Source organism: Poecilia mexicana, unplaced genomic scaffold, assembly GCF_051168715.1.
Source record: "Poecilia mexicana isolate PSO_F unplaced genomic scaffold, ASM5116871v1 scaffold_17, whole genome shotgun sequence".
In the NCBI taxonomy this organism is placed as follows: Eukaryota; Metazoa; Chordata; class Actinopteri; order Cyprinodontiformes; family Poeciliidae; genus Poecilia; species Poecilia mexicana.
In genome coordinates, this window is record NW_028263386.1 from 9,298,255 (window position 1) to 9,352,177 (window position 53,923).

Here is a 53,923-nt window from a genome sequence, read left to right on the forward strand (position 1 = left end):
AGTGTATGCTAATTTAAGAACCTAATATGTAATTTCTGAAATAATAAAAAAATAACAATAGTTCAGATTTGAAACATACATATTTATTCAACAGCCAAAATAACTTAGAAAATGAAAAGGACAAATAGCACAAAATTACCTTTGAGTCTGTTTAGGGTTAAACTCTGAGCCATTTCATTTATAAGATCAATGTTTGTTGTGCTCATTCTCTAAATGTGCTAGCTTAACTTTCCACATCGCCTCAAATATATGCACTATACGTACAGTTTTAGTCAGGATCTTAAATGAGTTAGAGAAAAGCAAAGAGCCGAGATTTGTGAAAGGTTTAAGAGTGTCTGACCATTTGGTGTCATGTTGAATAAACACAAAGGTGCTGGAGTTTTCAGAAGGTGGGGATCACGCTCCCCCTGCTGCTCCTGTTTATGTGTTTAGACCTGGTTTTGTTTTAAGTCAGAGGTGCTAAACACCTTCCCCCTGAGATAAAAGATGATTGATGCCTTTGAGGGAGACTCTTTGAATGGCTCAGGGCCTTTTTAAGCCCTGTCATTAGTAGGAGCTCAGGTCTAGTCAACATATTTGGGTCTCTCTGCAGCAACAAAAACAACAAACCAAAAAAAAAACAAAAAAAAAACAGAGACGCTGAGATCCCCCTGTGAAGTGACTCCTGCATTGTAAGGCATTTATCATGGAAATTTGATTTGTTCTGCTTTCTTTGGCCTCTGAAGACTCACTTTTGAGTATAAATATCTGAGGCAGAAGTGAGCAGCACTAAGGAGCACATTCAGATGAGTGATGGATGTTCTCCAACTTTTCCTTCTGTTCCTGTTTGTGCTTCACATGACATGTAAGTACTGGTGGCCAGTCCTTTCTTCTAGAGCAGCTGTCTGATTTATCTCACAGGAAAGTGCATGCTAACCTATGAAAACGGTAAATAATCGTAAAATAATATAATCTTACTGGAAAGGGGAATTGCAGTTTTTGTGCTAACTACATTTTCTTTCAAAATACAAAGAATGACTGCTTGCAGATAAGTACAATCTTTATTTTCCTGCTGCTTTAGATTAGTGTCTCATGTTGCAACACTTCAATCAATGCTATTCATCAGCAAATGGCAGGACAGATGCATCCCTGTCTTGTGTTTTTGTAGTGAGTAAACACATCGTTCACAGAAATCTGTTTACACAACGAGTGTGCTGCAAGAGGCAGAGTCACTTTGTATACATTGGGCAAGGTAAGGAGGCAAACATGCAATAAGTAGATTATTTGTATTTATTTATTGAAATTAGCTGTCTAGTTTGATTGCGTCTCTCTCTGGGTTGTTAGATATTTCAGGGAGTCCTGTCAGCGTAGACGTGGGAATGTGCAGGTCACGTTGTGGGACGGCCATAAGATCATCGCATGAAGCAAGACAGCAGGAATACTCAAAATATTCCTCCATGCTGGAGTTTCTAAGGAGCAAGAAGGTTTGTTGCAGTTCCACCTCCTGCCACATGACGGCAGTGTGAATTTGTTATAATTTCTTTATGTCAAAATACGACGGTGTTAGGGCCACGAGAATAAGAATAAAGTCGTAACAATCCAATTTTATTATGATAATATTACGAATTTATTCTCAGATTATTTTTGATTTTATCCTCGCAATGTCATGACTTTATTCTGGTAATATTATGGCTTTATTTTCGTAATATTTTGACTTTGTTTTTGTAATATTATGACTTTATTCTTGTAATAATTATTCTGATAAGACTTTATTCTCGTGTTGTTTTTATTAGTATGGCCCTAATATATAAAAACATTGTGACGAAAAACTTAAAATACATTTTTGTAGACAAAATCTGATAATTACACTGCATGTCACCGATCTTTTTTTTTTTCCTCGTTTGCATAACGTTTGCTATAAATCGCCTAAAATCAGTTTACACCTTGACGCTGACAAGGACAGTTTTGACATGTTCACCCCAATGATCTCTTTAAAGACGCGGACGCACGGCCCGGCTGCCCCGGAGATCTCAGAGCCGCTGACCCGGCTGCCCTCCTGCGGGGCGAACCAGATGTGCGAACCGACGGGGATGCGAGTAGAGCGGCTGCTGCTGTTCGAGGGGCCCCGGGAAGTGGAGGTCATCGAGGAGTGCCACTGTGAGGTCGAGCTGACCCAGTGCATCCGAGTCCCAGCTCTGAGGACTTACTACTTCGAAACACCGTACACGACGGTAATAGACGTGGGAGGATGTTCCCGCTCTAAAGGAACCCCAGGTATTCACAGCCATTGGGTCTTTTCACGATTTTGTTTCGTTAAAACAACAAAATTCAGTGTGTTTTTTTGTTTTTTGTTTTATGCGGCAAATCAAAACTACAGATATTGTGTAATTAGCCTAGCCATTCCGTTCGATTCTCATCTCTCTTCAGTTCTCCCTCTGGGCTTTCTCCCATTGAAGTGGATTTTTTTTTTTGTAAAATTCCAACCCAGCAAACAGAAGGAGACATTGTGAAAGGAGCTTGATTCTTTGGGCGGTTTTAAAATTATTCTGTGCTTGTAGTTTTAGCAATGACCGTGGATGAAGTGAAGAAGCTATTCAGTCCGTGTTGGCCACACTTCCAAATATCAAATTAATATTAACAACCGTCTTGTTCAGCTCAATTCTTCTCAATTCAATTCAGTTTCTGTTTCATAGCCTAGCACCAGCGGATTACATTTGTCATGGCCAACTGTGTAAAGTTTAAAACTTCAACAGGCTTCATGCTGCCAGCTAGAAACCAAGGTGTAGAACAAGAGGTTGGTTTTTATCAGGGTAGGGCTTAATAATCAAATGGAATAATAATAATAATAATAATAATAATAATAATAATAATAATAATAATAATAATAATTATTATTATTATTATTATTATTATTATTATTATACATATTTTTTCAATTAAATGTACTTTTGAACTTTTTCTACGTCTTTTGTGTCTACCCACAAAGTTCACTCTTCTGTAAAGGTCATAGTTACAAAATGCACCACTAAAGACAAGAGATCTTCGGTGTCCCTTGGTCTGTTTGGTGATTATTCACTAATATTCTCTAACAAACCTTGAATTCTTCACACAGGAGTTGGATTTATACTGGGAATAAATTACAAACAGCCCATTACAAATTTGGATAGTTGTAATTATTAGACCGAAGTATTCAGATTTTTATTTCTAAAAAAATCGTGTTAAGTTGTGTCGATCTACGACATTAAGCCTTATAAAAACCACTAAAGTTTGTGGTTGAAAAGCGACAAAATTTGAGATTAAAGGGGATAAATACCATTTATAAGGCACAGGAACTGTCTACAACTACAGCGATAAACATAAAATAACTACTTTTCATTTGTAAACTAAATTATGTTGTACAACTCGTTAACAAAGCTGCCGTGTTGTCCTCATTTTTTATATAAATATGTTACTATTTAATAAAAAAATATAGCCAGTCAGTTGTTGGGCCCCCACACCAGCAGAGGGCCCTAAAGAGCTCTAGAATAACTTAAATCAGGCATTATGATAACTTGTTCCTCTGCTTTGCCAATATTTTCTTTGGAGATTTATAAACTTTCTTGGGAAAAATTTAACATTTTTAAACATAAAAAATCCTCTCAACAGTGAACCAGCACAGATTTGGCTGCTTGAATTTTAATAATATTTAGTAGAGATGCAGAGATGTAGAGATTGATCACTATATCATTACTATGACAAATTCTGTTTTCCGATTTGGACTGATTACAATTTTTTTCCACACTCCAAAGAGGAAAACTTGTGCATGTTTTTACAAAGAGGTAGTAGCTTTGAATCCAGCAGAATTACAAGATATGCATCAAATAACATGTTCTTATTCTTTATCTGACATTTTAACGAACAAAAAAAGTGTCGATCCATTTATTATGTGGGTAGTTATCAGTTTTGATGTATTTAATATTAACAATAAGAAAATGATCAGATTTTTGAGTATTTAAACTGATTTCTTCCGATTAATTAGTAGTTAGTGAATCTTGATTTAATGCTTCTGTAATGTAATATCTACTATGTTAAATAGATTACACACAAATGTTTTAACATCGATAAAATGTTGATATAAAAACCAGTTGATATGAAATCTCAGATTCTGTTTAGTGGCTAAGCTAATCTAGGTTGGTGACATTCAATAACTAACTCACTCTTTGGTTACCTAGCAGCTCACTCACTCTTTGGTTACCTAGCAACAACCTGCTGAGTAACTCTCTGTAGCAGTTTGTGGTTTAGCAATCGTGCCTCATAACTGCTTAGAAACAAAAAACAACAGTCTGGCGTCAAAGGAGAAAATGAATTCAACAACTCGATCAGAAACTGTGGATAAAAGAGGAAAGGTCACACCACAGGTTTGGCAGTATTTCAGATATCTAAAACAAAAAACTAACCAATGATTTATACCGCCCAGCCCTTCTAGTTAGTATTATTCACATCAGCTTAGTTTTTTTTTTTATTGCGTTTCCATGTGGAAATCCAGACTTGTTTTAGTTTTACTGCTTTTCTTTCCTGTTAAGATTTTCCTTCATGGTTTGTTTCCAGAGGGTTTTTCCTGCGTCCCCGCAAAGTTTGACTCAGCGCTGCTGGAAACTCCAAACAGAGTGGATGTGATCCAGACCGTGTCGGCCTGCGAGCTGAAGGAAAGCTGCTACAGGGTCCCCCATGTGGAGTACTACTATGAAACAGTCCAGTATGCAGAAGGACTCAAAGAAGAGAGGCTCAAAGTAAGTGAAACGAGGAAAGAATAAACTTCCTTCACGCCATTAATTTCTCGGAATAGCATGGTGTATTCAGCTGATTCCTTTAAGATGCCTGCTTCACATCCGCTGTGACTGAGAGCAGAGGAAACGGGGCCATAGCTGGGTGCCAGACAATAATGAAGTGTCTTTATGCATCAGACTCAAAAGTGTAAGTTGGTGTTTAGTCAGGCCAATTCGGAGACTGGCACTGCACATCCGGGTGTGAAAAACAACACAGCATGTTGCTCTCTGCAGACCCAAAAAACAAAGAATTTAAGTACAAATAACATTTAGTAGCACTTTGGATGTGGAAAAGAGACATTATTCAGAACAGAGACACTTTACAAAAAACAAAATACATACCTTCCAACTGATCCTGGTTATCAAACAATGTAGTAATCTAAATTAATTATTCAATGTGGTTCAAAATGTTTCTATCTAGCATTAATCTTAACAAACACTGATCTGCTCTCCTTTCTGGAAAAACAGAGTTGAAAATAAAAGTTTTACATTCAAATCTAAATCAAAGAAACAATTATTTTATTAAGTAAGCCACAAAAACAACTACATTTAGCTAAAAGAGAAAGCAGTAATTTATTAAGTTTTCTGTTTTCTTCAGTTTTGGTTTTCTGGTGATTCTCTACACCAAATGTAAGATTGGAGCTAGCAAACACAAATGGCGGCTGCAGGTGTCGAATGAAAACACCTTTAGCTCTCCAAGCAGCAGCTGCTCCTCGGCTCAAAGTGGGTCAATATTTGCAGCCAGCAGCGTGCTGACTTCCCCTCTCTCTCTCTCTTGTCTCTCTGTGTTGCTAATTTTCTGCAGGAAGTAGATGTGGGCAGATGTTCGGGAGGTTGCACAACAGGAAACCAATGCCTTCTCAGGTCAGTATGAACACACACACACCTCCTCTGCCACCCCCAGTTGTAACAACAGCCTGTAAGTTTTGACACCTTCTGTAGGTGGGATGCAGTTTGATTCTAACACCAAATGCTCCTTTTAGCTCTTCAGTCTTGTTATAAGTTTACAGACATTATATATTTCGCTGATGGTTGAATCTTATTTAGTGTCTGCAGAAGAGAAAATGCTGTTTAATTGCAAAACGTGCTTAATTTCGCAAATATATGACGTAGTTTAAACAGTGATTGTGATTTTTTTTTTGAATTAAAAAGATACTCTGCACCTACATAAAGGAAAACATTAATAAAACAAAAACATTTTTTGACATTGATCTTACAAAGTAATTGCACTGCAAAAACACAAAATCTTGCTAAGTGTTCTTTATCTTTAGACAAATAAAATATTAGTATACTAGAAATAAGACAAAAACTAACTCACAAGTTACTTTCCAGCAAAATAGGGGAACTTGTTTTTAGTAAATAATTCCTTAATATTGATGAAAAAGTACTAGTTGCACAGGCAGATTATTCCACTGCAAATGAACAAGCACTTTTTCATCAATATTAAGGAATTGTTTTCTAAAAACAAGCTCCTATCTCTTGCTGGAAAGTTACTCGTATTTCAAACAGACTGTTATTTTTGCACTAGAAACCAGATTTTAAAAATACTTGGTACAATTTTGTGTTTTTGCAGTGAGGTTTTATTTCCACTTTACATTATCTCTTTGATCTTTTAATTAATGTTTTCCTTTTTCTGCAGGAGTCCATCTGATCTGGGAAACTGCCTGCTGTGGTCAGACAGAGAGTCCAGTTCCTGCGTTCCTCAGGGATATGAGAGCCACAGCTTCATCAACCAGCATGAGAAGCTTGGTACCATCCTCTCCATCACCTCCTGCCGCTGCCAAAACTGAGCACAGCGCCCTCTGCTGGAAAGCAGCTTCCACAATAACTTCTGGAGATTGACCAAACTCTTGTCAAAACTTTAAGGTTTTCTTGTTTTATATGTAACATATGTAAATGTGATAGTTTTGTACATAAAACTAATAACACAAAATGATAACTTGTTTGTTATTATTTGAATCTGGAATGTAAAATGTAAGTTTGCATTTGTGGTTTTCCTTTTTATTTTATTTTTTTCATGTAAATAATTCAAAGTAAATAAATGAAAATAATTCTGATTTAGAGATGCAGCAACCAGGCTTTTTCTGGCTGAAAAATCAACTTCTGGTTTTGTTTGAGCTCTGACTTGCCTGGTCATGTTTTAGCTAATTAGGATTTTTTTTCTTTATTCTGGCACAAAAGAGAAATATGTGGGAGTAGTTTTAACTAAAAAAAATGAAAGAATTACAGGATTAAGACCTTTTACTCATATTTCTTTCTACAATAAAGACAATAAGAACATTCATGTGGTTGATGTGTTTGTAGGCTGAAGATGTAGGAGTTGTTAATATCTATGCATTTAATTAAAAGGAAAAACTCCGATATTTTAGTATCTATTATGCAACTGACTATATTTAAGGATTTTTTTATTGTGGCCATCAGGTTTGATCAAAAAAACAACAATTAATTCATTTTCACTAAACTAAATCTTTAATATATGGTTTCTACGAAATGTTTACTGTGTTACTGAGGAAAAACAAAGACTAAACTGTAAGTGTTTCTCTGGAAAAACACATGCAAACCATTACTTCCTCCTCATTTTGATACAAACTTGTGAAACAACACCTCTGTCACAGTTTTCTGCCTCTACCACAGTAAAAGGTTTTATGACTTGTCTGCAAGGTGTCATGCAGTGAACAAAACCTTTGATCTCTTAAATGTTACCAACCTTGGTGTATCTTTGATGGATTAAAATCTTAAGAGTCAAGTTTAATCTAAACATGTTAAGAGCCAATCTCATTTTGTAGGTTATATAGTCCTGTTCAGTAAATTAGAATATTACTGAAAAGTTAAATTCAGTTCCTCAGTTCACTAAGTGTAATTTCCTGCTTACAGCTAAAAAAAAAAAAAGAATAGAGTACTACAGTATTAAATACAGAAATGTAGGCTTAATTAAAAATGCATGTTTATTACCTGCTTAAAGGTTTTTATTTTTGAAAAGGTACTTTTAATGTGGCAAACGGAGTTCACTGTAACGCACTGTTAGAAAGTCTACATACTGCTAGCGAGCTAGCTAACAAACCTGTCTACCCAGCTAGCTAGCTAGCTAGCTGGATAGATAGATATCAAAGTTAAAATGTGATTTTAAAAATTAGTGGGACATCTGACAATGAAAAGAAATTATGAGGATTTAGCAAACATAGAATAACCAAAAGCAGTATAAAAGTTCTGAACACTTAGGAAAATGTTGCACAGTCTCTCCAAATTTGAAGACTTCAAATAAGTCAATGCACGTATTTCAGCTTTATTATGGTTTTATAAAGAATTACCGTGTACCGAAAAAAAGTTGAAGCCTGTGATCTGTAGCTTGTGCTTCTAGATTTGTGCCATCTTTATTTTTATGTGTTTGGAGCACACTGACAAAGTCAATGTACTCCACAGGAGTAAATGTTTGCATTTTAAAGATCGATATTAGCTTCATAAGAACAAAACAAATAGACAAACAGCGATAAGATGTGGACATTCTCTGAAAGCACAAATAAATCTGGTTTCTGTCCCTGGCCGGCTCTCTTGCTTGTGCTCTTTTATTTTGTACAAAAGCTGCAACATTCCAGGCCTATAAGACTTTGCAAATTCAACTCTTGAGTTCTTGTAAAGTATAAAATATTCCAGTCAGAAAAAATGTTTTTCTTGTTCTTGTTCTTTTTCAGAATGAATCTGCTTTTACGGTTACACAAGTCTCAGTTTTTAAGAATCTAATGAGTTTGTAGAATATAAATATTTATATATTTAGTTTGTCTAATTTAATCTGACTCTACACTAAAATGCTCCCATTTTGTATTTCAACTAATAGAAAAAAGGTTTAATTGAACCTCCAAGTGAAATATCTGTTTTATCCTGTTCAGGTTTGATCAATCTAAATATATTAAATTTTAAGATGAACATCTGCAGTCCAGACTAAAACTTGAAAGAATGTTGCATCTTAATGGTTAACAAGGTGTTTCATTGTTGTATGCTAGCCTACTGTCCCACATTTCAAAATAAGAGTCTCAAACATACAGTTTGCCAAGCTTGCAGCCCCTACCTTTGTATTTGGGACCCATAATGACAGCTTGGACTAAAACCAAATTGTTTTTATGGCTCTTTGATATCATGAAATGCTGTGCTTTGCAATCTTACACCAATAATGTGTAAAAATGAAATTTTAGTCTATTTTGGTTTGGAAAATGGGCCAAGTATGGAATTTTTTTACGAGGTACATGATGGTACTTTGTTAAATGTATGTAGGTTTGGTGCAGGAGAGCTAAAAAGGTAAAAAGTGGGAACCATAGGCACCCTAGATGCGTTAAACCATTCAGGACCATGAATGGATCTACACAGGGTGCCCAACCAGTTTTAAGATATGGGCTGTCCTCAGTCAATTTAAATTGACACCTTCTGAGTCCAACTGCAATTTTGCTGCATTTGATTACATCTAAGATTGCTAGAAAGGTCCAAATTGAATTGGATTATTTCATAATAATGAAAAAAAAAACATGTAACATACACTTTAATTAGTAAAATCCTTATTATATATATCACAAGTCAGTTTTCTTTTTGTTTCAGTATTTTCCATTTCTCACTGAACCCAATCTGAAGCAGAATACATTTTAAAACTTTTTCGCAGTATTTCAGTAATGTAGGATAATTTTGCCCATCTGACCATTTCAAGTATTTACTAGTTGTGAAAAGCAGCGGAATATCCCTTTAATTTTGTCTTGAAAGGAATCAGATGCCAACTTCAGGCTGGTGATTGTCCAGCTGTGGCTCAGTGGGCAGTCATGTAAATCTTTCCAAGTGTCACCAGTGACACCAGTAGCAATACAGGTAATTGGTTTCCACCTAAAACAATGCGACTTTTATTCTAACTTAATGGATTCACTTAGGCGCAATTGGCCACCCACAGATTTCACGCCCGCACCAATGGCTCATATTATGCCTAAACTTTGATTAGTTTGTACTTTCCTGAGGTCAAAAAACATATTTTTTATTAACGACTGCAAGAACAAGTCCCCCGTTTTGCAAAAGCAGACTATAGTTTATTCGAAGACAATGGGCTTGAATAAAATCTCCAATCGGGGTTCGCACCTTGTTAGTACCGCCATTAGTCTCCCTTCACATTCGCTGATTGGTTATTTACATTTACGGCCAAATAACATCTTTACTGCTGTTTGCCGAGGCTGCAGAGGGGAACTGGGTCGTTTGATATAAAAGCCTCGGAGTTTTCAGACTCACTCCAGCTCCAAGTTGCGAAATCTACTCAGGTTCCTAGGATGTTCGTCTTTGCGCTCAGTTTTGCCGCTCTGCTGTGCGTCACCGCAGCTTGGCCTGCGCTCAGCGGCCGGGGGAGTCATTTCCCCTCAGAGGGCGAGTCAGAGGAGGTCCGCTCTGCCGCCATCAAGAGGCTTCTGGAGGTTTTTGGGATGGAGGACCCTCCTGCTGTCCACGGACACAAACAGCCTCCGCAGTACATGCTCGATCTGTACAACACGGTGGCTGACGTGGACGGCGTGACCAAGGATCCCTACCTGCTGGAGGGGAACACTGTGCGCAGCTTCTTTGACAAATGTAAGATGTTTTTAAATTATATGCGCAGACCAGAGGAGATTGAATAGAAGGTGTTGTCTCTAATAGCGATTTATTTTTGACCGGCAGTGCGCAGTGAACAGGTGGAGTTCAAGTTCAATTTGTCAACAGTAGCAAGGAGTGAGAAGGTCCTCACTGCAGAGCTGCATCTCTTCAAGCTGCGTCCTCAGGGAACCATCACATTCAGCAGACATCACTTCTGCCAGGTATGCTCAGCCTTTTAAATAATAACTGCATGCAGAGTTGACCCAAGGCTGAATGATGCCGTCTAGACAAAAATATGTCATTTTTAAAACTAAAATCTAAAAAATGTTGTGATATTTTTAACCTAAAACTAAACATGAACTATCTTAATTAAACTAGTTTAATTAAAATAGAAGTCATAGTAAGCAACAAGTCTGCTTTTTATTTAGAAGTGTGCCACATAACTATTAGTTGATAAATGCTAAATTTACAGTAAACAAGATAACAAGTTTGATATCTTATATTTCCGTAAAAGTGACAGCATCAACAGGAAGAGTTTGTTTTGTAGCATCTCTGTAAATAATATAGAAATATCATTTATTATTATTATTATTATTATTATTATTATTATTATTATTTCATTTTATATATATATATATATATATATATATATATATATATATATATATATATATATATATATATATATATATATATATATATATATATATATTTTATTTATATAAATTTATTTTTATCATACTAGCTTGGTGCTCTTGGTTGCCCCTAGTGGTGTGGCAGTCCTAAGTACATCTCTCTCCTCAGTTGATTTCTAACGGTGGCTACTTTAATTCTGTATTACTCAGGTCAGTGTTTATCAGCTGTTGGATATCGGTAAAACTAACAGCACACAGACGAAGAAGTTGCTCTCTTCTCGACTCATCCCGGTCCATTCAGCTGGTTGGGAAGTGTTCACGGTCACACAAGCTGTAAGTATCTCCCAATGCCTAAATAATCCAAGTTCCTGCAAAAGCTGGACGGTGTATAAAACCGTGTTGTCACCTATGTCCTGAAGATTCGCTCCTGGGTGGCAGATGAAGGGAGCAACCTGGGGCTCCATGTGGTGGTTAGGACGCTGGAAGGAAGCCAGACGGACCTGAAACTGATCCACTTTGCTTCAGGACGCCACCACCACCAGAGCAAACAGCCCATGCTCGTGCTTTTCACGGACGACGGCCGCCGCTCTGCGGCACTCGAGAGCACAAGTGAGATTTGCCTCAGTTTTAATGTCATTTATTAAATCAGAATACACACAGTGACGGTAAAATATAATCCTGGATGTTTAGTGGGGGCCTAAACTGATAAAACAAACTTATATTTTTGTTGAGAAAACTGAAGTAGCAATTTTATTTGGTGGGGTTTTAATAAAAATCTGTGAAAATAATTTGCCTGTTAGTCAGGTAAGACATTTAAATTAGTTAGTTTGAATATAAAACAACAATAACAATACTCGTACTATGAAAAATTATCTGTTTATACTCAAAATAATTGTTTTACTTACTCAATAAAAGGAGCTAGATTCTAACTATTCTGTTGACTATAGAATAGTTTATTTTTCCTGCTGAAAAATAAACAGCAGGAAACGACACAAGGTTCCTAGCAAGTTTGAGATTAGCATCAGCTGTCTTGCTAAGGTAGCTAAAGGTTAAACTTTTTAAATCTATTCTAAGACACTGACTTATGAACTGTTTGCCTGAAAACCACAGTTTACAAACTCTTCATTAGTATCGGCTGCCTTGGAATTAGCTAGCTTGTAGGTTTAACTTCATTAACCTAATTCATACAACCTGAGAATATTAGCTACCAATTGACTGACTTACATATTCAATTAAATTCTTGCGTTTCAGTATGATTTATTACCAAAAAATATAGTAAATATTAGAATTTAACCACCATTGAACATTAAATATAAGTAGCTACCATCAAACTTGACTTAGACTTATTTTTATTGTCATTGCACAAAGAAACATAAATAAATTGGCAATGAAATGTCCTCTCTTGGCCACCGGAGCACACACAAAAACACAAGTGTGCCCATAATTAAATAATATACAAATAATAATTATTATTTTCAGACAGTCTTCATGATGGGATTGTTGAGCAATTTGATGTCCAGTGAGAGACAACTATTTCTGAGTCTGGCTGTTCTGCAGCGGATGCTATGGACTCTCCTCCCAGATGGCAAGCGGATGAATAGACCATGGAGAGGATGGGTGGAATCAGAGAGGATCTGGTTTTCTCTGGCTAAGCAGCGTCTGTGTGTAATGCTTTGGATGGGGGGAGCGAATCTCTTCTCATTCGTCTCAGAAAGTGCAGGCGCTGCTGTGCCTTTTTCACCAGTGAAGTGATGTGAGTTGTCCAGCTGAGGTTGTCTGTAAAGTGAACCCCCAGAAACTTAGTGCTGCTGACAATCTCCACTGCTTTGTCGTTGATGAGGAGTGGTGTGTGGTTGGGCCGAGACCTCCTGAAGTCGATAATGATCTCCTTTGTCTTGTTGACGTTCAGGAGCAGGTTGTTTATTCTGCACCAGTCCACAAGATGTTGTACCTCTTTTCTGTAGTTCACTTCATCGTCATCCTGATTGAGTCCCATAATTGTTGTGTCATCTGCATATTTCATGAAGTGGTTGGTGCTAAACCTGGGACGACAGTCGTGGGTCATCAGGGTAAACAGCAGGGGGCTCAGAACACAGCCCTGGGGGGAACCATTGTTTAAAGAAATGATATTGGAGGTGTTATTACCCACACGGACAGACTGAGTTCTGTCAGTGAGGAAGTCCAGCAGCCAGTTGCACAGTGGAGTACTGAAGCCCAGGGGGACCAGTTTGCATACCAGATCGTGAGGGATGATCGTTTTGAATGCTGACCTGAAGTCCAACAACAGCATCCGTACGTGGGTGTTTCTTTTCTCCAGGTGTACCAGGCTCAGATGAAGAGCAGTGGAGATGGCATCCTCAGTTGAGCTCTTAGATTTGTATGCAACCTGGAAAGGGTCAAATGATGGAGGCAGTATAGAGATTATATGACCCTTAACCACTCTCTCGAAGCACTTCATGATGATAGATGTTAATGCAACGGGTCGAAAGTCTTTAAGACATGTGATGGTTGGTTTCTTGGGCACTGGAATAGCTAGCATACTTTCCGAAATTCCTTTTTAAATTATATTTGGTTCTCGGAAAGGTTTACTGTCACTGTTTTACAAATATCTGATCCTCTTAACTAATCTAAGCAACCATTTATTTCTCTTCCAGATCCCCATGAGGCCATCTCCACCTCCTTCCTCCCCCAAACTCCAGTGTTGGTCAAATCCTCCCGCACTGCTCGCTCCCCACACTACAGCGAGGAGGAAGGCCGGTCCAAGCCCTGCCAGCGTCTGCCTCTGTATGTAGACTTCGAGGAGATCGGCTGGTCGGGCTGGATCGTGTCTCCCCGCGGCTACAACGCTTATCACTGCAAAGGGTCCTGCTCCTTCCCCCTGGGTCAGAACATGAGGCCGACCAACCACGCTACCGTCCAGTCCATCATCAACGCCCTGAAGCTGATCCGAGGCATCGAGACGCCGTGCTGCGTGCCCGACAAGCTGTTTTCCATCAACCTGCTGTACTTTGATGATGATGAGAATGTTGTGTTGAAGCAGTACAGCGACATGGTGGCTGGAAGCTGCGGCTGTCACTGACGTCGTCAAGTCTCTGTTGTTGGACTGGGCAGATTTAATTTTCACTTTCACTAATCTTTTGCCCTTTCAGTGTTCACTCGAGAGTTAATGTTCTGAGATCTACAAATAACACTGTAATATATGTAAATAGACATAAATTATAATATATGACTCTGTTGGAAGAGATAACCACAAAATGTGTAAATATGATTATGTTATGTTTTTCTGTTTCTTATTTTTTTTTTAAATTGTATCACTTTAAGCTTTTATACTTTAGGATGAAGATGATTTCAGAACATTAAGATTTCAAATGTTCCTTCAGCATTTCTATATTAAAAAATGAAAAATTTCCTCTGTAATTGAGTTTTCCATTAGCAGCGATGTTTTTCATCAATTTAACAACAATGTATTCAAAGAAATAAGAACTTGCTGCTGAAATCATTCAGTGAACCATCTCTCAGAATAGTAAATTATTATAGTAAGAGACTTAACCCTGTAAGTCTTACATTTTTAAAATTATTTTGTATTATTTACTCCACTTTTTGTCTAATTATTCTGCAGAGGTGATAAATTATTTTCTATTAACTTAAGTTTTTTACAATCAGTAATAAAAACTTAATCCCGTTAATTTGAAGGTGTTAATACATAGAAATTACCTTTCTTTATTTATTTAATATCTGTTAACATTTTCCCAAATATAAATGTTAAAGTAATTCCTGTGTTAAACAGGACAAAATATTGAAATTCACGGAAGCTGAGTGACGGCATCATCAAGAGCGGCCTGTTCCAATTGGCGAATAGCGTACTGCGTCCTTGTGAACTCGGTAAGAACAAACTTTCAGTTGTTCTTGCGGGTTTGTACTTGCCAAGAACACAAGTGTTTATCTTGTCAGGACCTACAAAAAAGTCTCTTGGGGCCATGGTCCAAATCCAACAGGAAGTCGGCTATTTTGAATCAAGGCGCCATATTGTCTTGGCAGTTGCCACCCCAAACGAGAGCCTTGCCACCCCTGTTTGCCACCCCAGCTAGCGACAATTAATTCAATAAATAGCTATGGCAAATCGGACATTAAGCGCATGAAATTCTTTTTTCCGACGACAACTGAAACTGGACTAAGAGAAGCACTACTTCAACAGCTCCGCTACCTTGCTGAAGTAGAGCTTTCCTCCGACAAGCAAACTGTCGTCATAGCAGACGTTGGAGACCTTAATGCGTTACCAGAGACATTTTTTTGAGTCATTATAAACCACACTAAGGCAAAGACGGTGGGCAAGAAAATTCTCTAACTAGTTCTACATCAGGTCTGTAAGGTTAGTAGCGGGGAAATAATGGAGAAATCAACAATAAAGCCCAAGAGGAAAAGTGAAGAGGGAAACAAAGTCTGGTTGGATGTGAGTGTGAACGCTGTGGGACACATTTTGCACCTACAAAATGGGAGAGTAATGATCTGCCTTCGGGAAAATGCATAGAAATAAACAGTAGCATAAAGTGGTGTTTAAATGTCAGTACAGCAGTTACTGCAGTAATGCTGCCATAGAGCTACCATTAGAATCTACACGCATAAGATCCAGCATAACTGCCTTCACGTATTGATCTGGAAATAATTAGATGTTTAGCGTTGCTATTTTAATTTAACTGAGTTGTGTTTATTTGGTGCTTAGCCGTCAGCCGTGAGCTGCAGAGATGCAGGCGGGAGAAGAAAGCCATTACAAGAATGGGAAAAATGTTTTTCAGATGGGCAAAGCTTGTGGAGACATACAACAAATTACACCCAAAAGTTGATTTGAAAATATATGGAAATATATGTGTGTGTGTGTGTGTGTGTGTGTGTGTGTGTGTGTGTGTGTGTGTGTGTGTGTGTGTGTGTGTGTGTGTGTGTGTATATATATATATATATATATATATATATATATATATATATATATATATATACACACACATACAGCATTGGAATAAATTAAAAAACCACTTAAAATGATCAGTTTCTCTGATTTTACTTTTTAAAGTATGTGTTTGAGTAAAATGAACATTGTTCTTTTATTAACTACTGACAACATGTCTCCAAAATTCCAAGCAAAAATCTAGTATTTATTTGCAGAAAATGAGAAATGGTCAAAATAACGAAAAGGATGCAAAGAAAACAAGTTCATATTCATTTAGAAACAACAATATTAATGTTTTAACTCAGGAAGAGTTCAGAAATCAATATTTGGTGTAATAACTATAAGGTTTTCAATGGGTTTCAGTGCAGTGGGCTCTTCATTTTCTCCAGAGCTGTATATTTAATCTGTCCGACTTTGCATGATCTAAAATCGCAGTAAAATACATAAAACTTTGAGGCTGCAATGTGATGAAATGTGAAAAAGTTGAAGGTGAGTTTGCAGCTCAAACAAAACATCAACCATGTTGTCGTCAGCCATCAAAGTTTCTTTCAGTGCGTTACAAAACCTTGTCTGTAAAGAACGTAACCTGATCAGCGAGCGAGGCGTTGGCCATAGAGTGGCACTAAAGGGGGTTGAAACCGCTTGGCATGATGCTGGACGACAGCCCTCATTCATTATCAGAGGGGCTGCTATTCACAATGGAGCAAACGATGAAATGCTCCCATTATGGTGGCAAGCAAAGGGCCCGGCTGCGGCCCGACACCCGATCTCCTCTTTGGCTCTGGCCTCCTTTTGTCCCGGTATTTCATATCTGACTGGGCCTCTCTAATAAAAACCATTCGCTCGGTGCTGGAGCCGCGATGGATCTGTGCTTTTGGAGCTTGAAAGCTCAGACATGGGGAATAAACAAACCATCTTCACAGCGCAGCAACTCGACGCATATCAGGTCGGTATCAATCCCGTTCTCTGTACAAACTGGAGCATCAACTCGATGTTTGCAACTTTAGTGGTAAAACAGATTAAATTTGTTCTTAATTTATTCTTCATTGGGAAAATAAGTACTAGCCACGGCCACAGAATGCAGTGCAAAATGTACCCTGATGGTGTTTGTTGATTTGATTTACTCTAATACACTGAAACCAATAAAAGAACAAACAAAACAAAACAATAGCATCAAGGTACATGGATGTAGTTACATTTTAAAAATAGTTTTAAATTCGGTCAACTTAAAAAAAATGTTGACAATAAAAAATATATATTTTATTTATTATTAATATCTATTACTATTAATAATAATAATATAATTGCTGTTATTATTATACGTTTTTCCAGATTTCTTGTATTGTTTCTCACTTAAATGTTTTAGATTATCAAACTGATTTTAATATAACAATAACTGGCATGCTGATGTTTTATTCTTCTTTAAATAATCTTTCTAAATCAGCCGCATTGGAGAGTTTTTGAGCACAAACTGTGTCATGCATGACAGAGCAGACCAACTATTTTGGTTTTGTTTTATCCTAAAATGATAGTTGAACATTTTCCTTATAAGAATTTATTGTGTGAGAACAAAATTCATTGATCCTGAAACAGGAAAGCATCCCCAGACTGTCACCCCTTCTTAAATGCTGTGTTAGTTTTATAATGTTCCTCTGTTTTGTCATCAATCCACAAATTTTGGGGATTTTTCCAAATCTCTTGGCAATCATCAAGATGTTTGTGTTTTGTTTTTTTTTTTTTTAGAAAATGTGATTTTTATGGTCAGCAGTCTCTCTAGATGCCTATTTTTCACCCAATTCGCTTTCTTACTCTTAAATCATGACCTCTGACCTTAACTGAAACAAATGACTGATTAGTAATTTTGATTTGGTGGTCACATTTGGAAAGGTTCATTACTGTTCTCCTCTTTAGTGAATAATGTCTGAAAAGACCAGAAATGGCTTTGTAACTCTTTCCACAACTTTTTGGTTCTTCTCTTTTCTTGCATTTATTCAGATAAAGGTTTATCGTTTTGCACCATTTTAATCAGCTTCCTGCTGCCGGACAGGTTCAGTTCAGGTGATTTTGTGATTTTCCAGGCCATGCAATATTGAGGTCTGATGCGATTCATGAAACTGACTCAGAAACGTAGTTTTATCTCAATTTATTCACAATTTAAGAACATAAAGTTGGATAGCCTTTCCCTCCTAATAAATAAAATCACAATTTGAAATCTGCTGTATGCATTTACTAAGGTTCTGTTTTTTGATATTAAAATTGTTAAGAGGATCTAAAACGTTTAATTAATGTTTATATTAATAAAACACAGTTGCATTGTGTGAAAACAGTGATCAGTGATTTACTTTCTGCAAGTTCAATGTTATTTCTTGTATTTGCAGGACTGTACATATTTCACTAGAAAAGAAATTCTCAGGTGAGCATAAAATATATACAACACCTTTGTCTTTTATTTTTTTTCTATTTATTCATTGTTTTCATTAACTTTGGTAAAAGTTAATAATTTTCCAAAGTAATCCAATATTACACTAAATACTAGTTTGAGAACAGCTCTTGAATGGGACGGGAAAAAAAACCCAGATTAAGAAATATTTTGGAGCAAATGAAACAATTTCTCTAAAATTAATGAAGATTTTTCCTCTTGCATAATTCATCATGTATTTATTACGCTGATCAGAAAGTTGGCAAACCTCAATTAAAAATCTGTGACATCCTGGCTATGAATACAATGACATGAGAACATTTGCCATTCATGAAAGTAATACTTACTGCAAAATAACTATTTGCCTAAATTTTAACAAAGCTGCAGTCAGGAATAGTTGAAACATTTAAAACAAACGTGATTGTGACGACGAATAAGACCGGAAGAGTTGAACTGCATAAAATGTTTCATTGAGATTTTATACAACTGCATGCAAATGCATTTAACATGAAGGTTTTCTGCCAAAATCCCTTGTTTTCTACCTATTCCTTTACAGTAAATCTAAACTCTCATCGATCTGACCCGTCATGCTGTGGGTCGGACTTCCTCTCAAATCAGATTCAGTTTAAGTTTGACTTTCTGATTTTCAAATGCTTATACTTGAATGTTCTTGATGCTTTATGCTTGTTAAGAAGCCTTTTCTATTATTAGCAACCACTGTTTAACAATGCATGCCATCTAATTTAAAAGATGATTTGTAATCCAACACTGAAAGTGAATGTTTTGGACCATCCTAGACTGTTCTACCGCTATCGGGATTTGGCACCGCAGCTCGTTCCTCTTGACTACACCAACCACCCAGATGTGAAGTTACCATACGAGCTGATTGGCAGCATGCCGGAGCTGAAGGTAGACCCACTGGTCCGCAAAAAACCCCGCAGACCCGCTCTCCCCCTCTGTTCCCCATCCATAATTAATGACCAACTAATCGACAGAATTCATTGAAAGGTTATATGTTACCCGACTCCTTCAAACTTGAAGAATGCTGCTGGGTCCCTGAGGGCTCCTTTGTTAGAAATAGGTCAATTATATGCTCCTTTACGCAGAGGCAAGCAATGTAAACATATATTTACTGCTAACTGGCAGACGCTGGGAAAAGGAGGGACCTGGAACATATTGAGGTCAAACTTTGGTCCAAATAAGGACCATTCCAACGTTTTAAAAAATTTAAGTCGATCAATATCTCTGAGAAACTTGTTTGGAGTCCAGTCGATCTAATATTTGTTCTCAATTTTGAGTGACAATTGGGTCCCTCGGGTTATGCCGCCCTGCGCAGACAGCCATTTTCTCCATAGAAAAATTTAGAAATAAGTTTGTGTTAAAGTTTTGGCATTTTCCAGTTCATCACTCAAGCAGTTTTGGTGGTCTTTGTGCTCAGGACAACCCATTTCGTCAAAGGATCGCTGAGGTTTTCTCTGAGGATGGAGAGGGAAACATGACGCTGGACGACTTCTTGGACATGTTCTCGGTGCTCAGTGAGATGGCGCCTCGTGACCTCAAGGCCTACTATGCCTTCAAAATATACGGTAAACCTTCACAGGGCGAATTTTATGTTCAAATATGTGGCGTGTTTTCTCCTTTAACCTGTGGTAATTTACATAAGTATAGTAGCATTGATATCAATGCATGACTAAATTACTGTTGATTTTATTTATCCATTATAGTACTAAAAAGCAGTAGATTAATCACAAGGGTTGATTGATCACATTATTCAAAAAAGTCTCATTATGTGGGAGGGGTGAGACAATAAAATACGGTTTTTGACAAGGCCAGACAAGCAACCAACAAGAAAGCAGCAGGTGGTTTCTGAATCGTAAGTCAAAAACAAAACACTTGGATGGCACATACAGCAGTGAAACCAATTGACCTAAAATGTCGGAGCTCAGCTTGGGTTGCTAGGTGACGTGCTGGGTGTGGCTGGAGTTGCTAGGTAACGCCGAAGTGCCTGTGGAATTTTTCAAATGGCTCACTTTCCAGAACCCAAATAGGAAACTTGAGCGCAAAAGACATAGTAGTGATCACATTTAACACACAGGACTAAAAATTAGATAAGATCTTTTATGTATTTTTGTTTTTCCAACAGACTTCAACGACGATGACTTCATCTGCAAGTCGGACCTGGAGAAGACGCTGAACAAGCTGACCCGTAACGAGCTAACGGAGGACGAGGTGAAGATGGTGTGCGAGAAAGTGATCGATGAGGCAGATCTGGACAATGACGGACGTCTGTCGCTTGAGGATTTCCAGCACATGATTAACAGAGCTCCAGATTTCCTCAGGTAAGTAAAGCCTGGTGGCCCGCCAGGCTTATAATACACTGAAGATATTTGCATTAGAAACTAGACTAGAATTACTAGCTAAGATTTGTGTTGGTTTTTTTTGCACACGCAAAGTTGTGTTGGTCAAATACAATCCCAGTAAAATGAACTTTCTGATTGTTGCATGACAAAAAATGAATAGTACATCTAAAAATCCGCTTTTATTTTACTTCACAGCACCTTTCACATACGGATCTGAGGAAACCGGTGGCTACTTTCTCACTTGTAAAAGCTCAAATGGATGGACTGAAAATACTACAGAGCTTCACAAATCAATCTTCAGAAAACCACTCCTACTTTTTGTTTTCATTTTACCTTAGATATTTTTACCTGAAGTAAAACTGAACCCACACCGTGGAAGCCCAGTTAACCCATCTGGACAGGCATCATTAATTATGACCATCAACTGTAGATCTGTTTTGTATCTAACGGGGTTTTGGTTACACTGGGTATAAAAGAGCAGAATATTCCAGTGGCTCCCAGTGGGCCAGTAGAGACGGAGGGAGCCATTTGTCCTGAAAGCAACTCCAGCGCGGGGTCAAGTCCTGGTCGCCTCAGCCAATGAAAACACTGGAAGGAGTCAAACCATTTTTAGATCCTTTTTTATTAAATCAAAAGTACACATATCTACAGTTGGTAGATACATTTCATATGGGTTTAGAAAGTACAGTACAGTTTATATAGATTTATTTTTCAATGTTCAATGATATTTATATAATTTCCCCCCCACCCCTCTAAACTTCTTCCTGTGAATTTCCCAACAGACAGAATGAAAACATGGCTGCTAAAAACTTGTTTGCTTTATTTTAACATGTGATGGGATTTTAAGAAAAAGTAAAAAAAAAAAAAAAAAATCAATCAGTCAAAAATAATTGCTGCTGAAGTTTAGGTTAACATGCAGTTTTCAAACAAGCCTGACCTATTTCTGGCTCAGTGAGTGACAAAAACACATTAAATGTAACAAAGCAAATAAATTCATCTGTAAGGGTTTATGATATACAAAGGTCCAAGATTCACAATGCATAGCTCAGCTATAAGATCTGACGTTTAAGACAAATGGTCCTAGTAATCATGAGGTCCCAAATCTTTCTTTGATACTTAAAAAAAAAGAAGCTACAACCAAACCATAAAAATGCCTTTCTGAACACTGTGGAGTTTCCAGAAAAACAACTAACATAAGAATCCCAACATGAGGTAAGCAGGAGAAAAGCATTTCAATTAACTTTGGCCTCCTTTTTTTCTGAATTTATGTAAATACTGACTCAAATTTGTATTTAGGTGGTTTTGCTAAAAGAAGCAAACTGTTTCTACAGCGCCACCTAGCTATTAAACATCAAAACTAAACAATGTGGAAAACACCTGAAATGAGCTTAATTCAAGCCTGTTTTGACTTGAGCAGAGCACAGACTTTTTAAGAACAAAGTGGCAGGCTTTAGCTTAAAACTCCTCTATTCTATGCCTACATACTGGATTTACATCAGTTTACAGAAATTACAAGGAAGTAAATGCATCAAGGTGACAGATTACAGTAGGAGGATGCTGGATCACTTGGTGCTGTTAAGATTTTGGTATCACAGACGCAACAGATCGACACCGAGTTGTTATAAAGCGAAGCCATCACTTAGCACGGACAAACACACAACGTACTGGTAAAGTGCTGGGGGAGCTCAAAGGGAACCTGCAGTTCATGACCAGAGGCGTCATTTGAGCTTGAATGTTATCTAGAAACAATTTTCCTGGTGAGAGGATTGGCGTATTTTGTTCACCGTCTCCATGGTAACCATTAAAAACCAAGCCGCCGAATAAGCATCACAGGTCCCTCCATCTCAATCGGGAAGATATGAAGTTTGTCGAGTTTGTTTTTTCATGCCAGATCCAATTTTATAATTACATTTTCTTCCTTTCTTTTCTAAAAAAAAAAAAAAAAAAGAAATTACAAATATTTTTAAAACGTGGATTTTATTTCAGTTATCTCTTCTGTGAGTTATTCAACATAGTATTATGGGCAGGCTAGGAATTTTTTTTTGCTTAATTACAAAAATATAGTCATAATATTAGCAGAATAAGACTCTATCAAGATTTGACGTGATCAGCTCAGTTTGTGTGACTTTCCACTCATTTTTCATGCCAAATATCCCAAACTTTCCCAGACTTATTTGTCTAGTTTAGCCCTCCATTTTTGTTCACCATGAATTAGCAGCAGCCATTGCTACTGCAGTCATGTTTAAAATATGGAAGAAGTGATTGCATGGGTAACCAGCTGAATAGATAGCAGTTTTAGACCATGTGGTAGGGATTAAAGCTTCCCTTATTATCCACATCTGGAAAATACTAAAATATAATACAACACTTTTTCCTGTGTGAAACAGGAATAGATTGAAAAGCACCTGATGCTCACTGTTAAGCAAGGTGGAGGATGTGTGATGCTCTACGTCCGTTTCAAAAACTTTGGGAAAATTGCTGAAAAACTAGTGCAAATGTTCAACACAGCTCCATATTTTTCTGTAGAATACAATGAGAGTTTTGACATCTGAGGACAAATGAAGCACAAACGTCTGATTCCAAACAGGAAGTAAATAAAGCGGCATCATCTATCCGACTCCTAGAAAACCTAATGAATAAATACTCTATTTCTGTTATTTGTTTTTTAAAAAACTAGGGGTATTTCTACAAATTTAAATACTTAATTTTTCCATTTATGTTCACAGCAATCCATCCTTCAACCAGTTACGCCCAAACCACTATGAAGAAACATTTTAATATAGGTAGATTTAACCTGTGGTGGTAAAATTTTTTATCTGGTTTCTATATTTTGGGCCTCAGAATCAGTCTGTTCTGACTGATAACATTTTAGGGCTTAATCTTAAAGAGTTTCTGAAAATACTTGGTTTTGGGTAAACACCAGGCCCACATGCCTGTGTGGCTGTCAAACACAGATGATAACGCAACCCAATCTGACAAACCGAATATTTATTTATCATATAACAGTTTATTACTATTGGCCTCTTCGGTTATTTCCAAAGATTTAACGATATATAAATGCAACAACCAATCTGACAAGACCTGGAATAAGCCAATTTTTCTTTCATTAGAATATCAAATAATTTTTTTATTGACTAAATGCGTTATAAAATGTGAAATCTCACTGTCTTCAGTGTATAAATGCATCAACCAATAGCATATGCTTCAAAACAATTCATTTTCAGTTCAACAATAATCAACAGAGGGCTTGTTTCTTATGCTTTGATGGGAATAATCTCGTAAGTCCTTCATTTTCTGTTAGAATTAAAACTGCAACATCTATCATGGAACCTATGGAACCATTTCACCTTTTTATGCCTTCATAGCAAGAAATTAGCATAAAGAAAAGGTTCTTTCAACCAGGAAAAGTCTCATAGTCCATCTCTACCACTAATACAAGTTGCCACTTTAAAGACCCTTTTACAAAAATATGCCACCTCTTCTTTTTATCTAAATTTGGAAAGCAGGACTGAGAAAACACAGGATGATATTTTACCTACACTTGAATGCTACTGCAAAAATAGCTTGGAGGCAGTGATCAGGACATTTTCAGTCTCATCGGATGATTGTCAAGAACAACAAACAAGAACAAACAAGAACAAACAAAAACAAAACTTTCTGAATAATTTTGAATGGACTTTATACGCCTTGATATGACTTCAGCTGCTGATATGAAAAAAGTGCAACTCTGTTTCACTGAAGTTCAGAACCATCAGTCTCTGCTCAGCAACGTGTAACACAAACACCTAAAGAGTGCTATTAAAAGTAGACCAAAATACCACATTTGATTTCCAATTCAAAAACATTATAATGAGGCAAGTATCTTCTGCTGCTGGCTGTGCTACCGACTGAGAGAAATACAAGAAGCCCCCGATTTTGTAACAGAAAACACATCAGTGATGAGTCCTTTGTCAGTTAAAAACTCTTGAAAAGTAAAGACAAGTTTTCCTCTAATAATGGAAGCGACGCACCTCTGGAAGCCTTCAGAAAAGGAAGAGTGGAGGGGAAGTCCTCCGCTTACTGACAATAGTGGTTTTTGCAGACCGGGAGAGGCCATGGTTGGGTAGAATAAGCAAAATAAAAAAATAAAAAAAGAAGAAGAAAAAAAGAGAGGAGGAAGTGCTGAGAGCAAGCACAGTCAAGTTGTGTCCGGCCGGCCTGAGGCCAGCATGGAAGGCTTCTGTTCTCAGAGCAAGCTGCAGCGGAAGAAACTGGTCTTTTTCTGTGGCTCGGAGATCTTGACTCCATGACTGCTGCCCTGAGGGGCGTTGCCTTCCTGCAGCAAAAATCACAAAAAAACATCAATTAAAAAAACAAAAAACTAGCTGAACAAGTAGTTCTGTCACAATAACAAATTTTGTTGGACGATCAATTGCAACAGAATTTATTGCAGTAAACGATGAAAATGGTCTCACAACAACAATATTGACCAATAATGGTAATGGCACAGTAACTCAAGAACACATTCTCAAAGATTGATAAACTTTAAATTCTATTGAATATTTAAAACTGGAAGACATTTTAAGTATCCAAAACTAAGAAAACAAAACAACAGAAACAACAAAATTAATTATGAAATGTCTGTAAACATTGAACTCGACTGAAGACTTTTGTCAACCAGTTTTTGGTAAAAAGAGAGCGAAAAGAGAAAAACTCTAAATCATGCAAATGGAAATTATTGGGTTTGTTTTAATTTATCATGAGATTAGTTGATTTGTTCATTGTGACAGGCCTAGTTTTAAGAAACCCAAAATGGATTATTAAAGAAAAAAGGTACTGCTGGTTTGGATCTTACCATCATTTCCAGAACACGCAAAAGTATTATCAGTTCATAACTTTACAAACACAAACTTCAATGTTTTCTCCTTCCTAAAATAATGGAATATGTCATTTTCTGCCAAAACTGATTTATTTTTTTATTAAATCATCTTTTGGAAACAAATGATCCAGGCCATTATTTTAGGAAGGTGACAATGTGTTTTCTTGGGTTTTTCTGTGATAGAGCAACAAACAACAGTACATAATTGTAGGATGGAAGGAAACTGTTTAAGGTTTTCACAAATAGAAATCTGAAAAGTGTTGGGTGCACATTTATTCACCCCTCACCAATGTTGTAGTACTCGAGGTCGGTCTTGGTCTTGAGACCATTTATTGATGGTCTCGGTCTCGTCTCGGACTTGACCATATTTGGTCTCAGAATCGGAGGACTCGGCATTTTATTTCAAGACCAGTCGAGACCGCAACTGTGAAAATATCACTAAACGTGCAGCATACTGTCCAGTTTATTTGTTAACATCTTTGTTTTCACTGGATGCAAAACGCACTGATTAAAATCCAACCAATTACATGTTTCTGTTTCTCCCCCCTCCATTCCCCACCTTTCACTCGTACGCGGTGCTCTGAGACATGCGCAGTGGTTTCCTCTGAGCGGCAGAAGATGTCCGTCTAATCGTCAGTAATACAATAGCGCTGCATAAATCATCAGAAATCCGATGGCCACAGCTAACTCAGCAGCACTTCGCTTTCAAAGACGGTGGGAACAACATCTAACTGTTTTTGTCGCTTAGAAAAGTAGCTCAAAGAAAGGTAAGCTCCGTTGACATGATGCTAGCAAAGCTAGCTGTATGGAGACACATAAGCATTTGTGATGAAAAAAAGTTATCACTCACTGCGCTGTATTATTTTGCGGAGGTGTTGACTAATTTGTCGCATATGTGGGACAATGCTGTGTCCAAAAGTCTGCAATATAGTGATGTGACATTCAGAAACAGTCCGATTCTTCTGCATGGCTCTTTACCTATTAGATAGGACTGGAGTGTCATTGAGAGCCGTTGTTCTACCAGGTTACCATACGCTGTCAGAATAACATATATGCAGTGAGTACCATGCCTGCGCATGCGAATTAATAAGTCCGACTGTCAGAGGAGTTGTCAGTTCACCATATGCAACAAGTTATGATGAAAATAAGTCATTAAATTGTTTCCAATGATAACTATATAGATATGCGTTGTCGTGGTTTCAAAGTGTATTTAAAACAGGGTCTGGCTGCAGCTGCGGTCAACTACAACACATGCCCGTGTAAAACTCATTAACCTGCTTAACCGCTAAGTCAGGATACCATACAACTGTTAATAACAAAGGGTATGATGATCTACATCATGATTCTATGTTGCCGATTAAATAAAATCATATGGTAATGACGTGTCTGACAGATATAGCCGTGAGTTCGTGCTATATTTGACAGCGTATGCTGACCTGATAGAACACCGTTCTTTGTTCTTGTAATGCTCTGTGTACACTGCAGTAGCTATCATTTTATATAAATTATGTACATTGATATTTTTTTAATGAACAAATAATAAAACACAAGAACGAAAGAGCACGCAGATTGCTTTTTGATTGTTTTTGTTCATAGTGGCAGCTGTTAATGTGTGCCATGGTGTCAGACTACCTGGCTTCACATAGCGGGAGAGAGGGTGAGAACAGTCACGATGAGCGTCTTGTGCTTGTGGTAACTTCTTGCTTGTTGCTCCTTGGTCAGTGTTCATAGTTGTACGTTATTTACCGTCAGGGCATTGGCTCAATTGCTATGTTTAATGGTGCAGACAGTGGTGGTTTCTGACATGAGCAATATGGGCAAACGCCTAGGGCATTATCTTTTTAGGAATGGCACGAGACCACCATGGATTATAGCAGAGAGAGATTATAGCATTGTTCTGCTTTTAATATTGGTAACATTTATTAAATATTTAATATCTAGGTATTTTTATGGGAATATGGATCTTTCAGATCAATTTGAGAAGCAATTTTGACCATATTTCACATTTTATTGTGTCATGTAGCACGGGCCGCTGGTCTTGGTCTTGACTTGGTCTCGGACCCTAAAAGTCTTGGTCTTGTCTCGGTCTCGATACACTCTGGTCTTGGTCTTGACTTGGTCTCGGACCCTAAAAGTCTTGGTCTTGTCTCAGTCTCGATACACTCTGGTCTTGGTCTTGTCTTGGTCTCGGGTTAGGTGGTCTTGACCACAACACTGCCCCTCACCATAATTTGACCTTTTTCAGTTAAGACACAAAATGCTACATGGTGGAAAACTAAGACTGAAAATAAAATGAAGGCATGTGTTACATAATAACACATGTAACACATGTTACATGTGTTAACGTATGTTTGTCTTCCGCAGGACAGGACAGACTGTCAGAGTTGATGAGAAGATGGGCGGAGCTTAATACAGGCCAATCCTGGAGGAAAAACTTTTAGAGGATGAAAAAGACTTGATAGTGGGGCAGAGGGTTCATTCTTAGGCCTATTCAAAGTCCACACCCAAATGCAACTGAAAATCTATGATTAGAATGTGAAACAGTTGTTTATGGATGGTTCCTATAAAATTTGAGACAGGGGGACTATAGACTATCCAAACTATTGACTGAAGAAAGAATAGTAAAAATGCTCACCACACTAGCAGCACACACTGAAGTTTGTGATTGTAATTTGACAAAATATGAAATGATATAAAGACAAAAAATATATACTTTTTAAGGAATGTATGAATGAAATGGCTTCTTACCATTTTTGTGTCCATCTTTGATTTGATGTCTCTGGCAAGAGTCAAAAACGCCTGGGAATCCAAATACATGTCAAGGTCATTAAATAATGCATTAGTTATTAGCCCAGAGTGTATGAAATCTTTTTTTTTTAAATGATAATGGGAAATTTCAGGGGTTTACCACTAAAGTCCAAAAACATTAGAAAATATTCATAATAAAGAGAAAATGAAGAAATATAAAATTCATGTAAAACAATAAAAAGTATTTAAATGTTTTATATGCTTTAACTAGCGCTTCTGTCAGTATTGGGTCAATTTTAAATCATCCTTTTATTGACATTTTACGTCAAATAATGAGATTATTATATGTTGGTGCTGATCATCAGCCATCCATGACATGACAATCCTACGTTTTAACTCCAACCATTGATCAGAAGTGTCCCATTGCCTTCTATTAAAGCACTTTGGTTTAGCGACTTATATGTGTTCCATTACAGACGCACATTAAAATTTTAAAGGGATTAACAGAGCAACTTTGTCATAACACATTCAGCCTTCATGTTACTCATTACAGTCTTGCTTTCTCTCACTTTCTCACAGCCAGAAATGTAGAAAATCCAGTTTCATTTCAAAGACCTTACATCTCTGTGCTTTCTCTGACTTAAATCTTAAATGTCTCACCAATAATACAATTAGGCAACTTTTAGTCGAATGTTGTCAGCAGTAAACCCCCTAACTCTCTGACCTATTTCCTGAAATATCTCTATGACTTTGTCTGATATACAGACACATTTGAAATTGTTCGTAAGGCAATCATACAGACATGTAGCCAGACTGCTAACAAATTAAATGAAACAAGTGCATATGTGAAAAGATTTTTAGATAATAATAGTTTACATTTTCCACATTGATGTTGGCCTTTGCACTGGTCTCCATGAACTTGATCCCATACTCTAGTGCAAGCTGAAAGAAAAAAATACATTTTCCCAAATTACATTTCGTTGAACTGGCCATCATATGTGTTGCTATATTATCAATAAATAACCTTCCATCTATGTTTGACTGAGATTCTCACCTTCTCTCCCCTATCTTTGGAAACCTGCCTCTTGTCGTTGATGTCGCATTTATTGCCAAGAACCATCTTCTCGACATCGGATGACGCATGCTACATTAACAGAGGAAAAGGAAACATTTTAAAATGGAGCCGCAAACGTGTCAGAGAGGATAAATTTGAAGCGGTACATACTTCCTCTATGTTCCTTATCCAGTTCTTGATATTGTCAAATGATTTCTCATTTGTGATGTCGTAGACAAGCATGATCCCCTGCAAAGAGCAGTACATGAAAAATGTTGCTGTAAATGCAGCTGAGGAGCCTTTTAATGCTTAGGAAACAGAAACTAGTAGCATGTGAGGCTACCCACCATTGCTCCTCTGTAGTAGGCCGTTGTGATTGTTCTGAAACGTTCCTGACCAGCTGTGTCCCTGCAGGAGTCAAATACATCAATTTAAATAAAAAGAATGACATTTCTATCTTTAGGATCAGATTAGAAAGTTTTATTTTGCTTTTATCAGCAGCAAATCATAACCGACAGAGTTTTAGTTTAAAAAGAAAATCCACTGATTGGCTTCCTACACCCATGAAATTTCCTCTTCCTGGTTTACCATAAATGTAAATAGGGTTTGATAGACCTGAATGATTCTCTCATATTTTTGTTTTTTCTATATTACAAGGTTTTTTTTGTTTGTTTGTTTTTTTTACTTGAGTTTACAGAAATACAAAATACAGCAAACACAAAATGAGCTGTGGCTTGCAAAAGTATTGACACCACTTAAGCATTATACAACCAGAAGCTTCCATATATTATTATAACAGCCGGCATTGCACTGCTTGTACGGTAACTGGAGCTTGCATGGCTTCACAAAAAAAAAAAAAACTGTATTTATGTTGAGATTAAATTATTCTCAGGTGGAGTCTATTTACAAATTTTGGAGGTAATAAGTTGCTATGTGTTTTATTTAGGAGTAGCAGGGTAAAGAAGACTAATAGAAAAACACAAAAAACCTTACAGATTTTTATTTGAAGAATTTTGAAACCATTTCTAATTTTCACTCAACTTCACTGTCAAGCACTACTTAGTGTTTTTTTCAGTCACATAAAACATGATATACTTGTGCATTGTCAGAACAAGTCTGAAATGTGTCCTGCATCACAGCACCATTATTTACAGACACTCATATACAAACAGAATCAAGAGGTATAGATTGTAAGATGATAGCATTCCATGTTTTGCTTCAGGATTTATTTGTGTGCAGAAGCATTTCTCGGTTGAACCTTATGAAACTGCGGAGCCTTTTATCTTTGACCTGATAGTAACAGTCTGCATTCCTGGTTCAGAGCATGGTCAGGTTTTTAGCTAACTTCACATTATTACAGTAAGACGTTTCATGCAGCTTTTGGACTGGGATGGCCTACAATCTTCGAGCAAATTTTCATTTGATGAAGCACTTTAGATTTATCAGGAATAGTTTGACTCATACTAAAAAGGTTTTATGGTACTACAAAACACTCAACACTTTAGTATAAAACAGAAGAACATTTTTACTTGCTCCAAAGACTTCAGGTGTCGAGGGAAATATATTCTTTGTTTTGTCTTTTAACGGATCAATTCAATGAGAATTTTTTCTAGACCACAGATGTCATATAATGACTTCAAACTATCCAAAGAACCTAATTTTTTTTCATTATGGATGATAATAGAAATTTATGACAATCAGATAATTGTCTGAAAAATATTTATTCAGTTTTTATTTATTTTATGAGTATTTTCACCTGTCCATTGAGCATCTTCACCAACACTCTGTTGGTGCAGCCCTGGGTTGTCCCAGGTGTCAAGTAAATTAAGTAAAACTGTACTATAAGAGTAATTTTTAAGAGTAAACAAAACAGTCAAACTCGCATCCCCGAGGAGCTTCAACATTGGATATGACAGCAGATGAAAATCCCAACAAAATATACAGAAGCTTGAATTTGGAAAAGTGATCAAATGTAGAAGGATTCAAGGGGTGTCAATACTTTTGTAGTGTAGCAACAAAACATTGCACCGGTTTTTTAAGTGCTCTTACCATATCTGTAACTTTATCTTCTTGCCATCAAGCTCTATTGTCCTAATCTTGAAATCAATACCTGCAGGAAGATAAACGGAAACGAGAATTCCAATCATAACGACAACTTTTAAGATGCAATAACACCCCACAAGAAAAAGCAAACTATTTACACAACAAAAGACAGCACTGCTCATATAATAGAAAATATCGCTTATTAAAAAAAGAAACAAAAAAAGCATTTAATGTGCAACACATCAGGTTTTCCGGTGTCTTTCCAGGACATAGTCGGGTCTAACGGTTGACACTTGGGCTTACACAGGATAAATGTAATGTCAAATTAGTTCTAAATAAGCTATACATGAAATATTAACAGCTGTTCTATACCGAGATTTATTCAAGCGACCATGTCACCTAAATACGGCACAAAAATTTACATTTACTAACAAAGTCAATGTCTCATCTCCATATATTGCATTACAAGCATTCCAGCAAATAGACGTATCCGCAGAGCCAGTCCCTCTACGTACTATAAACACACAGAACACACCAAAATACCCCCCCGCAAAACGCACCTATTGTTGAGATAAACGTTGAGTTGAAGGCGTCTTCTGAAAACCTGAAGAGGACACAGGTCTTCCCGACACCAGAGTCCCCGATTAGCAGTAATTTAAACAAATAGTCGTATGTTTTCGCCATACTTGATATTATTGCGGAAATCCCGCCCGGCGAAGATGCAAAGCACAAAAAATGACACGACGCCCCCTGCTGGCCCGGAATTCACTTACAGGTGTTTTTAGCGCCAGTAGACGGGAAGTTACCCGGAAATGCGGGACGTGTTATTAGCCACGTGTTTTGTTTCAACAAAATTTGAAGTCTTATTTTATTTCTCTTACATACATGCATACTTCCTACTAATTAACATAATTTACACACAAAATAATCTAAATTAAATCAATATTTTGTGAAGCTAATAATTACAAAAGAAAATGCATTGATAAATTGATCGTTTTCACAATTTGTCTTTTTTTCATGACTATTGACAGCCACATGCCACGAAGTCCTCACCATAACCAGCCCTGCTGTGGAGAGAGTTTCGTTTAAATAAGGTATCTATTGTGTTTTCATATCTTGAAATTGCCTGAAATTATAACATTTATTAATATTAAAATTTTTTGTTATTAATCGAACTATTTTTTCTGAAGTAATTCACTTATATATCTTTTTTTATATATATTTCTTAACTGAATTAATAAAAGACAGTTGTGTGAGACTCTTAAGTTTATGTTATTTAGTATTTGGAACTTAACAAAGGAAATAATTTGAATTGTGATTTCACTGTAATCTACAGGAAGGAGGATGCAGTTTCAGTTCTGATCCCCGGGAGTCAGCACATACCTCCATAGATGTTGTATCTTGTTTGTTTTTGCAGCACTTCATGCGGAGACTTGTCTTTGGAAAATATTCCTCATTTACAGTATCTTTATTACTGCATGCACTTTAAAAAAAATATATCAAAGTGATTATATTTAAATCATGGTACTCCTTGTCATGGAGAACCTATACTAAATCAGTATTTAGAAAGTCGTGAGATTCCTTTCCCTCAACAATAAGTGACATTGACTTTTGTGTAATCTGAGTATTTTAAAAAGGTCAAACTGTCAATGACATAGTGTTTTTCCCATGATAAGATCAGAGTTTGCTGATTCTATGGATATGGAAATGTTTGGGGAAACAAATTCACTGATTTCATGCAGCAAAATGAAACTAAAGCATGTTTGTGCTTGCCCCTTTTCTACTAACCCTTAAAAGTGAGTGCTGAAATTGTCTCCAGGATACCAACACTTCCAGCAACCTCCACACCCAAGCTATTAATTTATTGCACAAGGCTCTTTTGCAATCATGACAGCTCTTATCCCTATAGCATTTCACTAGGTTGGAGCAAAAGGAGAAATATATTTGACCACTCCTCTGCACATTCATCCAGACTCCTGTCGTCTCTTTTACTCTCTGCTCATTTTTATGTCGATTTTCACCAATGTTGTGGATTGTTATCCCCCTGAAAGAACCAATGACAAGCCATTTTCAGGTTTTTAGTAGTCCCAAACGATTTCTATTCAAAAACATCCTGTAGTGAGAAAATAAGGCTCTTAAACATCTCTGGAGGACTAACAATTCTGCAGCATCCTCCAACATACCTTCGAATGGGAATGTATTTTTCCAAATATGACAGCAACCCCAGTTAGCTGGAGCTAGACGATGGTTGCTATGGATACGTAGTGAGCCGAAGTCGCTGACGTAGTAGTTGGAGCTAACATTAAATCTTTGATATTTAAACCCCATGTCACAATTTCTGACTTTATATACAATGGGCACTAGTATTTCTTAGAGGGCCTCTCTAAAAACACGTAGCATAAAAGTCAATTTATATAATCACCAGAATAGCATGAGAGTTTCTCTTTCCCATTTTGAAGAGTGCCAAATATTTTTATGTCTATAACCCAGGGAAACAGAAAGTCCTGGGTTACTAGACATTGATCAACATGAAGAAGTAAAGTATGAATCAAATATGTTTCCAGTTGTATTTATTTCATATGAATTCTCATGGCTGCCAATAATATGGGGTATTTTTTCCACAGCGAATAAATGTTCTAAAATTAAAGGTTTTTTTTTCTTTTTTTAACGTTTTACAGAGTGAGATTAATCAGCAGCAATAGAAAATTGATGTAATTTTACAATTTTCTTTAACATCGGTGCCAAAAAGAGCAGAAGGCTAATCAGAAGCTGCATGGAAACTGACATCACAGGCTTTATTTGTTGTCAGATTTTGGTCTAGAACACAATTTCCAGCACCAATACTGAGATCGTTTGGTCCCAAAACCATTAATTAAAAAAGTAAAAGAAACAAAGGAACCATAAATACATAAATTGGCTACATGTGTTAAAAAGTCACAGACAAAGAGACGTGGAATGACAAAGAATGGATGGCATGTAGAAAATATTCTTTTACAAAAAAGGTGTTTTTGTTTTCCATTGCTGTTCGTTCTTCTTGGGTTTTTTATTTTTTTATTTTTTTTTACAAGCTGTTGAGCTCATGCAGTGTTTGGTCCAGAACCTGGTGCATTCCTAGGTTTTCCTCCTTTGCCTTCGACAGGTTCTCTGCAATAGAAAAGGTAGCAGCATGATCACATAAGCATCCCGGCTTTCAGGAACATAATTATGTTGTGTGGAAAACAGAAATTATGAGTAAAGAAGGGAGTAGGAGAAAAAAAAGTCTTTATTGTTTCTCAGTTTGATGCAAAGTGTGAAAGGAGCAGACGGAAAAAAGAAAAAGTGCAAAACATGAGGAAAAAACAGAAATAAAGTGGCAGCTTCACAAGGTGTTCATATCATTGAGGGCATGATCAAGCTCCTCGCTGATAGCCTTATATTTCAGTTTCTGAGTGTACAACTCGTCTGCAAGTGGGAATGGCAGAGAAGAAAGCAGGGTGAGGGGGTTCAGAGCCGAACACGGGCCGGGTTCGAGGAAAAGGAGAGAAATGAAAGAGAGCAGATTAATTATTAACTAAAGATTTACAAGAGCGCTCAATAAAGAAGGAAAGCAAAGAGTGGGAGAGAAACAAGGTGTACCTTCTAGGTCGTCTATGGTCTTTTCAAGCTTTGACACCGTCCTTTCTGCAAATTCTGCACGGGTTTCTGCCTTTTTAGAACAAAACCCAGCATAAATATTAGTCATCCCCACACAGCCTGAAAATATACAAACAGCTGAAAGAAAGATGTGAATATACCTCCTTGAGTCTGTCATTCAGGATTTTAATCTCCTCTTCGTATTTGTCTTCTTTCTCAGAGTACTGCACAGAGAAGGACGAAATTAACCAGTTAGCTGCTAAGACGTAGCTGTGTCTGTTACATCAGTATTAGTTTGCAAAAGCATTCATATCCCTTTACTTTTTCATATTTTATTGAGATTTTAAGTGATATTTGTGAAATGAAAACAGTTAGTAAATAGTTACGTTTTATTGAGTAACTTTTTGGAAAAAATCTACTTTCAGGAGTATTTTTATTGCTCATACTTTTTACTTTTACTTGTGCAGCTTTATTGTGAGTGGCTTAACTGAATGAAGAACAATACTGTTTTAACCAAAAATTCACCAGACAAAACTTCAGTTTTTTGTTAAAGTTTTATATTGAAAGAAATTAATTTGGAAAAAAGTTTTCCAAATTAATTATTTGTATGATGTATTTTTTTTTATTAAAATACCAAAATTTTCACATAAGTTTATATTTTACTCCGTCTGACGATGTAATTTTTAAATATCAAATGATATTTCAGCAATCTGCCTTTTTGAGTCTGTATATTCCTGTTGCTAAATATGCTTATTTTGTAAAAGTGCTTAGCAGCAGCATGTGTACTCTGTTACCTTGTCAGACTGAGCCTCTAGAGACTTGAGGTTGTTGGTGACGTTTTTAAGCTCTTCCTCCAAATCGCTACACTTTCTGCAGGAGCAAAGTAAAAACATTTAGGTTATTTTGTTTTATGAAAGCACTTTAGCAACTACATGTGAACATTTTATACGTTCCACTTCAGCTTACAGTTCAGCAAGTTCTGCCCTCTCTTCTGCCCTCTCCAGGTCACCCTCGAGGATCACCAGTTTGCGAGCAACCTGTTATTAAAAAGAAAGAAGACAAGAAGAAGGCAGGAGCAAAAATCAGATCTCATCTGCTTGTTAAAACTTCGGGGAACAGCTCATGTTTGAGCACGCACCTCCTCATATTTGCGGTCAGCCTCCTCTGCGATGTGTTTGGCCTCTTTGAGCTGCAGCTCCTGGATCTCCATCTTCTCCTCGTCTTTCATGGCTCTGTTCTCAATCACCTTCATGCCTCTGAAGATGAGACAGATTCAATGTGTTAAAGAGAGTCACATCCCACTGAAGTGATACTTAACACTGATTCAAATGTAAAGAAAACAACTCCCTATACAACTGAGACCAAAATTCGATACATCCCAAGCAGATTTAAATTCAAAAGTATTTTTTATTCAACCAAAGAGAAAAAAATATGTTGAAAATGTATACCTTTTACAGCAATCAGACTTTTTATGTCTGAGCCACGTTTTGCAGGTTTCCACTGTTATTCCAGCTTTTTGTGATAAACTTCATACCTAGTCTTTTGCCTAAAATTAAAAGACTACGTAAAATCTAAATCCGCCAGGGATTTGAATAATTTTGAGTTTAATTGAAAGTCAGAGTTACTTATTGTGACTGTATCAATATCTTTGTCTTGAATATAATTGATAAAGATGTCAGGGTTACTCAGCAAAAAGTTCATGGAGCTCTTACAGTTAGAATAAAAAAAATACTGATTTTGGCTGAACCTTTACTACAACAATATTTCTTCTCTGTTTTAGTTCTTAATATTCTCTCGTCATAAAGGACAAAATTGGCAAAATAAATAGCAGCCAATAACTTTGGGTTGTTTTTTATTCAAGGTCTTAGAAAGGATGTAATGTTTTGTCTTAACCTCTGATAACTAGTTTTGGTTTAAATCTAAACATGGTGCAGATATTTGGATGTTTACCTTAAAGGAGATGTTTGATTTGTAAAACAGATTTTTATGTCTTTTATTAATGCCTCTAAAGCTTTTTATTGCGTTTGATCAAGTTATAAAACCCAGAATCTTGTCGTCCGTGTTTGCTTGTGAGTTTATAGAATAAAAGGGTGTGACTGTGTGTCTGCACCTTTTATTGTTCATAAATGGGCTGGAAAAGAATGCTTCTTTTCTGCTCTTTTGCTTGGACTCAACTAGTCCAAACAAAATGAGTCAAAATTAAATGATTGTACGACAATTAATGCACACAGATGAACTTGTGATACGTTTTCTCCATATGGAATAAAAATAATTCTCATTGTCCCTCAGTCAGGGAATTAAAGTGTAAAATGCAGGTGCATGTGTATTCTCAGAAAGATTAAAATTAAAATAAAACCAAAACTGTACAGCAATGGCAAATTTACAGCACAAGAAAAACTGTACAGTTATTTAAAAACACAAACTCCGATTAAAAGAAATGAACAAATGAGGAGGGTCATTCAATAAAAACTGTGCATGTATATTTGTGCATATAAATAACCGACTATTTATAAGAAAACATGAAAGTGTGCAAATAATACCAATCATGTAAACACTTATTTAGATTGTTGGGAGAAGTTATGTTAATAAAGTATATTAGCTGCTGGGAGGAAGGATCTGGGAAAACTCTCTTTTGTGCTCTTTGGATGCAGCAGTCTGTCATTACGGGTGGATTCACGCCAGCAGCTCTGTTTAATCCACTTTAATTGGACTCTAGTGTTTTTGTCTAGAAAGTCCGGTTCCTTTTGGGAGGTGTGAATGTGCACTTAAACTCTGATGCGAACTCTAGTCTGGTAAATACAACCAAAACAAATGTGCATGTCCAGGGCTAGCGGGAGAAATGGCTTGTGATCTTTCACTAGACACAAAAGAAAAATCCTCCAACCACATTATCTGACACTACTCCATTTTTGTTTACATTTTGTGAAAAAGAAAGTTGTGCTCATGTCTTCTTCTGAGGTTTTCATGTTGGTTGTATCAGTGATTCGGGGTGCAGCGCCACCACAGGTGAGGAGGGGAACAGGATTTTCAATTACTTTGGTTTGTTTATCACATTGCAGTGTGAAAGTGAACTGCACCATCTAAAAATGTAAAAAATTTTGACATTTTGTTTCTCAATCGAACCGAGTCTACTGGGCTATCAGTTGTGAAAACACCCTTTAGGAGCTCTCCAGTTTACCAACAGTTACATGGATGTGGTGGGACTCGTTGTGTGTCAGTGATGTTATTTTAGCCAGAGTTTGTCTCTCACCACCTGCATCCCAGAACAGAGCTGCCCTTCCTGGTGAGCTTACACACATCCTCTCAGCTTATCCGCAGTCAAACATTACTGAAGGTCTGCTCCCAAAATGGGTTTGAGTTTGACATTAATTAAGTTTGATTAACTTTAATATTGAGAAATATTGTGAAAGCCACATTTTATTTTCATACTTTTATTTCTTTTCACATTTTGCTCTCTCACAACCTTCCTGCTAATGAAGACTTCTAAATAGTCCGAGATGTGAGTCGGTTGTCACCTTTCACTCTCGTCCGCAGCCTTCTCGGCCTCCTCCAGCTTCAGCAGGGCCGTGGACAGCCTCTCCTGAGCTCGGTCCAGCTCCTCCTCCACCAGCTGGATGCGTCGGTTCAGAGAGGCCACTTCACCCTCGGCCTGCAGCCACACAGAGACAGATTGACAGAGAAAACTTAATGGTTTGAGGTCAGACAGGAAACACGGTGCTGACAAACTGGAAGGATGTCTGGGATCAACATCCAGTGCAGGGTATTTACGATGCAGCTGCAATGACATGATAAACGCATTGATGGATTTGGTAATTGTTAGGGTCTTGTTAAAATGATCTATGCTTTTTGCAACAAAACATATTTTGGATGGATTGAAGGAGCTAAACAGGCCATGAAAAACATAAAATTGAAAAACCTGTTCCTTCAAGGCTGCAAATTTTAAGTATAAGAACAAAATGATGTATAGCACAAGAGGTTTGTACTTTTTCATCAAAATATTCTACTTTAGAACTTCATAACTTCTGAATCCCATTAGATTTGTCAAATTGTTTTCCACTGAACTTTAGGGCTTTGATTTTCATTCAGAAGCACATTTTGGTGTTTTGCAATAAACTCGTGGCTGTTTTGACTTAAGCGATCAAACTTCACACTCCAGAGTCTAAACCTGAAGACATCCACAAGTCGATATTGAGTCATTCTCTCAGAGTCGATTCGCGATAGCAGGAATTTGGTCACAAATGGCCAACATCCACATGTAAAAAGCTCGGGCTGGGTTTTAGAATATGTACAGAAATGTTACAGTTTATCTAAATTTCCCTCTAATGCCACATTTTGTACTGGGAAAGTGACACTCAGCTTTATTTGTGCTGATTAGATTTCCGGCATGAAGACGTCTCCATTCCAGCAAATACAAGCCTGACTGTGGTCTGTCTTGACTTGCATCGAGGTGTGAGAGGCCTCAACTCCTCTGCTTTAAGATTACATCACATGCATTCAGCAGAAATCCAAAATGAGGAACAAACTAGGACATGATTAGGCTGGCTACCAGTATCAAAGCATACCAAGGTTTTAAAAGTTACAGTTTCAAAACTGTTTTCGTCATATTGTTCCTGTCAGTGACGGTCTTGTGGTCATTGTGGCTCTCTGCCCAGGGTGCCATGATGGTAGAGAGGTTTTCTTTTGCCTAACTGTGTCTAGTAAAGGGTGTGGAGGAGTTTGATCATCCCTAGTTTAAAATAAAAAATAGCAACAGATATAATTGCGTCATCTATGCTGGTTGATCTACGTTTTCCTTCTCTTACAAGATGCATATGAACCAGACAAGCTATGACATTATGGTATTTTTAACTAATGGTTATTGTACCTTGACAATCTCATGATGTCTCTTAACGGTCCAAGTTAGTTGCTCTATTTTTTTTTATAATGAATTATCTCCATTCTGTTTTCTTAAGAGCAATCGGTTTCACCTTTAGCAGCTGTAACAAGCTGCTGAACAGACACTTTAAAAAAGAAGTGCTGACGCTGGCAAACGGAGAGACAATTTAACCCTAACAAATCTGAAATGCTTCAGCTGGTTCTGCTGCTTCTTTACAGGCTGTTTCCTGTCCGCCTGATATCCCAGATAACCGTGTCTGTTCTCTCTTTCCTGTGCAAAGGCTAAAGAGGAGGAGGAAGGATTATAAGCTCGTCATTTCCAGGGAGGCTTTGTGTCAAATGGTGTTTAGTCAAAAAAAAAAGACTCAAAGGAAACGAGGGGAACAAAAGACTTGTTAGATGTCTAACAAAGCTGGAGTAAAACTTTTGCCTGATGTCTTTAACCACTGATTCGTTGTCTTTATGTATCACATCACTAAATACAACATTTTTCATATACTATGAAGAAATTTTACAACAGTGCTACTTGAGATTGGACGTTTCCCCATGCATCATAAAAGACAGAATACAAACTAAACACTTTTTGTTAATTATATTGCAGGATCAAAGAAAAAAATGTCCAATCTCCAGGAGAAAGATGGTTGTTTCTTCCCAATCCAACTTCAAAATCCAACATGGCTGCTGTACTAAACAATGCTCCACAATTTGTAGCGTTTGAACATGTTAAATTGTATTACAAAGTTACGATGGTGCGTTCGCTTTGGATTATAAAGTTGGACTTTCTAGATCTGTATCATAATTTTAATCGAAAGTTGGATTTCTAAATGGGAATGCCTCGTTTCAGCTGAGCAATAAGGCTCTATTTTATGGTCCGGCGTTGTCAGGATAAAGCCTAACGCACTAGTATCCATCCCCCAATCAATGGACTGTAACACCATCAGCTCCACCTAACTGAACCCCACTTTGTCCGATGGATGTACAATTGTTTGGACCACTTTTCTAATGGAAACAGACAAAATGGCGTACCAAACCACACCAACCCGTGCCATGCTGCTCAGCAGAACCCTGGCATTAGCTTTCTCCATGTTTAGCATCAAATATGGCTGCGATTCACTTTAAACATAGATAAAGTTGCAGTTAATTGCATGTCTAGCATACTTCTTTTTTACACAGTTGCATGTAAAATCCCTGTTTGTCCTTTAGTGTAACATATTGAAGGAAATACACACGTTGCTGTACTTGTGTTGCTAGTAGCAGTGTTGTGTTTTCCTAATGCATTAAAGTCAGGTTTTCTGAGCTCTTAAGTGTTTTTTGGTGCAACAAGAACAATCCCTTAAGTTGAAATTCCAACTTGAAAAGTCACAAGTGTCCAAGCAAACCTGACTTCCGCAACTAAAATAGCTACTGAGCTTAAAGGAAGTAATGAAAGTTGTTAGTATAAACTATTTATGTTTCATTATTCTTATTGTTAAGCTTATGGCACACTGTATTAGTGAAAACATTCTCATAATTTAAGGATATACACAATCAATGCCTTGCTTCACAAAAGCTACTAATCACTGCAATAATTTGCTATTCTGACTGGTTTTACCAACTTGCAACTGGATTGTGCTAGACTGGTGGTGAAGTCATTCCCAGCTGTCACTGAAGGAACAACTCAAACATGCCATTAATCTGGTCACTGAGAACAAAATAAATCCTACTCGTAACCAGAACATGGTTAAATTTATGTTATTCCACCATCCAGTTACTTCAGAGATGAATTAACGCAGACTGGAGCAGTCTCAGTTCACTGTGGACTGCTCCAGTTCCTTCTTATGGAAATATTCTCCTCTGCGTTTTCAATTTGAGTGATATTTGCTTAAAGCAATGATGAATATACTTGAACTACTATGAAACTTTAGGGATGGAATGAGATTTTTCTACATTAAAATGCTAAACTATTATTACAGAACCTGGTTATGAAGATAAGTGGTTTAGACTTGACACCTTTTATGTTTAAGACTTAGTTATTAAAGGATGTAGTTTTTGAGCTGCTGCCCTGTTGTTTTAACACAGCTGACTTTTAGAAGACATTCTTGAGTTTAGTTTGTTACCGCGAAAAAATATTTTGTATAGCGTTGGATTGCAGTCGAGTATTTAAATGAATGTTGTAGGTAAATTGTCATAAAATGCTCAAATCTAACATCTAATTGAAGCTGATTGAGCATAATCTGATTAAATGAGTTGCAGTTTGGTTACAAAGAGGGCAGAAATGGACACATGGTTGATACAAAACGCCCCACAGTTGGTCAGTGGACCGGCCCAGTTTTACTGAGAAGTTGCGCATGAACAAAAAAAAAAAAAAAAAAACGAACCGATACAGTTACGAAAAGGCGGAAATGACCAGTATCTCTTTACTGGTTTTAAATTGTTGTTTGGTTTGTGTCAAGATACTTTGTGTGTTTTGTAAGCTTTGTGAGATTGCTACAACAGGCTAACTGTTAGCTGCTAAAAGGCTAGTTAGCATCTGCGACTTCCTGTGGATACTAAACTGCAGGGTAATTTCAAAGACTATTTAATCATCTCTAAAATCTGAAAAATAATTACAAGATGGCCAGATACTCTTTAAAACACGGTTTTTGATTTTCAAAGCCTTTTCTTTATTAGCTAAAATGACAAAAGGAGGGCTTTCAGCATTTCTCAAAATACAGCTAAAAAGTCATCACATTCCTTAAAAACCCAATATTAGACAATTATCACAAAAGCTGGATGTATAGTCACACCCCATTAGCTCTACAATTATAGCTAATTTGTTTCATGCTAATGCTGTAAATGGCTGAAAACTAAAATTTCCTCAGTAAAAGCAGCACAACACAATAAATATGCTAGTCAATGGGCCAGAGATCTGAATTAGCCAATTTTCCTTTTATCTCAGCAGGTCACATTGTGGATTATTTTTTCCTAAATTACATTAATGAAGACTAAGAATACTGTAAATGCATCTTTACAGTATTCTGTAAATATATATCTAAGAACATGTACTTTGATGCACTGTTCTGAGTCTATTAATAAGTCAGGTAAGGGTTAGGATATGATACATAAATGAAATGTTGTGATTTATTTACAGTTTCAAACCTACTGTCTTTATCAGACAACCCGCAGCATATTTTCTTCATTACAGTCCTTAAAATTAAAGTTGGTCAAAATTGAAATCAGGCAGACCTCCAGGACAATTAAAAATCGGTATCGGCCTGAAAACGCCGATCGGTGCATCTCTGGTTATAAGCCACACCGGGGAAGCGTTTCAGCGTGTTTCCGTGGATATGGGGCGGGTGGAAAGTTAGGTAACACAGCCCTACAAAGAAAGTTTCTGCAAAGAAAGTCCCCGACTAACGACTATAATCTGAATTCAATCACTGCAAAACAGCGTGAAAAGGAAACAAATGTACATCTGGACAGCTTTTTTAGGATACTTTATGCGTTTTGAGTATCATTGCCGCGTATGTCTGCCGGAGTATAATTCGTAAAAAAAATATTACTTTAAGTTTAAATAACAAGACAATACGGCTTAATCAGGTGAAAATGATAAATGATCTCACTTTTTCGCGCAGTTCCCGTTCTGTATCCAACTCCCTTTGTACTGCGAGTGCGCGATCTTCTGCCTCATCAACTTGCTGCTGCAGAGCCTGGATTTTCTTCTTTACCATCTCCATGATTGCGATTATTTGCTGTTATCTCAAACTCCAAAAAGAACTTTTTAAAAAGAGGGGCTAAAAGAGAGATGGCAAAGCGAAGTTTTCAGCTTTTTTCTCGGGCAGGAAGTCGGGGACGATGGGATGGGTGAGAAAAAAAATGGGCCGGGAGTTTTCAGGAAATTTATGACGAGATCCTCCAATCCCGGTGAAGAAGCCTGTCTGGGATGACATCAGAGCTTCAGGAGGGGAAGGGACGGAGCTTTTTCCTCACCAAAAGAAAAAAAAGGAGTGGAAGTTTGGCTTTTCTATTATGGACTTATAAGGCAAACAAGGTGCATTTTCCTGCTCAGATCACAGGAAGAGTGAGATAAGAACAAGCAGGCCTGGTTTAAGGTGTGGTTGAATGTGGTTGCCTCATAGTGAAACTGGCTGAAGTGAAAAAGCGAGAACAATACCTGAGGACTTTATTGAAATCAAAACATTTTCCGAAAGAAAGTGGAGGAGGGAGGGTCGAGAGAGGGGTGGGGCTGCGATAATCCCATTCAACAGGGGTTGTTGACCTGTGCCTTGGAATGTAAATTGATTTGTTTGCAGACATGACCCGCAGCCATGTTGGGGGCGGCAAGACATTCCTTCAGCGACCTCTTCAGCGTCCTTCTGCTATGGAGGACCCGAACTTCCCAAATCAACAATGACTACAGGCCTTATAAAATGCTGAAATATGCCAAGATATAACAATATAGAAAACGAAGACCACAGGGGAGAAGAAAAAACAAGAATTCTGACTTTAACCTCAGAATTCTGGGAAAAAATTTGAATTCAGATAAACATCAGAATTCTGACTTTTTTTCAGTGGCCCTAATCCTCTTCCGTAGAAAACACAATATTCAGGGAACTAATAAAAAGTAGAGTTTTGTTATTACTTTTTACTTTTAATATTAATTTAATTTCAATTAATCATCTTTTTTACTGCAATGCACAGAAAAAGCATTTGCCACATCAGTTCTTTTGTCTGTTTGCTTTTTTATCACCCAAATGTTTCAAATCAACAAAAAAGTCAAAAATATCCCAAGTAAATATAAACCAGAACAGTTTTCATTAAATCCAAACCAACTTGGCCTGATGTGAAAAAAAAATTCACTTATTAGCTCATGAATTGAATATGATTAACAAACTTTCACTAGCCACTCAGAAACAGAACCTGCCTGACAACATGAAGTTGACTAAACTATCTCAAAGTTCAACACATCATCCACTGATTCATATAAATGTCCCTACAGACAGAAACAAAGTCAGTTGGGGCAGCATATGGCTTAAATGTACATCATGTTCAACCTCTGTGTGAAGGCTGTTGGTCCTCTATACAGTCATCTGTCTCCTTATTTCCTATCTAAAATTCAAACCTTTAAAAAAAGCCAAATTAAACACATCTATCAGTATAGAAATAGTTACTGAGCCATTTATAAAGCTTTGGGACTCCATGGAACAGTCATGAACGTTTCCAGGATTGAACAGCCTTTCAAAATTATTACTCTAAGAGAGCACAGAGAAATAACCCAGAGCCCTTCAGGCCTCCCTTCCCTCAGTTAAGATCATAATTCAACAATAAGAAAGAAAACTGGAATCCATAGAAGAGCGCTAATGTGAAAAACACTGAATAGCTTAGTTGGAGAGTAACTACACTAACTTGGGAACAATGTACTTCTAGGGGTATTTTAACTATGTTGCACTTTTTACTTTTACTTGAGTAACTATGAAGTATTGCTATTCTTACTTGAGGGAAATTTCTGGATACTCAATGTGTAACTTCACTGAATGAAGAACAAACTGCAGTTCACCAGACAAACACCTGCAGTTTTATTGTCATATGTTTTATAATGAAAAAAGTATTCATTTTTGCCCGATTTTGTAATTATGTTATTTATATTAATTATTTTCATCTTGATCTTTAAAATACTAAAATCTATAAAAACTAAGTCAACGTTATTGATATTTTTAGAGTGACTTAGTTGCAGTCTGTGATTCAATCTGCTTGAGATTCTGCAGCATGACCTTAAACGGGCCGTTAAAGCTTGTGTGTCTGAATTAAAACTATTCTGCATAAACGCGTGGGCCAAAATTCCTCCACAGTGATGTAAAACACTGACTGCCAGATACTGCAACTCCTGCCTGCAGCAGCTGCTGCCAGTAGTGACACAACCAGTTAATAGATTTTGTTGGCAACTATTTGTTCACATTGCGCCAGATGGACTTGGACGTTTTTTTTTTCCTTTTTTTTACTTGAAGAAAGGAAATAAATATTTCACATCTATTTATAGTAGGTATTCTTGCTATATTTGTCCATTATTAAATGTTCGTTTGATCATCTAGAAACCTAAGTGCCACATTTACTTTTTTCATATTTTTTTTTTTTACAATTTTTGCCTTCATTCCTAATGATTAAAATGTTTATTTTAGTTTCCTCTTCGATTGGGGAAATTACTGAAGGTTTGCTTGTAATTATTGGGAAGTTAACCAAAACAAAAGGTTGTCACTGTACCATATTAATTTTAGCTGTAGTTTAATTTTTATTTTCTCTTTTGTTTCTTTTTTTCTCATAATTTCTCGCTTGATTTTAAGAACATTGTTAATTTTAATCTTCATTTTGCCCTTTTCTGTTCATTCATTGCCCCTTAATTAAAGAATGTAACCATTTATAGCTGAACTCCAGTTCTATTAAAAACAGCAGTAAATTATAACATTTATAGAATAAAAAGTGTTGCACATATGCTTGAGTTATAACGTTTCTCCCTATATGTTTCTACTTTTTATTATTGAATTTTCTTGGCTTTTTTCTTATTAGTATGATATAAAATGACTCAGTCATAAAATCACTTGCTGTTTTTGTGTTTTTATGATGTAAAACACTTTGAAATGCCTTGTTGCTGAAATGTGCTATGCAAATAAAATTTATTTTGATTTGATTTTGATTTTATTTAATAAAATAAATAAATATCCTCAGAGGAAAGGTTAGGAATTCCCCGTTGACTGTGTTGTGACCTATTAGATGTTGTGACCATAAATTCATTTGAAGAGGCTGATAGTAGTTATGTACTGAGAAACAGCTGCTGAGTGCTGGCAAATACATTTTAATGATCAAATAGAATCATCTGGTCTTTTTATAGAAAAATGTCATGTTTTGGTGTAATCTGTTGGCATAGCAGCTGTGTTTTTAGCTTTTCACTGAGTTTTGATGCAGTGAAAAACAAAGCTCACTTTCCCTTTCATGCTTCAGATCCCAGTAAAACTGTTAACAGAATGCATCTGATGCCATCTGCCTGATCTTGATTATTTCTGACCTTTGAGACCTTATCTCACTTCCCTTTGAGAGTTAGAAGCTGCTGTTATTCTTCAGTTTCCAGGTTGGAAACATTAGGCTATAACTAGAAATATCCCAACAATATTATGATTAAATGTGTGGATTTCGGACCTTGTGCAGTCTTAGAAAATACATCCAAGTTGATGGGGGCTTATTGTGTTTGTCCTCATATTTATTCTTCTGCAAATCAAACATTAGGTAAGACTAAAGCTGGTTCGCCTACAGTTTTTTTTTTTTAACTCTTCTGTTTTTCTTGATTGGATTGCAATTTCTTATAAAACCTGTGATGTTACATGAATAGAAGAGAAAAACACTGCTGATCCTTAAAATCTGGCCTCCATTAAGCGGTGTGTAAGGCTGGACCCAGCTTTAAATCCCGCCCCTAAAAGGCCAAAGCATTGATTTCATTAGACGCTGCAGTATGGGGTTCTCTGTTTGCTTAAGCCGCATTCCTGACATTCCTGCTCGGCTACAGGCCGGCCAAGTTTTGTCTGTGCTTGAGAAACAGCTCATTTAGCAGCCTCGACGAGCTACGTGTAACTTCTCAGAAATGTCTGCGTTCGAAGATTCATGTTTGCCATTTGATGATTACTCAACATATGAGATTAAAGTGTCACAAAATAGAGTTTTAGATCGTAGTGGTGATGTTTTTTGGCAATAATTTACCATAATTCTTTTTCTTTCTTTCTTTCTTGACCTCATTAGTTTTGTAACTGAATGTCATTAGTTTAAACGTATTATTATTTGCTTTGTCACTTTAACAAAATAACCTTACTGGGTTTTCAGAAAGACGAGAACTTCAGTCTCTTGTGCTCCTTTGTTTTGAAGCAATCGATGGCTGCTGTTTAGTTAAGTCCATCTGTGAGAGTGGATATCGATACTGTACAGGGAGGAAACTCAGAGGCTGCGGTGGTAGTGTTGTGTGATTAATGTGTTTCAGATGGCGAGCGGCGCTGTGGTTGACTCACATCTGCAGCCTTCTTCTCAGACAGTTCCAGCTTCTCCTGAGCGTCCTTCAGCGCCTCGGAGAACTTGTCCAGCTCGTCCTCTGTTCCTTTCAGCTTCTTCTGCAGGGTGAGCAGCTCGTCCTCCAGCTGAGGTACAAGAAATGTTTTATAAAGTTGCTGAGCAAACTAGACTGAAAAAAATGTGGCACAACCACAACAGTTTTTATTTTTTATTTTTTGGGTGTTTTTTGATTATGTACTGATAGTAATCATGTATTACAACAACACACATTTGTTTATTTTATTGAGATTTCATGTGATAGAATGAACCAACAAAAAGTAGCACATAAGTGAAAGAATAGACCGAAAACTATTGTGACTTATGTGATTTAAATCTGAAAAGTGTGGCTTGCTTTTTTTCACATTTACTCTGATTACTGAATGAAATCATGTGCAGCCAATTGAAAAGTTGAGGACATAGAAGCTGTAGATGGATGGAAATAGAGGTGGGAGACACAGACTTAAAATTTTGACACTGTATTATTAATCATTAAAGTGAAGATAAAAACTATTACTTCTTTTTTAGGTAAACATATAGCTGTAACTGAATGGCACAGCACAAATACTGCTCTTGAAAAACATTTCCATCTGAAATAAGATTCTTCAGGACTCCACTTATTTAGAGATGGGTGATTTATATCACTAAGTTTTAATCATATTTTCACTTTTCCTGACATTTATTGATGCTTTCATGGAACAGTGAAGAAAACAGTATGAATATATAATGCTGTTTTTATATAACATCATTAATTTAAATGTTTCAAGACAACAATAAATAAAAATTCTTATTATGATAAGAAGTTTTTAAACCATAAATGATAAAAGATAAACAAGATGATTTGATAAAAAACAACCCGAAGATGGAAATGCAGGGAGAAATCCCTGAACATTTACCTGCCAGCAGAGTAATGACCCTAAACATGCTTCCAGAGCTACACTAACTGTGTTTCCATCTAAGTTTTTTATGCGCATTTTGAAGTTATCACATTAGAAAAGGATGAAACAGCTAAATATGAAACAGCTTATTAAATAAGAAGGTTTTGGCTTTTCTGAAAAAGGGCAAATGCACTAAAAGTGGCAATGGAAACATGTTTGAATAATAAGTTAACCTCAATTAAATTAAATTTCAAGCATAATTACACGTGCCCAATAAAAACACATTCCTGAAAACCTCTCTCTGTTTTTCTGAAACGTGTGGCTCATCTCCAACCTCTACTTCCTGTTTATTACAGCCATCCATAAAGTCAATATCTGACTAAATTACGCTTTGCCTGGTTTGCTCAAAACCAGAAGATGGAAACATGTCTAATTCATTCTTTTAAAATATATTTTTTAAACATTTTAAAAGTTTGGTTAAGGATAGATTGAAGCATATTCAGGAATAAATGACCAAGTTAATCTAAATCCAACTGGGAATCTGCTGCAAATCTTGAAAAGTGCTTTTTAATGAGACCATACAACTTTTTTTTTTGTTTTTTTGACAAAAACAACATGAAACAACATTTTAGTGGTTGCACTTTATCTGGGGAAATCTGACTGTTGGGAGGTGAATACAAATGTATGCCTCACTTTTTAGATTTTTATTTGCAAAACAATTTTGAAAACTAATAATCAATCTACTTCAGATTTAGATTCAGTTTTTTCACATAAAATCCTGGGAAAACACACTGAAGTGATCAAAGGTGAAAACTTTTTTGAGTCACGCGATGAACTTTTGTTGTAATTTTTATACTTGATGCTTACAGCAGAATCCTCTGAATAAACCTCCAGTTGGATCTGAACCAGCCCATCGTTAGGATGCATCCCCTAATAAAACAAACAAAGAATGCCTGCAGACTTTCATGTGGCATCCTCATCCAGCTGCAGTTCATATATTGCATGAGTAAAAGTCAAAGCGATTCCGCTGCTGCTGCTGATGATTTACCATGCTGTCAACAGTTCTTCATCGTGTCTCTGGATTATAAGCAGAAACTGGGTCATTTCCATTGAAGACACCCAGAGACCCTGAAATTTTCCAAATTCCTGTGTAATTTGGGTGACCCGCTCCTCTAATTACCGCCGGAGACGGAGCCTGATCCTCTGTGTGGTGGATGTTGACAGTGCATGTTGGACTCTGTATATTTTCAGAGCTCTCCGTCAGTCAGACGGCACCCTGGTGTTCGACTTGTCCTGCCAAGAATAGCAAAGAAAGTGTCTCTTTGCTCCACTCGCATCCCGGCTATGCTAAACAAACCCAAGAGTTCTGTATGATCTTCTTGGATTTCATGCTGACTGCTCACTAATGTCTAAGACATGATGAGGGTCCATATGTGCAGTGTCAGTGATAACTGTCACGCCTGGAGCTCGCTGAGAGGGTATGAAGAGGGGAAGTAGCCTCCAGAGGGATGGAGGGATTCTTTCCACTTGCTTTAATGCTTTGCAAACCTCTTCTCTGCAGCATTCCTCCCCTTGAACCACAGAGACAACACCGTCTCCAACTGTGCAATAATTGCCTCTATTTAGAAACCTCAAATGCCCCATTACATGTCCAGATTCTGCTTTGTTTATGTCAAGCGGGATAAGAGCGCTGTCATTAGGTTAGAGGCTTAGAAACGTCGAGTTCTACGAGGCTCTTGTGCTGCAGCACCAAATAAGGATATTTGGGATCTGCGATGTTTTCTCTTCTGACCTCGGTTCAGAAAAGTGTGCCGAAGTGAAGTTTGGTGAAAAAGGAGAACGCACTCACTGCTGAAGAGGGTAGCTTCCAGCAGCACATATTGGATTCAAGATGGATTCCCATTTGCATTTGCACATTCAACGTGCCAAAAGGAGATCAGTATCAGCTACTCGCTATGGAAACCACCCTGTTATTATAATTATTATTTACTTTCAGATCTTTATAGTATCTCTCTCAAACTTTGTTGTTTCATAACCCAAATAAAATAATAGTCATATTTAGATTTTTAAATTAAGCTTTAGTTTGTCAGTGGAACTTAAAATTCAAATAAATCAACTATTTTTTAAAAATCTTTGTTTATCTGTTTTATCAGTGCAAAAACATTTAATCTTACTAAGTAGAGTGCTAAGATCTTAGTAAATTTTAAAACGAACTTATAAATAACATTTCAGGAGTTTGTCTGAAGTAAATAATTCCTTAATATTAATAAAGAATGAGCTGGTGGCAGATTATTTCATCTATGACAAGGGAAAAATGTCTTTTTATATGTGACTTAAAACCACACCTCCTTGATTTCAACAGGTTCAAAATACCATAAATTTGTACAAAAACCCACGATTATTAAATATTTTTCCAGTTTTTCATTATCTAAAATATTGAAAACCCTCTGTTTCCATGCTGGGTTTTTATTATTTAGAGATTTAGTGAGACAAAATGAAGTAATCTTGGCATTTTGGCTCATTAATAAAGGAGATGACCACCTCACCTGCTTGGATTTATCTTCCGCCTCCTTCTTGTCGGACTCGGCCTGCTCTGCCCTGTCGATGGCGTTCTCCTTGTCCAGCTTCAGCATCTGCATCTTCTTCTTGATGGCCTCCATGTTGGCTGTCGGCTCTCTGTGTCCTGCAGGGCTCAGAAAAAAGGGAAACTTATTACTGTTTTCTCCTCCAGAGGAAGATGCCTCACAGGAATCAGTGCAAGGTTGACGGCAGAGAGCGGCTTGCAGATGGAGAGGAGAGAGACGGGAGGGATGCAAAGTGAGAGTCGGTGGAGCTTTAAACTTGACTGGAGGTTTGGAGGCAGCCCCAGTCCCCAGTGACGGCCCTTTCCCACCCGTTCACCCCTTCTGCCACTCCCCGACTTGACTCCTGCAGAATTTACTGTGCACCCGCCACCTCCGCTCACTCCCTAATCTAAACTTTACCTCTCGAGGAGTCTTTGGAGGAAAAAAAAAGTCGAAGTAAATGCTCGGTTAATGCCCTTGTTTGGAGAGGAGCAACAGATAAGAAATGAGCTAATGCGCATCAAGAAAGTTATTCACATTGGTACTGAACTGCTTTCTTTCCTCTCTCCCTTTCTCTTTAGAGCATCTATACGCCTGTGCTCCAACTCAGGAATGTTCAAATTGATGTTAATACCAGAGTTGGTTAGAAAACGACATAGTTTTCATTCTACTGTTGAATGAAAAAGAGCTGGATGGAAAAATGAGGCAGCCAAAGAAAGTCTGGGGGCGAATGCAGTCTGAATGTGATCCACAGCAGACACATACAGCCGGGCTGCAGAGACACAAACCATCGATTCTCTGCAATTAGGATCCTGCTAATTACCAGCAGGATGACAGGCTTTTATTTAGATTTATGTTCTGTGATTTCAAATGCAGAAAACATGGAAAGTTTAGCATGCTTTAAACTAAACTCATGGTCTTTTTATGCAGATTAATGTCAGACCACAAGAGAAACTGGAAAGAAAAACAAAAGTAAAAACTACAGCATCTTACAAAGTAATCACACCTCTTGAGCTGTGTTTTTTATATGACACATTACAAACACAAACTTCCACTTATTGGGACTCAGAGGCGGTCCTAACCTGCTTGGGAGCCTGTCTGCTCTGCCTGAATATGAAAATTACAAGGAAACAAAACCAAGGAATAATTTCAAATCACATTTGACTCTGACATCTCTCATCAGCCTGGCCCTTTTTATTCCTCAAGAGGAGTCGGTCTTGACTCTGGATTGATGCAGGAGATGCTGTTCAAAATAAGCTGCTTTAGCATCTAAATCAGGGTTTGCCTTTCATGCAAAACCCACCTTTCAATTTTTAAATAGTTAATGAAACCCCATTTAAATAAATATTTTAACTATTCGTTTAGTTCTGACTCAGTGATGATAAGCCTCACCACAAACCTGGAAGAATAAGCTGGTATAGGCAGCAGGAGGATGGTTCATTTAGGAATTATACTGGGATTCTTTTAGATCACATCTGTCAAACTCAAGGTCTGGGGGCCAAATGTGACCCGCCATAGCTTTTTATGTGGCCCCCTAGACTCCGAATTACAACAATAAGTTCTTCCAGTTTTTCACAAATCTGCAAAATTCACACAAAATCAAATCAACAAATCTCCACATTTTTTTTTTATTTTACTGAAAATTTTCTCAAAAATTTGCCTGCTGCCTTCAGCCTCAACTTGATGTCAAGCTGTAGCTCATAATTGATATGGCGAATAATAAAACGTCACATGTAACATCATTCATTAGCACAAACATTGTAAAAATTCCTGACAAACATTTCTAAATTGGCACCACAAAATGTGCAATTTTGATTGCAAAAAAAACACTAAAGCAATAACAAAATCCTGAAGGAACGAAGGAACAGCTATTTATTTATATTTTAACAATTTAATTGGTTTTATTAATGTATTGTGGCGCAACCGGCCCTTTAAGAACATTCAGATTTTTTTATATGGCCCAAAATGAAATTGAGTTTGACACCGCTGTTTTAGACCTTCATAGCATCAAATAAAAGATTATATAAAATGTTTTATTGGCAAAAGAAAGAAACTGTTTTCACTTTTTCTGATAGTTGATGTGATCACTCTCATGCGATGAATTTGATGGCCTTTAAAAGTTCAAACACACGTTCCAGCATCTTGGTTTTCCGAATACATCAGAAAACGACATGCACTGCAGCAAATACTTTATTCAGTCTTTTATTTACACTAATACATAAAGCCTCTTGCAGAGTAACCGGAAGGGAAGAGCACAGAGAGAGAAACAAATAGAGACAGTGTGAATCAGAAGAGGAGTGAGAGAAATCAGAACCCTCCCACAGGAAATCATCGCTGAGCCCCTCTTCTCCTTCTATGGTAAAAACTCCCCCAAACGCCACAGCATCGCCTTGGGAGCAGACTCACAGTCCTGCTAAGTATAAATCACAAAGCATCAGGGATGTTGGGACAGAGTTCCACTATGAAGAGCACATGAAGAGTTTGTTTTCAGTGGCAGCAACATCCACATCCAGTTCTGCTCA

At 37.1% G+C, this 53,923-nt stretch overlaps 5 protein-coding genes across 6 annotated transcripts; 3 read left to right on the top strand and 2 right to left on the bottom strand.

Annotated features, from left to right (window-relative positions):
* The first annotated feature begins 231 nt into the window (after positions 1–231).
* pnhd (pinhead) lies at positions 232–7,064 on the top strand. The gene is made up of 7 exons (XM_014981797.2): positions 232–844; positions 1,148–1,231; positions 1,324–1,463; positions 1,977–2,253; positions 4,567–4,748; positions 5,590–5,648; positions 6,424–7,064. The coding sequence occupies exons 1-7, from the start codon at positions 793–795 to the stop codon at positions 6,572–6,574; spliced, it is 945 nt and encodes a 314-aa protein (XP_014837283.2). The 5' UTR covers positions 232–792; the 3' UTR covers positions 6,575–7,064.
* Positions 7,065–10,056: 2,992 nt separating this feature from the next.
* admp (anti-dorsalizing morphogenic protein) lies at positions 10,057–14,554 on the top strand. Its single transcript, XM_014981796.2, has 5 exons — positions 10,057–10,370; positions 10,458–10,594; positions 11,219–11,341; positions 11,428–11,617; positions 13,663–14,554. Exons 1-5 carry the CDS (start codon positions 10,076–10,078, stop codon positions 14,085–14,087), a joined length of 1,170 nt encoding a protein of 389 aa, XP_014837282.1. The 5' UTR covers positions 10,057–10,075; the 3' UTR covers positions 14,088–14,554.
* A 2,291-nt stretch (positions 14,555–16,845) lies between these two features.
* On the top strand, positions 16,846–20,946 carry cib3 (calcium and integrin binding family member 3). The gene is made up of 6 exons (XM_014981799.2): positions 16,846–16,896; positions 18,329–18,363; positions 19,167–19,278; positions 19,808–19,955; positions 20,513–20,708; positions 20,925–20,946. Exons 1-6 carry the CDS (start codon positions 16,846–16,848, stop codon positions 20,944–20,946), a joined length of 564 nt encoding a protein of 187 aa, XP_014837285.1.
* A 387-nt stretch (positions 20,947–21,333) lies between these two features.
* rab8a (RAB8A, member RAS oncogene family) lies at positions 21,334–32,168 on the bottom strand. Its single transcript, XM_014981798.2, has 8 exons — positions 31,993–32,168; positions 31,439–31,499; positions 29,737–29,797; positions 29,561–29,638; positions 29,390–29,479; positions 29,212–29,277; positions 28,336–28,386; positions 21,334–25,044 (listed from the first exon to the last, which is right to left on the bottom strand). The coding sequence occupies exons 1-8, from the start codon at positions 32,114–32,116 to the stop codon at positions 24,955–24,957; spliced, it is 621 nt and encodes a 206-aa protein (XP_014837284.1). The 5' UTR covers positions 32,117–32,168; the 3' UTR covers positions 21,334–24,954.
* A 1,817-nt stretch (positions 32,169–33,985) lies between these two features.
* Positions 33,986–51,520, bottom strand: LOC106914771 (tropomyosin alpha-4 chain-like). Of its 2 annotated transcripts, XM_014981800.2 has the most exons (9): positions 51,384–51,520; positions 47,923–48,048; positions 38,560–38,693; positions 36,183–36,300; positions 36,011–36,081; positions 35,839–35,914; positions 35,206–35,268; positions 35,048–35,117; positions 33,986–34,576 (listed from the first exon to the last, which is right to left on the bottom strand). In XM_014981800.2, exons 1-9 carry the CDS (start codon positions 51,495–51,497, stop codon positions 34,494–34,496), a joined length of 855 nt encoding a protein of 284 aa, XP_014837286.1. In that variant the 5' UTR covers positions 51,498–51,520; the 3' UTR covers positions 33,986–34,493. The 2 variants fall into 2 exon arrangements, with proteins under 2 accessions (XP_014837286.1, XP_014837289.1); XM_014981803.2 differs by lacking the exons at positions 47,923–48,048; positions 51,384–51,520 and adding an exon at positions 43,501–43,841.
* Positions 51,521–53,923: the final 2,403 nt, after the last annotated feature.

Excerpts from the sequence above, each read along its gene's own strand:
- pnhd (XM_014981797.2), top strand. The coding sequence starts at position 793 with ATGGATGTTCTCCAACTTTTCCTTCTGTTCCTGTTTGTGCTTCACATG. Across the intron at positions 1,232-1,323 it reads CTTTGTATACATTGGGCAAG|ATATTTCAGGGAGTCCTGTC; the intron begins GTAAGGAGGCAA and ends CTGGGTTGTTAG. Across the intron at positions 5,649-6,423 it reads GGAAACCAATGCCTTCTCAG|GAGTCCATCTGATCTGGGAA; the intron begins GTCAGTATGAAC and ends CTTTTTCTGCAG.
- admp (XM_014981796.2), top strand. The coding sequence starts at position 10,076 with ATGTTCGTCTTTGCGCTCAGTTTTGCCGCTCTGCTGTGCGTCACCGCA. Across the intron at positions 10,371-10,457 it reads GCGCAGCTTCTTTGACAAAT|TGCGCAGTGAACAGGTGGAG; the intron begins GTAAGATGTTTT and ends TTTGACCGGCAG. Across the intron at positions 11,342-11,427 it reads TGTTCACGGTCACACAAGCT|ATTCGCTCCTGGGTGGCAGA; the intron begins GTAAGTATCTCC and ends TATGTCCTGAAG.
- cib3 (XM_014981799.2), top strand. The coding sequence starts at position 16,846 with ATGGGGAATAAACAAACCATCTTCACAGCGCAGCAACTCGACGCATAT. Across the intron at positions 18,364-19,166 it reads ACTAGAAAAGAAATTCTCAG|ACTGTTCTACCGCTATCGGG; the intron begins GTGAGCATAAAA and ends GGACCATCCTAG. Across the intron at positions 20,709-20,924 it reads AGAGCTCCAGATTTCCTCAG|CACCTTTCACATACGGATCT; the intron begins GTAAGTAAAGCC and ends TTTACTTCACAG.
- rab8a (XM_014981798.2), bottom strand. The coding sequence starts at position 32,116 with ATGGCGAAAACATACGACTATTTGTTTAAATTACTGCTAATCGGGGAC. Across the intron at positions 29,639-29,736 it reads CCTACTACAGAGGAGCAATG|GGGATCATGCTTGTCTACGA; the intron begins GTGGGTAGCCTC and ends TGCTCTTTGCAG. Across the intron at positions 25,045-28,335 it reads CAAAGATGGACACAAAAATG|GAAGGCAACGCCCCTCAGGG; the intron begins GTAAGAAGCCAT and ends TTTTTGCTGCAG.
- LOC106914771 (XM_014981800.2), bottom strand. The coding sequence starts at position 51,497 with ATGGAGGCCATCAAGAAGAAGATGCAGATGCTGAAGCTGGACAAGGAG. Across the intron at positions 38,694-47,922 it reads CTGAGAAGAAGGCTGCAGAT|GCCGAGGGTGAAGTGGCCTC; the intron begins GTGAGTCAACCA and ends GTGTGGCTGCAG. Across the intron at positions 34,577-35,047 it reads GACCATAGACGACCTAGAAG|AGAACCTGTCGAAGGCAAAG; the intron begins GTACACCTTGTT and ends TTTCTATTGCAG.